Genomic DNA, 52,529 nt, shown 5'->3' on the forward strand with positions numbered 1-52,529 from the left:
GAGATGCAGCCCTTTAGACTACTGAGATGCAGCCCTTTAGACTACTGAGATGCTGCCCTTTACACTACTGAGATGCTGCCCTTTAGACTACTCAGCTGCAGCCCTTTAGACTACTGAGATGCTGCCCTTTAGACTACTGAGATGCAGGCCTTTAGACTACTGAGATGCAGCCCTATAGACTACTAAGATGCTGCCATTTAGACTACTGAGATGCAGCCCTTTAGACTACTGGGATGCAGCCCTTTTGACTACTGAGATACTGCCCTTTAGACTACTGAGCTGCAGCCCTTTAGACTACTGAGATGCTGCCCTTTAGACTACTGAGATGCTGCCCTTTAGACTACTGAGATGCTGCCCTTTAGACCACTGAGCTGCAGCCCTTTAGACTACTGAGATGCTGCCCTTTAGACTACTGAGATGCAGCCCTTTAGACTACTGAGATGCTGCCCTTTAGACTACTGAGATGCTGCCCTTTAGACTACTGAGATGCTGCCCTTTAGACTACTGAGCTGCTGCCCTTTAGACTACTGAGCTGCAGCCCTTTAGACTACTGAGCTGCAGCCCTTTAGACTACTGAGCTGCTGCCCTTTAGACTACTGAGGTGCAGCCCTTAAGACTACTGAGATGCTGCCATTTAGACTACTGAGATGCAACCCATTAGACTACTGGGATGATGCCCTTTAGACTACTGAGATGCAGCCCTTTAGACTACTGAGATGCTGCCCTTTAAGCTACTGAGATGCTGCCCTTTAGACTACTGAGATGCTGCCCTTTAGACTACTCACCTGCAGCCCTTTAGACTACTGATATGCTGCCCTTTAGACTACTGAGATGCTGCCCTTTAGACTACTGAGATGCAGCCCTTTAGACTACTGAGATGATGCCCTTTAGACTACTGAGATGTAGCCCTTTAGACTACTGAGATGCTGCCCTTTAGACTACTGAGATGCTGCCCTTTAGACTACTGAGCTGCAGCCCTTTAGACTACTGAGCTGCAGCCCTTTAGACTACTGAGATGCAGCCCTTTAGACAACTGAGATGCTGCCCTTTAGACTACTGAGATGCTGCCCTTTAGACTACTCAGCTGCAGCCCTTTATACTACTGAGATGATGCCCTTTAGACTACTGAGATGCAGCCCTTTAGACTACTGAGATGCAGCCCTTTAGACTACTGAGATGCAGCCCTTTAGACTACTGAGATGCAGCCCTTTAGACTACTGAGATGCTGCCCTTTAGACTACTGAGATGCTGCCCTTTAAACTACCGAGCTGCTGCCCTTTAGACCACTGAGCTGCAGCCCTTTAGACTACTGAGCTGCAGCCCTTAAGACTACTGAGATGCCGCCATTTAGACTACTGAGATGCAGCCCTTTAGACTACTGAGATGATGCCCTTTAGACTACTGAGATGATGCCCTTTAGACTACTGAGATGCAGCCCTTTAGACTACTGAGATGCTGCCCTTTAAGCTACTGAGATGCTGCCCTTTAGACTACTGAGATGCTGCCCTTTAGACTACTCACCTGCAGCCCTTTAGACTACTGAGATGATGCCCTTTAGACTACTGAGATGCAGCCCTTTAGACTACTGAGATGAGGCCTTTAGACTACTGAGATGTAGCCCTTTAGACTACTGAGATGCTGCCCTTTAGACTACTGAGATGCTGCCCTTTAGACTACTCAGCTGCAGCCCTTTAGACTACTGAGATGCCGCCCTTTAGACTACTGAGATGCAGCCCTTTAGACTACTGAGATGCAGCCCTTTAGACTACTGAGATGCTGCCCTTTAGACTACTGAGATGCTGCCCTTTAGACTACTGAGATGCAGCCCTTTAGACTACTGAGCTGCTGCCCTTTAGACTATTGAGATGCTGCCCTTTAGACTACTGAGCTGCAGCCCTTTAGACTACTGAGCTGCAGCCCTTTAGACTACTAAGATGCAGCCCTTTAGACAACTGAGATGCTGCCCTTTAGTCTACTCAGCTGCAGCCCTTTAGACTACTGAGATGTTGCCATTTAGACTACTGAGATGCAGCCCTTTAGACTACTGAGATGCTGCCCTTTAGACTACTGAGATGCTGCCCTTTAGACTACTGAGATGCTGCCCTTTAGACTACTGAGATGCAGCCCTTTAGACTACTGAGATGCAGCCCTTTAGACTACTGAGATGCTGCCCTTTAGACTACTGAGATGCTTCCCTTTAGACTACTGAGATTCTGCCCTTTAGACCACTGAGCTGCAGCCCTTTAGACTACTGAGCTGCTGCCCTTTAGACTACTGAGGTGCAGCCCTTAAGACTACTGATATGCTGCCCTTTAGACTACTGAGATGATGCCCTTTAGACTACTGAGATGCAGCTCTTTAGACTACTGAGATGCTGCCCTTTAAGCTACTGAGCTGCAGCCCTTTAGACTACTGAGATGCTGCCCTTTAGATGACTGAGATGCAGCCTTTTAGACTACTGAGATGCAGCCCTTTAGACTACTGAGATGCTGCCCTTTAGACTATTGAAATGCTGCCCTTTAGACTACTGAGATGCTGCCCTTTAGACTACTGAGATGCAGCCCTTTAGACTACTGAGATGCAGCCCTTTAGACTACTGAGATGCTGCCCTTTAGATGACTTAGATGCAGCCCTTTAGACTACTGAGATGCAGCCCTTTAGACTACTGAGATGCAGCCCTTTAGACTACTGAGATTCTGCCCTTTAGACCACTGAGCTGCAGCCCTTTAGAGTACTGAGATGCTGCCCTTTAGATGACTGAGATGCAGCCCTTTAGACTACTGAGATGCAGCCCTTTAGACTACTGAGATGCTGCCCTTTAGACTATTGAAATGCTGCCCTTTAGACTACTGAGATGCTGCCCTTTAGACTACTGAGATGCAGCCCTTTAGACTACTGAGATGTAGCCCTTTAGACTACTGAGATTCTGCCCTTTAGACTACTGAGATGCTGCCCTTTAGACTACTGAGTTGCTGCCCTTTAGACTACTGAGATGCTGCCCTTTAGACTACTGAGATGCAGCCCTTTAGACTACTGAGCTGCAGCCCTTTAGACTACTGAGATGCTGCCCTTTAAACTACTGAGATGCTGCCCTTTAGACTACTGAGATACTGCCCTTTAGACTACTGAGTTGCTGCCCTTTAGACTACTGAGATGCTGCCCTTTAGACTACTGAGATGCTGCCCTTTAGACTACTGAGCTGCAGCCCTTTTGCTCTGAGCTGCAGCCCTTTTGCTCTGAGCTGGAGCCCTTTTGCTCTGAGCTGGAGCCCTTTTGCTCTGAGCTGCAGCCCTTTTGCTCTGAGCTTGTGTCTCTGGTTTGGCATGAATGACCTTTCAGATGAGCAGCAGATCCGTCTGATGATTACCTCTTTCCTTTTGCATTCTGACGGTATGTCTGCCCACACACCATGCAAATGAGCTGACAGTTATAATACAGGGACTGACACAGTACAGATGCATTGGCAAACATGCAAACTGATCACACACAAACAAGTGTGTGGGCGACTGGTTTGTGTGCGTGTGCGTGATATGAGTATTCATAAAATTACCTCTAGTCGAAATTATTGTAATAGTTAGCCCGATCAAAGCGTTTAAAAATAACCACCATCATATTTGTATTCGTTTCAAATCTAACAAATGCTATCTTATAGCAAATAGGCCTAATGCAAATGAAAAACATGAGAGACACGGGAGGTGAAATGTGAGGACAATCAGGAACATCAAATTCTCCGGTTGATCGATCAATAAATTCGTGACCATGACGGGCTGACATCAATGTTGCACTCATAGCTCCAGCGAAGCAGTGAACGAGGGATGGCATTTGAGGAGTTTGGTTAAAACAATTCTCAACGCGGTCCGGTCACCTCTTGTTTTCTGTTTTCGTAGCCTAAAAACTTGTACAAGTTTATCTTAATTGCAGACTTGATATATATATGGGGTTTGTTTGTTTCATCTTGCCGAAGTTTGTTTGATAAATCACCAAGTAACCTAGGCTATTGTTTCCCAGTAAAACCCGCAATTCAAGACTAACATCAAACCTCGAATGTGAATTAATGATGACGTATGGCAATCTAAGCTGAGCCTAAGTAAAGTGACACATTGTAACCGTTTCTCTCCCATGATCTGACGACTGTACACTCATTATCATGATGCTAAAGGTAAGTCATTTATACAAAAGGTTTATTGAGGTGAGTGTAAGTGATTTAGGCCTATCTAGCCTATATCCGGAGTTTAAAAAGTTATTACTAGCCTCAGTCACTGGTGTGTCAAATTCAAGGTCCTGCCCTGTCTTGCGTGGTGGTTACTTCAATGTGGACAGTAGGCTAATTAGCCTACTTTGTGAAAGTAACTTTGGACATCACGGTTATAAGATGTTTATAAGATTGGCACAATCTTCTAAAAAGTATCTCCAGATATATAATGCGTGTATAATGTCATTGACAGCAAATTCTGGACTGGACATCTGTTCTGGACTGGACATCTGTTTTAAAATGAAATATCCTTTTGATCCCCTTCGAATTACGCGGATTTCAAGATTCATGCAATTCTGAATAAATAGGCCTAAAGCTCATCTTTCTTATAGGCTGGCTACTTTACGAAAGCAATCTTTGGTCAGATTTCTAAAGATTATATATTTTTCCAAATATGAGAAAAAAAACTACAAGCATCACAATGCTTATTCACATAGAATCTTGATAAGACATATGCTTAGTCTGATGATGATTTTCAGCGATTGTTTCTTAACAAACAAAGTTAGGTTAGGCCTATAGGAAATTCCTGAGTAAGGAATTATTATTTCAGACTTCATTTTGACCACGATAACTAAGGGTTCATGGGATGGGCCAAAACGTTCTATCTGCATCCATGCATTTTAAAGGTGAGCCAATTCGACATGAGCAGGCGATTTTGTCTGTGGCGAATTGGGATTCATCCATAAAAATACTAGCCTACCCCACAAAAACCGTAGAAAATGCAAAGAACCAGGACAAAATTGAAGTCATGTTTCGCCATATATTTCTTCAGTTTGTTTGATGAATAGGCCCACAGTGAAATAAATTCGAGACAATAAGATAAGGCAACATGTTAAGTATTCACTATTCACACAGCATGGCCCCGTTATTATTTTGATAAAGAAGCCTACTACCTCAAAATAGCCACGTAGGTTGATGTTTCAATGCCGGTCGGATACGCTGAAATTCATGTCCAAATTGGTGTAAAATCACACGTTTTCAGCCCTATCCGGAATCAAATATATTTCGAAGTTTACAGCTGTTTTCTCAAATTCGCTATAGCAATAGGTCATTTCTGGAAAACAGTTGTGCAAGAGCAATGTTTTTCTATTCCATAAATATAGGCTAGCACTTTTTAAATCAACTTCCTAAACGCTTCCTCCCTTCAAAAATACAACTTTAAGCAATACTGGTCTCTCCATTAATACCTGCATACATTGTTATAGAATTTGTATTCAGACAACAATATGGCCAATGCCAATAATAGGCCTAATGTATCGATTATGCACTTTTCCATTAGTCTGTGCAGTTTATTGCTAAACATGTCATTCTGGGAGTTTTTATGGACTGCATAGGCCTATCCTTAAATAATGCACATAGACCTCCTGTCAAGATACTTTGGTCACGCAGGCCTTCTCGGCCCTATGGTTTAGAGGCTGTTTGAAAGTCTGGAGAATAACCTTAATATTATTTAAATCCATGACCGACACAACTGGATTTGATTTTGAAATAATATTAAGGTTCATTTTTGCGAGAACTGGACGAACAAACAGGATAGGTCACGCAACAAAAACAACAATAACAATATGAAATGGCCATGAGTAGCCTAGACTAAATGCATTCAACCCACTTGCTATGTTGTCGGCGCCTGATCGCCTATACTCCAATTTACACCAATGAAACCAGAGACTGAGAGAACTTGGGGCACTAAGTGGAAATAGCTCAAATGTTGGGTCTTGGACTTTTCAAGACCAAACAAAGAGGCTCTGATGCGTAACAGGATAACATTGGGTTCAAGTGGCCTCATGCTTTTTAGCTGATGTTCTCTTTTTTATGTAGTTTAGCAGCACGGCTGCAGGCAGCGGTTTGCATGTAGGCCTTATGAGTTTATTTTAGTCACTTCTTTATTCCATTTAGAGCAAAAATATGAAAATATCCTATTTCGTTCTCTCAAAGTCACCCTGTGAGTTTGCGGGTTGAGTGGTGCTCTGTGAGCAATATTTTTCTGAACGATGTAACGGTGATCTAACAGGGACCAGTCGCTCTGAAAGGACACTGGTATTTTATTATTCACACAATTGGACAGTTCGATCAACGTACACTACGTTTGCACGTGCGGGTCCGTTGTAGCCTATTATCTAAATTAAATTGGGGATTTTTGAGGATTGTTATCATGTTAGAGGGCAGTCTAGCCTTTTTGCTCACTATCCCCCCGTTTAGTTATTTATGGGCCATGGATAATACTTGAGGGGACGCATAGCCTGTAATAGCCTATTGAAGTTTCTGTGGTGCGCTTGGATAGATGGTGCGTTTGGAGAGATGGAGCAGTATGCTCGAAGCAGGTGGTTATTGTTCTGTCATCAGTGGGGCGCAGCCATATAGATCCTATTAAATTACTAGTAGTCTTCTAATTCCTAATTCTATGGGCGTGGCGTTGCAGATAATGTTGTTTCACTATTCCACACAGGTTCGACTCTTTTGTATGTTTCATTTACCTCAAGTTCCAGCCTATATGGATTTTTCATTGTTAGTTAGGCCTAATGCATCTTTATGGGAGCTAGTAGGCCTAATTAAATCATTTCGCTGCACCCACTAGGCCTATTACAACTTCCAAACGGTCTACGCGGCCAAGAAAACTTTGATTCAATAGAATAGACTGCGTAAATGCTTTTACAGCATTTGCGTAAAAGCATAGACCGTAATTTTGCCATAATATTTTTATTTTGTGGATATACAAAGATATCCTATGGATGCAGTGATGTCTGAGTAATTTCCCTCACGTCTATTGCCTGTCATCTTTGACAAATGAAATGGCGAGATGAGAACATGGCTTCGTGTTGAAGGCAACACTGTCATGAGTGAACTTCATGACGCAACAGTAATGGCGGGAAACGGACAGCTCACCTTTTGATTTTAGGACACTCTGAACAATCTTTTGCAGGCTATTCGATTTAACAATTCAATGCTACTCAACACAATTTCCATGTTGTGATAGCCTATATGAAAACAAGTTATAGTGCTCAAAGGGCTATTTAGGGATTTTGGCATTGAGGCCCTTTATCTAATTCCCAAGAGTCAGATTAACTCATGGATAGGCCTATCATTTGTATGTCTCTGCATGCAGTTTGAAGGAAACTGCTAATTAGCGTTAGCGCAATGACTGGTAGTCTATGGGTCTCTGGGACTGGAATGCTAGCATGCTAGTATATGCCCATATACTTCAAGTAATTGCGCTAACGCTAGTTAGCATTGGCCAGCGAAACTATATCGAACTTCTTTCATACTGGACACAGATATATAACAATTGTATCCATGAGTTCATCATGCCAAAATACCGAAGTATCCCTTTAAAGCTTAAACTGGAATTGTTTCCTCCCTCCACGGAGACTCCATGGAGCTATCCAGCTTGCCAACCACTGGAGTATGAACACCTTCAGCCTAGCCTATACGTTGGGTCAGTGAGTCATCACGATGCTGTAGGAAGAATTTGGTCTGCATGTGGCGTCTCTGTGCATTTCCCGGTCCTATATCTGACTGCCGGCCAGCTAGGACTCCACAGTCTCCGATGCGCACGGCGAGCGCCCGGTAGACCATACCGTTGGTGGTGATGGGGCTTTTCACTCGTGTCTGTTGGAGTTTGGAGGGATGCTGGTCGTCCGAGAGCATGTGATCTGATCAGACAATTTTGTCTGGGATTTTGAATAAGGTTTTTTATGACTACATCGTGCGATCCAGACTCGAATGTTTTGCGCTCATAGTCTGTTTCTTTTTGCTTCTCGCTCGCTCTCTTGTGCCACCGCTCCGCCTCCCCCTTTTCGCAACATTGACGCAACCTATAAATACTGGAACAAAAGAACAACTTCCTTGAAGCCTGCTGAAACTGCACTTACTCTGAACATGGATCCTTGCTGTCAAGTGGATGAAAATATCGAGAGGATATGATTAAGTATATCTTCCAGCGAGTTGCGCTGTGTGACCCCACTCGAACACTCGTCTCCAAGGCGCATAGTAAGTGTCATTAACCATTCATATACTCTTTCAACTTTTTTCTTTTGATGCCGGGGTTGTGTCGTCGATCTAGCCAGTTGCACCCCCTTGGTGGATTTAAATGTTTAAAGGAAATGTTGAGCATATGTTTATAGGTTGTTCGCGCTTTGTTTTCCTTGGAAATTGGACACAAAGTGCCATCAGATTCATCTTGAATTTCGATCTCCTTTAATAAATAACTCTGACCTGTACCTTATTGAAGCCAAGTTGATTCATTTGTTTTGAGTTGGAACGGAATTTGCCATTAACTAATCTCTTTACGTGGATAACACTGGTGGCATTGTCTTGTTTACTTGTGGTGTCTTGTCATCTTGCAATGTCTGACAACAGTAGGCCTATAATTGGTAGGCCTAAATACCCATTTTGGATCTAATTCTTCAGCCTTTATTTTAGGATACTCAATTGGCATTCGTGCATATAGTTTTTTTTTTCTAGAATAGACCGAATATAAAAGGGTTGCCGTGTAGGCTATTATAGCGAGTAGCCGGTTTAAAGGAATAGGCTACTACATTGATAATCAACATGCCGCAACTCCAAATACATTTCTACCACTTGTCATTTATTCACAAAACTCTCTTTCTGTCTTGGATTTAAACGTTGTCCCGTGTTCTAATCCACCACTAGCGCAGACAAACAGTTCTTGTCCCTTTGCTTTGTCGCGCTAGTATTTTCACTGTGCGAACAAAGGACTGGGGATAGTCCGCTCGGCAGAGAGCGTCAGTGGAAAGCAGGCGGGCTGTTTACAATAATAACACGATCCCAGTGACGTCGTCTAACTGACAGCGGCCTCCGCCAGAGGTAAAGCCGCTTAACCATCGGCAACACACTATATTTGGAAAGTGGTTACATCATCGAGGTACAGAAGTAGGAAGGCGGGACTTCCGCAGGAGTTCAGCGCATTTCAGAATTCAGACCGCCAAAAGGCTTACTCCTAAACTTATTCACCAATGAAACAAGTGTTTGCACCTACCCATTGTTTGGTCTATGAAGTTGTGTGAAACATGAAAGGTAATATTCGCTGTATATTTCTAAATCGTTTGAGAAAGGGCCAAGGAGAAGTTTGTCAGGCTTCTCTCCCAAGCACCCTGGCTGTGTATAATGGCATTTGTACTCCTGGCATTTTGCACGCTTAATGTGATGTGTGTGTGTGTGTGTGTGTGTGTGTGTGGGGGGGGGGAGAATCCACAGCTAGACTGTGGCTACTTGTGCTGCAAGTCCTTAGCTTTGCCACGCATGTGATATAATTTAGCATGTAAAAAGGTATGTTTTCTATGCTGATAGTGATAGACACACTTTAGAAATGTTTGGTTTTTATACTAGACATAATATGAATGTCTAGGGCAGTTATTTTTTACTAGCTGCCAATTCAACTAGTGTGTCAGTTATGTAAGGAAAGTACTAAAATGAAACCTGTGTGTGTGTGTGTGTGTGTGTGTGTGTGTGTGTGTGAGAGAGAGAGAGAGAGAGAGAAAGATTCATCAGGGGCTAGTATGACCAGTGTACTGGCTTTGTGCTAAAAAGGGGTCAGAGGTCGATGTTGTGTTTTCAGGGTGACCTGATAGCGACTATTAGCCATTCATGAATGTGATGTTGCACAAGTGTGCGGGTTGGCCCCCTCCCAAAGGGGAGGTGCCCTAACACGCCCCCTCTAACCCCTCCACACACCACCCCATCCCCTGCCCTGCTGACAGGAGTACAAGGGGGCAGCTGCTACAGATGTCTTTAGGGGGAGGGGGAGGGGCACCCGGGTGGGGGAGGGGCACCAGGCACACATCAATAGAGGGCTTATTGGACTGTCTCTTTAGTGCACTCTCTCTGGGACACACAGAGACAAAGAGGTCTTCAGATACAAACAAGTGCAATAGGGACAGGTTATGTGATATGCATTTATGAAGGCCTATGAGTGTGTGCTCACATACAGTGCATTCGGAAAGTATTCAGACCCCTTGACTTTGTCCACATTTTGTTATGTTACAGCCTTATTCTAAAATTAAAGAGGAGCAATGCTGCACAGCTGTTTTCAGGTCTCTCCTGAGATGTTCGATTGGGTCCAAGTCCGGGCTCTGGCTGGGCTACTCAGAGACTTGTCCCGAAGCCACTCCTGTGTTGTCTTGGTGGTGTGTGTAACGGATGTGAAATGGCTAGTTTAGTTAGCAGTGTGCTCTAAATAGCGTTTCAATCGGTGACGTCACTTGCTCTGAGACCTTGAAGTAGTAGTTCCCCTTGCTCTGCAAGGGCCGCGGCTTTTGTGGAGCGATGGGTAACGATGCTTCGAGGGTGACTGTTGATGTGTGCAGAGGGTCCCTGGTTCGCGCGAGGGGACGGTTTAAAATTATACTGTTACATTGATGCTGTTGACCCGGATCACTGGTTGCTGCGGAAAAAGGAGGAAGGTCAAAAGGGGGGTGAGTGTAACGGATGTGAAACGGCTAGTTTAGTTAGCAGTGTGCGCTAAATAGCGTTTCAATCGGTGACGTCACTTGCTCTGAGACCTTGAAGTAGTAGTTCCCCTTGCTCTGCAAGGGCCGCGGCTTTTGTGGAGCGATGGGTAACGACGCTTCGTGGGTGACTGTTGTTGATGTGTGCAGAAGGTCCCTGGTTCGCGCCCGGGTATGGACGAGGGGATGGTCTAAAATTATACTGTTACATGTGCTTAGGGTCGTTGCCCTGTTGGAAGGTGAACCTTCGCCCCAGTCTGAGGTCCTGAGCGCTCTGGAGCAGGTTTTCATCAAGGGCTCTGTACTTTTCTCCATTCATCTTTCCCTCAATCCTGACTAGTCTCCCAGTCCCTGCCGCTGAAAAACATCAAATCAAATTGTATTGGTCACATACACATGGTTAGCAGATTTTATTGTGAGTGTAGCGAAATGCTTATGCTTCTAGATCTGACAGTGCAGCAGTATCTAACAATTTCACAACAAACCTAATATCTAACAAATTCCACAACAAAACCTAATACACACAATCTAGAAAAGGAATGGGATAAGAATATATACATATAAAATACATAGATGAGCAGTGACACAGCGGGTAAGATGCATATTGCATCTTCCCCGCTGTGTCACTGCTCATCTATGTATTTTAAATGTATATATTCTTATCCCATTCCTTTTCTAGATTGTGTGTATTAGGTTTTGTTGTGGAATTTGTATATAATATATAGTGTAGGATGCAGTATACAGTATATACATATGAGATGAGTAATGTGAGATATGTAAACATTCTTAAAGCGGCATTATTAAAGTGACTAGTGTTCCATTTATTAAAGTGGCCAATGATATCAAGTCTGTAGGTAGGCAGCCGCCCGTCTGTGCTAGTGATGGCTGTTTAACAATCTGATGGCCTTGAGATAGAAGCTGTTTTTCAATCTCTCTGTCCCAGCTTTGATCCACCTGTACTGACCTCGCCTTCTGGATGGAAGTGGGGTGAACAGGCAGTGCCTCGGGTGGTTATTGTCCTTAATGATATTTTTTGCCTTCCTGTGACATCAGGAGTTGTAGGTGTCCTGGAGGGCAGTTAGTTTGCCACCAGTGATGCTTTGTGCAGACCACACCACCCTCTGAAGATCCCTGTGGATGTGGGCGGTGCAGTTGCCGTACCAGGCGGTGATACAGCCCAACAGGATGCTCTCGATTGTGCACCTGTAAAAGTTAGTGAGGGTTTTCGGTGACAAGCCCAATTTTTTCAGCCTCCTGAGTTTGAAGAGGCACGACTGTGGTCCATTTCAGTTTTTTGGTGATATGTACACCGAGGAATTAAAAAAATGCCACCTTCTCAACTGCTGTCCCATCAATATGGATAGGGGGGTGCTCCCTTTTCTGTTTCCTGAAGTCCATGATCATCTCTTTTGTTTTGCTGACATTGAGTGAGAGGAAATTTTCCGGACACCACACTCTCACCTCCTCCCTGTAGGCTGTCTTGTTGTTGTTGGTAATCAAGCCTACCACTGTTGTGTCGTCTGCAAACTTGATAATTGAGTTGGAGGTGTGCACGGCCACACAGTCATGGGTGAACAGGGAGTACAGGAGGGGGCTGAGAACGCACCCTTGTGGGGCCTGAGTGTTGAGGATCAGCGGAGTTAAGATGTTGTTTCCTACCTTCACCACCTGGGGCAGCCTGTCAGAAATTCCAGGACCCAGTTGCACAGGGCGGGGTCAAGACCCAGGGACTCAAGCTTAATGATGAGTTTGGAGTGTACTATGGTGTTGAATGCTGAGCTGTAGTCAATGAACAGCATTCTTACATAGGTATTTCTCTTGTCCAGATGGGATAGGGCAGTTTATTAATGTGATGGCAATTGCATCGTCTTTGGACCTATTGGGGCGGTAAGCAAATTGAAGTGGGTCTAGGATGACAGGTAGGTTGGAGGTGATAGGATCCTTGACTAGTCTCTCAACGCACTTTATGATGACAGAAGTGAGACACCCACAGTATGATGCTGCCACCACCATGCTTCACCGTAGGGATGGTGCCAGGTTTCCTCCAGATGTGACGCTTGGCTTTCAGGCCAGTTCAATCTTGATTTCATCAAACCAGAAAATCTTGTTCTCATGTTCTGAGAGTGCCTTTTGGCAAACTCCAAGCGGTCAGTCATGTGCCATTAATTGAGGAGTGGCTTCCGTCTGGCCACTCTACCATAAAGGCCTGATTGGTGAAGTGCTGCAGAGATGGTTGTCCTTCTGGAAGATTCTCACATCTCCACAGAGGAACTCTGGAGCTCTGTCAGAGTGACCATCGGGTTCTTGGTCACCTCCCTGACCAAGGCCCTTCTCCCCCAATTGCTCAGTTTGGCTGGGAGGCCAGCTCTAGGCAGAGTCTTGGTGGTTTGAAACTACTTCCATTTAAGAATGATGAAGGACACTGTATTCTTGGGGACCTTCAATGCTGCAGAAATGTTTCGGTACCCTTCCCCAGATCTATGCCTCGACACATTCCTGTCTCGGAGCTCTACGGACAATTCCTTTGACATGGCTTGGTTTTTGCTCTAACATGCACTGTCAACTGTGGGACCTTATTTAGACAAGTGAGTGCCTTTTCAAATCATGTCCAATCAATTACATTTGTACCATGTCTCCTAGAGGTCTGAATCAAGAGTTTGATATCAGACCATTTCTTACCTGAATATGTTACTTCACTTTGATTTGTCTTGCCTTCCAGGTTACCCACTTGGACATTTTGTATATATATATATTATTTTCTGGAACCATTACATGCACCCATCTCATTGTTATTTAATTATTAGAGATATACAAATGTTTTTTGCACCAACCACGTGTCATGTCCGTAATGGTCATGTGTCATGTCCGTAATGGTCATGTGTCATGTCCTCAATGGTCATGTGTCATGTCCTCAATGGTCATGTGAGGTGAAATGTGTATATTTTGGGATGTGAACACTCGGTTTCGGATCGAAACGTTATCAGTAAGTGGGAGGAGGAGAAGGAAAAAAACATGGCAGAGCAGCACGGAGAGGAGAATGTTAAAGTTGCCAGTAGAATAACACAATACTGTACATATTGTCAGATACTATGTCATTTTCCCCTTGATATAAAACATGGGGCGGCAGGTAGTCTAGTGGTTAGAGCCGAAAAGTTGCTGGATTGAATCCCCGAGCTGACAAGGTAAAAATCAGTTGTTCTGCCCCTGAATAAGGCACTGTTCCCCGGTAGGCCGTCATTGTGAATAAAACATTTTTCTTAACTGACTTGCCATTTAAATAAAGGTTAAATAAATAACAAATAAAGCAGTGAATTGGGAGCTTTAACCATGTGCGGGCCTTCTTTTTCTATACTAGTATTCTTTATTAGTCCAGCACCTACGTTTTTAAGGATGTGCGAATGACCACAAACTTTTCAATAAATTACATTCACCACAGGTGGACTCCAATCAAGTTGTAGAAACATCTCAAGGATGATCAATGGGAACAGGATGCACCTGAGCTCAATTTCGAGTCTCATAGCAAAGGGTGTGAATACTTATAGAAATAAGGTATTTATGGGTTTTGTCTTTATTCTAAAATCTGTTTTTGCTTTGTCATTATGGGGTATTGTGTGTAGATTAATGAGAAAAAATGCATTTAATACATTTTAGAATAAGGCTGTACGTAACAGAATGTAGAAAAAGTCAAGGGGTCTGAATACTTTCCGAATGCACTGTATGTAATAATGTAGTAATAATGTAAGGAGTAAACTGCACACTGCGTTTCACCAGTCCCCATTAAAATGAACCTTTTCTTTAAAAAATTGCATCTGATATCTGTATGCACAAGTTTAGTGTTTAGTGCGCACAAAGGCCACATGAGCCCCCAACCATATGGCATTTATCTGGAGTTGACTCTACTCTGTAAACAAGCCATTACTCCCCTCTGTTTATTACTCTATTTAGACTAAATCGTCTATTCGTTGCCATACCAAGCGGCGAAGCAACCAGTCAAGATGCTCTCAATGGTGCAGCTGTAAAACTTTTTGAGGATCTGATTGCCCATGCCAAGTCTTTTCAGCCTCCTGATGGAAAAGAGGCGTTGTCGTACCCTCTTCATGACTGTGTTGGTGTGTTTGGACCATGATAGGTCCTTAGTGATGTGGACACCTAGGAACTTGAAACTCTCGACCCGCTCCACTACAGCCCTGTCGATGTGAATGGGGGCGAGCTCAGCCCTCTGTTTCCTGTAGTCCACGATCAGCTCCTTTGTCTCGCTGATGTTGAGGGAGAGGTTGTTGTCCTGGCACCACACTGCCAGGTCTCTGACCTCCTCCATGAAGGGTGTCTTATCGTCATCGGTGATCAAGCCTACCACCATCATGTCAACAGTAAACTTAAAGATGCCGATGGAGATGTGCACAGCCACGCAGTCGTGGGTGAACAGGTAGTACAGGAGGGGACTAGGCACCGGCCCTGAGGGGCCCCCGTGCTGAAAGGTCAGCATGGTGGATGTGTTGTTGCCTACCCTGACCACCTGGGGGCGGCCGATAGGAAGTCCAGGATCCAGTTACAGATGCAGGTGTTTAATCCCAGGGTCCTTAGCTTAGTGATGAATTTAGAGAGCATTATGGTGTTGAACGCTGAGCTTTACTCAGTGAACAGCGTTCTCACGTAGTTGTTCCTTTTGTCCAGGTAGGAAAGGGCAGTGTGGAGTGCAATAGAGATTGTGTCATCTGTGGATCTGTTTGGACGGTATGCCAATTGGAATGGGTTGAAGGTGTTTGGGTTGATGGTGTTGATGTGAGCCATGACCAGTCTTTCAAAGAATTTCATAGCTACAGAAGTGAGTGCTACAGGGCGATAGTCGTTTAGACAGGTTACCTTAGTTTTCTTGGGCACAGGAACTAGAGTGGTCTGCTTGAAACATGTAGTTATTACAGATTGGGTCAGGGAGAGGCTGAAAATGTCAGTGAAGACACTTGCCAGCTGGTCAGTGCATGCTTGGAGTACAAGTCCTGGTAATCCGCCTTGTGAATGTTAACCTATTTGAAGGTCTTACTCACATGGAGAGCGTGATTACATAGTCATCTGGAACAGCTGGTGCTCTCATGCATGGTTCAGTGTTGCTTTCCTCAAAGCGAGCATTGAAGGTATTTAGCTTACCTGAGAGGCTTGCGTCACTGGACAGCTCTCGGCTGGGTTTCCCTTTGTAATCCGTGATAGTTTGCAAGCCATGCCACATCTGACGAGCGTCAGAACCAGTGTAGTAGGATTCGATCTTGGTGCTGTATTATCACTTTTCCTGTTGGATGGTTCATCAGAGGGCCATGGCTGCCACCCTGTCATGGCTAAGTTGTGGATGGCTGGATAAGGGACCGGTAGGACAACCAGGTTAACAAACTGTACGATGGATGACTGGACCGAGGGAGGGATGGTCAGATGGAGGTAGAGAAACCAAAACATCATGATCTTATATGCACACTAGGCCATGTCAGGGCGTCAAGCCAAACCTTGCTTTGTGTGTGTGTGTGCCGACATGTATTATGCATGTTTGCATGAGACACTGCAAGAGTGTTGTGAACTCCCCTGTTGCCAACATCAATTTTCCCTTTGTGGTGCGATGTCGTCCTGTGTCTGTTTGCAGTGTGAAGGAGGCCATCCTCAGAGTCACTTGAGGAAAAAGCAACCCTCAAAACCAAGTACTTGTCCAATGAGAAGCAGCTGAGTGTTACAGCCAGCCAGGCCATACACGCAAGTCTTCTAACATGAAATCAAATTACATCAGAGGCTAAATCAGCCTCCCCAGCGTGGCCAACTGTGTGCTGGGTCGTCCCACTGTGCCTGAACTGCTCTTCTGCCACCACCACACTGTTGCTGTTGTTCTCTCTCACTCTCACTCACGAACTCACTAACACCCATCAGGGGAAGGAGGCAGGGGAGAGTCCCCCCCCCCCCCACCCCACCCCACCCCACCCCGTATGTTCCAAACCTCCGCTAGTGAAGAGATGCATTATGATGTGATTTCATTTAGTGCCCCTGCGAGGGAAAAAATAAACCCTGTGGATAACAACAGTGTGAGTAGCATGGTTCATTTGTGTGGTGACATGTGACTCTTGTTTTCGTGAGTCATAAGGATCTCTCCCTCCTTAATGCAAGGCAGTGTGTGCACTGTGTGCTCATGTGACAGTGACACAATGCAGAACAAACTGTGTAGTATTCCAGGGGATGGCTTGGGCAAGGCTACTGTGTACAGCTGGTAGTAAAGGGAGACCCATAGGCCTACTCCTCACACTATCTCCTAGATTTATGTCATGAAGCTAAGAAGTAAACAGCATCTTCTTGTCCAACTAGTTGCTTTTAACCTTTTAGCAATGGTGGTGAATTTGTTTCGCTCGCATACTCCCTCTTATTCTCTGACTTTTCTCCTCTTCTTTTTCACTTTGTGAGAAACACAGCATTTAACTGAAGTGTATTGATCCTGTAGATAGCTGGTAAGTTGTGTGCGTGTGTTGTCTTGTGGGTAAACTTAGGCTAGCATCAGAGTTTTCCCTCCAGGCCATGGGGGTGTTTTAGCTGGGTCATCCCTGAATCTCCACACGCCTGTTTAACAACATGGAGCTCCTCCTAACAGGCTTCCTGTCCAAACCAGTTTATCTGTAAACAAGCATTTTTTCCCCTTCCAGTCTCATTGTCCACACTGTACCAGCAGGCATGTACACAATGAATGCATGTCCTCTCTCTCTCTCTCTCTCTCTCTCTCTCTCAAAGTGTACTGCCTTTTACTGAGAAAGATTTTACTGAGAACTCAAACGCTTGTTTGATAATCAGATGAAGTTTATTTATTATTTTATTTAACTAGGCAAGTCAGTTAAGAACAAATTCTTATTTACATTGACGGCCTACTTGTAAAGCCCCCCCGGCCAAACCGTCCCCTAACCCAGACGACGCTGGGCCAATTGTGCGCCGCCCTACGGGACTCCCGATCCCGGCCGGTTGTGATACAGCCCAGGATCGAATCCGGGTCTGTAGTGACGCCTCTAGCACTGCAAAGAAGTAAGTGCCTTAGACCACCAATTTGGTTTGAACAGCTTTATGTATTTTTTAAATGTATGTTTTCTGAATGTAATTTAGAAAGATTAGGATTGGGAAGACAATGGCAGAATACAAACTCATTTACTAATTTTGTTAGATTAAAGTAATAAGAAACATGAGTTCCAATTTGTCTGTTGTCATCCGAGCTGTTTGTCATGAGTGCCTGTCTAAAAACAAATGTCTACCTCTCTGTCTAGGGTGGCAAAAATCTGGTAACGTTCCCTACATTCCCCTGTTTTCCTGGTTGGAGGATTCCGGATTTCCTGATTATTATAATTCCGGGAATCCTCAAACCAGGATTTCTAGAAAACCTGAGAACTTGGGGAAAGTTACCAGGATTTTGCAACCCTAAGTGTAGGTCTGTATTTGTACCCGTCACCATGTTACACACCTGACCCTAGCTCTCTTCTTCCTGTGTAGTAGTTCAGGAGTGTCTTTTTCAAATGAGGCAAATGCTGAGGGCCCTGGTGTATTGTAGACATAACAGGTGTGTGTTTTTTATATATATTTGTTTTATTATTTAACTAGGCAAGTCAGTTAAGAACAAATTCGTATTTACAATGACGGCCTACTTGTAAAGCCCCCCCGGCCAAACACTCCCCAAACCCAGAAGACACTGGGCCAATTGTGCGCCGCCCTTTGGGACTGCCGATCACGGCCAGTTGTGATACTGCCCAGGATCGAACCCGGGTCTGTAGTGACGCGTCTAGCACTGCGATGCAGTGCCTTAGACCACTGCACCACTCGGGAGCCTGTGGGAGAATGGTGATACAATAGGTGTGTGTTAGGATGAAATGGCTGTCTGTGTTTATCTTGTCCGAGGTGCACACAGCGCAGGAGGTGATAACAGGCTGCTTATTGACAGGTTGTTCAGCCCAACCGTGTCCTGGCCTGGCCTGTCTGTACACAGCTGTGCATAGTCTCAGGCCCTGTTTTATTGAATTTCGGTGTATAGCACAAACCAAACAGCCACCCTATGTATAGGCTATGCCTACAATTCAGCATAAAGTTATATAATAGGCCTCTCACACATTATCTCTTAGAATCAGGCTATCATACAATGTAAGATAATTATGAATCTAAACTAATGTGGCATTGGCGGCTATAGGCAGGTTGCAAGAGAATAGATCCCACAAAGTCACTCAGTTAGTCTCGGCTGGGCTATTCAAGGCTATAGACTAAACTCGCAAGTTGCCATGGCTGGCAGAAATTAAGCGGGAGTGACGGAGAGGCGCCCGCCGATCTCCTCCAAACCCAACCCCCACGTTGTGCCGCGCATCATCACCATTGGGGTGAGCGAGCGCTGTGCTGCTGTCATGCTGGTGGGTAGAAAGTGCGGTTATTTCCCTTTCCCTATACACACCTCTACGTCTGTTGTCCATAATTTACATATATGCGTGGCACAGACTATACCCTCCTCCCCAATAATTTAGTCTGGCAGTTGCAGTCTGATTAGTCTTTAATTCAAAGGAAGGTTAGAAAAGAAGTCTGACATTCTTAGCAAAGTGTTGCCTACTTCAAATCAATTGCATAAGCAAAAAAACATCTGGTCTGGATCGGTTGAAAGGTTTGAAAGTAGCCTGAGTCTACATCCCGTTGCGTGAGTAAGTAAAGTATCACCAGTTCGCCTTGTCAGGGTGAATTTCGTAGGCTACCGTGCTCTTTTGCTGTTGACGTTCAACCAGGAAATTATCCGTTTTTTATCTGAATTCTTATCTTTCAACCACCTCTTCTTTATTTGAGTAATACTTCGGAGTTTAAATGGAACATTGGTGTTTAGCCCGAGTGTGGAAATAGGACTATATAGGCTATTATACGTTTTTACGTTTTAATATGAGCTGTATACTTTTTTTTCAGGTCCTAAAGCGTTAACTCCCCCCCTCCGTTGGCCATTGAAGAGAACGCTGCGTGGGCTGCTAGATCATTTGAGAGTGCATTTTTCTCCTCCAATCCGCTACACAGAGCACACTCCCCATATGCCCAATGGGGAGAAGGGGTGGCTCTAACGAATTTGAATGAAGAGGGTAGCTTTCGGCGCCATTTTCGAGTGAGCTGCGATTGCTTCAACAGCTGAGAGGAGCGGCTGCAGTGTGTAAGCAAGACGAGCTCTGGAGCTGTCGCAAGAGACGGACATTATTTTCGGAGACTCGGAAAAATATACACAAAAAGTATCCCTAAAAAAAGAACACCGATGGATAAAGAAAAGGGATAGAAGGCCAAGACTACGTCGTATCAGGACTGGGGGAAACGTTAGATAGTTAGCCAGCTACTGTAACGTTAGCATTACCAGCGATAAGAAATTGGTGTCTGACTTGGCGTCTGTTGAAATGTAACGTTTATAAATGCATTTACGACAAAATAAGTGGACCTCTCTAAAAAAAAGAACCAAACATTTTAGAAAAAATATTTCAGGGTCGATTGAGTGGAGAATGACCGGTAGAATTTAGATTTTTTTTGTTGCGTTTTAGTCCTATTTTAGAGCGTTCCGTTTGAGCGGGAGGTGGGAAAGCGGGAGGCGCTGGAGTGAAGAGCCAGTCGGCACCGCTGTCAACAACATGCACTGCGAGATGAATCTTCATATCGTTGGCTACCTCTTGAAAACGCTGCAAGGATTTTTCTGTAAAGCCGAGGACACCTTTTCATGTTTGATTTATTCATATTTTTTAAAAATGTATTTTTTTTTAAGGAATTTTAAGTCTTACTTGTTTCACGTTTTTATCACGTTTCTAGCTAAGTTAACATTGGTGGATTCGCTTGATTGAAAACGTTATACAACGTTTTATGGTAAGTGTCCATTGATTGCTGTTTTAACTAACAAGAGAACGTTTGTTAGTCAACTAGCAAATCGACAATTCCAGCAGCTTGGCATACGATGTCTACAGTATTTGCTCAATGATTGTCATGTTTGTTTTTACCATCCCGATGCAATTTGCCTTTATGAGTAACTAGCTGCGTCGTGTAACGTTTTAGGTAGTCTGATTTTGCCTGCCGGAACAGTTGCCACGTTTTGCTATCATTCTTTTGATTCATCGTGACTTATTAGCCTACATTTTTTTTTGATGTTTTTTTTTGTTTTTTTGCATTGGACATAATATCAGCTGTAGTTATCGTGTTTTGCCTTTGAGTGAGAGGGCGTGTTTGCTCAGTCAGGCGAGTGCCACATTGTAACGACTGTGATTACAACATAGTGTGCAATTTTTTTTTTTACCAAACTCTTGGCTACTGTATCCTGTACGTGAGCACACGATAATCAAATTGCACATTGTACGAGCAGTGTCAGGGCTGCTTGATTGTGATACAATGTTTCAATATTGACTGACTGATACCAGTACCAGAATATGATTTGCATTGAATATTAAGTATGCTATAATGTAACGTTTGCTACCGGAGTGAGTCCTTTTCTGCAGTTTAAACTGCTAGTTCAAGAACTTGGATTTATTCTGTGGATGAGGAGGCGGCTTGCTGGCACGAGTCAGATGCAGTAAAGTAGCCTCTCATACGAGTCATACTTGTTTTGCCCCGTCTTTCAGACTACTGAAATCGTGGCGGTGTGTAGAACATGCATGTATCTCTCTCGCATATCTCAAACTAGAAAAAATGGTAGTCCTACTCAACATGGAAATTATATTATTTTCCCACAATATATATTATATATGACTACACTCGTTCTTTTAATCCTGCCTCACCATTGTCTTTAGCTACTACACTGCTCATACAGAATAACCCACTGTTCTTTCAGTCGTTTCTTTTTATCCTGATCTCCTTTCCACCAAACAATTTATATTTTTGCTAAACAATCATTTGAGGGGAAAAAAGAACAATGAACACCACTTTGATACAGCTACGACTTTTCTTCGATAGAGCTATGACTTTATTGTAGCGGTAAGAAGAATTAAGCAGCAGGTTATGATAATTAACGTAGCAGGTTAGGAGAATTAGGTTAAGTTTAGGAAAAGGGTGAGGGTTAGTGAAAATGCTCTCCTAACCTGCTACAAAAAGTCACTTGTAGCGAAGTGACTACTCAGCACTTCCCCCTTAGTCGCCGCTGCAGTGGGGGTCAATTGTCCCGACTGGCAATTATCATAATTGATGTAAATGTTTCTTCCCCTGTCATGTGATGTCAAAATGGGGTTAACAAGAGTGAACGTGGGCCATTTTCCACGTCAAGCGGTCCCAGGCGCTTTGAATTGAGGCACAAAAAAAAAGGCTCCTCTAGATTTTATTTTGTGTGTGGGGGGTGGTGTATTAATATTTTTTTTAAATACACAGGATTCTCAAGAGTTGAGGCTTTACTAATGTAATTAATTATTTAAAGTTGCATATGACACTTTTCCCATTTGTCTCAATGATTTTTCCTGTCAGAAACAATATATTGATTACTTAGGGTTATGCTAAAGATTTTACAAAACTGAGTTGTCTAAACTGTACATGTCCTCTACAGTACAACCAAAGATGTACTCGCTGCTGTTTAATCCAGGGAGTGTATTACTGATACAGCGAAATCTCAGTTAAACTTGAAGCTAAGACTATATATATTGTTGCTACCATTGTTGCACAACAAAGACGATGTATTCCATTCTGTATCAATTAGGCCGCCCGTGTAGTTAAGTCAGTTAAAGCATATAGGAGTTTCTTCTTTTTTTTAACCCAGAACTTAGACGGGAGTAGTTCTGATGGCATTTTGTTCCTGTGACCTCTGCTGAACCCAGCATGAGGGAAAATCCCTCTGAAAACCACATTGTGGAGGTGATGCATGAGGCTTTTTTTTTCTTCCATTTTTTTTTAAGCCAAAACTTCATATGATCAAGATTCCACATTGTCATTCCAAACGAAAATGTCATTTTGAAGAGAAGTGTTAGTTTTGTATGAGTGTTTGGACAATGTCATGCACCATGTGAAATGTACTTTACTGTTTTTTAGTAATAGAAAGTGACCTCCCCCCCCCCCCCCCCCTTTTTGATTATTGGGTTGTTTACTTAAACTGGTAAGTGCAGACTGGTGTCTAAGAAGCCCTCCAATGCAATATAAGTCAGTGTAGGCTACTGTATCAAGACATGCAGCACATATAATGCTCACATCCTACAGTAGTTTTGTATCATACATTTCCTCAAGTGTTTGCACAGCAGCATTTGCAGGAGGTAGATTGAAATTAGCATAGGCTAAATTATGTTGCCGATAAATGTAATGACTATTCTTGGATGTGTGAAATATTAGTGCTAGCTCTCATTGTTTAAAAAAAAGAAGGAAATGGATCTGCTTTATTATTAGTCAGTTGAGTAGGCTGGTAGTGAAACACGGAGGGTTTGTGCAGTTCTAGAACATTAGTATGACATTCTGTGACTCATCATTCTGTGTTCTGAGGCCCCGCTGGCAAAATGGGCTCCCACCCCCATTTCCTGGTGGAGTTGTGCCTCCTCTCTGCTCACAAGTGTGGTAGCTGGTCTATAGAGAACCACCCCATACAGTACAAACTCTGTAGTATTCAAATTCACCATGATGCGAGCAGGTTTTTACAGGTTTTGTTGGTTATTTTCCAGGGCTCTGTCATGGTGTGCTTCCACAACTGCAGTATCACAGGCGGGCCAGAAAGAGGCTATCATGGTGCCTCCCTCATAAAACAGGAAACTACTTTACACGTCCTGATAATTTAGACTTTTTAACCAGTTCAGAGCAGAATCCATGTTTTTGTTTTTATTATTTTGGGAGTGTGACTGGTATTATGTAAAGTGTATGGCTATTGTTGATGTCAGATACGTGCTTATCATTGGAAGCATGTTTTTATTTAAATAGTCAGTTAAGAACAAATTCTTATTAACAATGACTGCCTAACAAAAGGCCTTCTGCGGGGGCTGGGATTAAAAATATAGGACCAAACGCACATCGCGACGAGACAGCAATACATAAAGAGACGCAGACAGGTATGTTATGTACACACTGACTCACACATTAAGTTGCTTGTGTCATGCATGCATCACCCCCTACTTAAAACAATGTCTCAGGTTGGTGTGCTGAGCAATTGTATTGAAGTCCTAATATTTTTATACTGGTGAAGTGATAATGCCATTTGTATATCATTGAGGGTTTTGTAAAGCTTTGCACAAGTTAGTGCAGTTCATATTTTGTGTGTACTGAACAAAAATATAAATGCAACAATTTCAAAGTTACAGGCTGTGCCTGGGAGGGCATAGGCCCAGCCGATCAGAATGAGTTTTTCCCCACAAAAGGGGTTTATTACAGACAGAAATACTCCTCAGTTTCATCGGGTGCCTGGTGTCAGACGATCCCACAGGTGAAGAAGCCGGATGTGGAGATCCTGGGCTGGCGTGGTTACACCTTGTCTGAGGTTGTGAAGTAATGACAAATTCTCTCAAGCAACATTGGAGGTGGCTTGTGGTAGAGAAATTAACATTAAATTCTCTGGCAACAGTTCTGGTGGACATTCCTGCAGTCAGCATGCCAATTGTACGCTCCCTCAACTTGAGACATCTGTGACATTTTTGTGGGGCAAAACTGCACATTTTAGAGGCCTTTGGTCCCCCGCACAAGGTGCACCTGTGTAATGATCATGTTTTAATCAGCTTCTTGTTATGCCACACCTATCAGGTGGATGGATTGTCTTGGCAAAGGAGAAATGCTCACTAACCGGGATGTAAACAAATCTGTGGACTTTACATGTTGCCTTTTATAATTTTTGGTCAGTGTATATATTCTACTAAAAGGTTTATCACAGTAACTACAGCTCAGTCTGTATGGACAACATGTGTTGCGGTCACTATAGCTGACATTCTATGGCTTTGCTGTGCGAAATGTAGTGGGATGGTTTACTAGATGTGTAAATGCGATATTTAAGGTATTAATGTAGCCATTTATTAAAATAAATCACCCATTACATTAACTAATGCTGTCTGGTTAATACTCCACTAAGTTTGACTTCCGATCCTATTGAAACACATTGTGTATTTTACCATTCACTTCAGGCTTGACTGAAGGGAAGAAACAAGTAGACATTGCTGCCTCAGTTACTTAAAAATACTCATATGCCCCAAATATTATGTAGTAAAATTGGAAAATAGTGTTGTACTTTTTTAGCTTTAGCCTTCCAGTTAGTATTTTTCACTGTGAGGGAGCGAGCAAGCAATCAACCTACATTTTTATTTTTTATTTTTTTACACTGGTTGTAGTCAGTGGCACAAGCAGTCCTTGAGTTTTAACTGGATTAAAAAAAATATATATAATTCATATTGTTTGTATGGGTGCCACACCATAACTGTAAGCTGACTATGGGAATAACTCAAAGGAGCAGCACTCATATATTATTTTATTTGATGGGTACTATCCTGTCAGTCAACTGTGTAGGGGAGATGTCACCATGGTTATATTCTCACATCTCTCTCTCTGTCTCTAACCCTCTGGGTTTGGGGATGTTACCAGATGTCGTGCCTCCTCCGGCCCCCAGAATCACGAAGCGTCATGGCCCTCTTGGTACATCACAAACAGGAACAGTGGATTAATAAATACAAATATCAAATGTTTTTTTTGTTTCAATGTGTCTATTTTGGGGTCCTTGTGCAAACCCAGCTTTTGGGATGGGGAGGGACTGACAAAGGACTCACATTAGTGGGAAAGCATTTCAGACAAGCTCAACTCTTAAGATAGGGACTGTTTAGACACGGGTCAGGAGTGAGAGTTTTGGCCCAAGTGTGTTGATAGGGTGCAGTGTGTGTGGTTTAGATGGGGGGGGGGGGGTCGCTTGTAAATCCATTCTCTCACTCACTCGGACACCCTGAACTTGGATCTTAATCTCCCTCACTGCTGGTTCTCTGGACTGCTCCTCACATGGCACATGGTGAGATGATGACTCCTGTTGATTACTAGTGCGACAGGCGTTGGTTTGGTATCAGTGTTTACGGCCAGGCGAGGGTTGTGATGGAGCTGCAGTACATAGGGTAGTCAGTTACTAGTAGTTTTCTCTGTGGGTCTGGTGCCAAGGTGTCTGTCTGGGCGCAGCTCTGAAACGGCTGGCGTCGCACTGCTTCTGCTTTGTCTACTTCCTGTTGATTGCTTTCTGGCCCTGTAGTGGCTACTGAGGGGAGGTGAAGGCAGCAGCAGCAGCTCTATTCAAGTGGTGAGGTGACAAGAGAAACCCCTAGAGCCAGAAGTGAGCAGTGTTTTGGAAGTCAGCTAAGTTTGGTGTACATTTTGTGTGTTTTGGTTTTCTGTACGTGCAGGTGTGAACGTAGGATTTTTACACTACTAGACAGATGTTTGCTATGCGAGGCTGGACGTGTGTGTGTGTGTGTGTGTGTGTGTGTGTGTGTGGCATGCTTTTTCTCCATATACACGCAGAAACTGGTCATGGGAATTTGTTGTATGGGAAGCCCTCTCCCTAACCTTGACTGGATGTCTCCCCCAGTTCACAACATGCATCTGGACTGGTGTAGGGTTGTGATAAGGCTGGTACTCTGTTTTTAATTAGAGTTCATCTTCGCATACAACTTTCATGATCACAATTACAAGATTTACATGATTGGCTTTATATTATTTTATACCTCCTGCATTATCCAATGGCCGTGCTTCCTCTACTGCATTATCCAATGGCTGTGCTTCCTCTACTGCATTATCCAATGGCCGTGCTTCCTCTACTGCATTATCCAATGGCTGTGCTTCCTCTACTGCATTATCCAATGGCCGTGCTTCCTCTACTGCATTATCCAATGGCCGTGCTTCCTCTACTGCATTATCCAATGGCCGTGCTTCCTCTACTGCATTATCCAATGGCTGTGCTTCCTCTACTGCATTATCCAATGGCCGTGCTTCCTCTACTGCATTATCCAATGGCCGTGCTTCCTCTACTGCATTATCCAATGGCTGTGCTTCCTCTACTGCATTATCCAATGGCCGTGCGTCCTCTACTGCATTATCCAATGGCCGTGCGTCCTCTACTGCATTATCCAATGGCCGTGCTTCCTCTACTGCATTATCCAATGGCTGTGCTTCCTCTACTGCATTATCCATTTGGCCGTGCTTCCTCTACTGCATTATCCGATGGCCGTGCGTCCTCTACTGCATTATCCAATGGCCGTGCTTCCTCTACTGCATTATCCGATGGCCGTGCTTCCTCTACTGCATTATCCGATGGCCGTGCGTCCTCTACTGCATTATCCAATGGCCGTGCGTCCTCTACTGCATTATCCAATGGCCGTGCTTCCTCTACTGCATTATCCAATGGCCGTGCTTCCTCTACTGCATTATCCAATGGCTGTGCTTCCTCTACTGCATTATCCAATGGCCGTGCTTCCTCTACTGCATTATCCAATGGCCGTGCTTCCAGGTGTTTTTACTCCCTTTTTTGTGTCCTCAGTCATCAACACTTTCATTGAATTAAAAATATGATTTGTGCTGTTTTTCAGTTGATACTAAACTTTTTTAACTGTATATTTTCATGTGCTGTATTAGGGTTGGGTGTCCCAGTATATCTAGGCCTAGTGTTTGGAGTGTTACAAGGGCCCTACCTGACAGTGAATAGGGAGATTGCACACTAGGCTGAGAGTGGTGCAAACCTGTGGAGAGAAGAGGTCACTTCACACATCCCCTTTTTAGTAAAGTCTTGAGAAATGAAGAAACTGTCAGAGTTTGTGTTTAGGCTATGATGTGTGAGACTGTGTAGTCTATGGTGTGTATCTCTGATATCGGTGTTGTGTAGGGCAGGACTATACCCGTATCGAGATGTTTTCCTTGGCAAAAATAAAAACACAAAGCAGGCCAAATGTTTCTGTCTCTTTCTGTAAAATATTGTGTGGTATAGCATGGAAAATAAACGCGACTCTGGATCACATGTTTGTTTCCAACATTTGGGCTGCTTTGCTAATGTTAAATACTCTTTGTTTTTGTCTCCTTGCCACGATGCTAACGAGTATCGCGATACTTGTATTGTCCTAGTGTTGTGCAGAGGGAACCCCAGTCAGTCGCTCTGCCCTGCCGTCTCTGCCTGCCTGGGGAACTACTGGACATGTTGTGTGTTGGACAAGTGGGAATGGGGCTGCTTTCGTTGTTGCAGGATTAACGCCCACAACTGCATGACTGGTGTTTCTACGGCAGAGAAGGGGTACTATTTTTAGATAACAGGCCTGGTGTAAATTACAATAAACTGAACCTCCACCACCACCCCTGCCTCTACACACCCCTGTCCAAAACAGTTACCTATGCCTTGTTACTCACCACTCCAGTCTTTTAGGGAGAAATTAACTCTAAAATAGATGGATTTGAAACCAAGTGTGGCTCAAGCCTCAAAAGTTCATACCCATTCTAGATGAATGCTGACAATTGCGATTTTGCTTAAACATGACTTGATTTTTGAAGCTGGTTTATTTTAATAGTGATTTATAAACTGTATAATTTCTCTGTTCAAGAAGTCTTGGTAAGGATTTCAGGAAAATTACAGTGTCACATGACATGCGTGCTGCTCTGGTAAAGCTGCTAGATGAACCACTAATGACATGCGTGCTGCTCTGGTAAAGCTGCTAGATGAACCACTAATGACATGCGTGCTGCTCTGGTAAAGCTGTTAGATGAACCACTAATGACATGCGTGCTGCTCTGGTAAAGCTGTTAGATGAACCACTAATGACATGCGTGCTGCTCTGGTAAAGCTGTTAGATGAACCACTAATGCAAACTCCTCATCCTTTGACACGACTCATAAGTAAATTCTACACTCACCATGACCACATTGAGTATTTTGACATAGGCCTATATAATATTTTTTGAAAAGTGATTAAAGTTTGCAAAGTCAAACAATATTGGATAATGGACAAGAACATCTCTCCGTACACAAGTATCCAGATGTACTTTCTTTCAACTTCAGTCTAGTTACACCAGGTCTCATCTGGGTACTTCAGTCTAGTTACACCAGGTCTCATCTGGGTACTTCAGTCTAGTTACACCAGGTCTCATCTGGGTACTTCAGTCTAGTTACACCAGGTCTCATCTGGGTACTTCAGTCTAGTTACACCAGGTCTCATCTGGGTACTTGTGTTCGGAGAGATGTTTGAAAATAAAGCCCTAGTGAAATTGCCCTATTATTAGTTAAGCAGATTTTTTTTTAGTTGTATGATAACGTCTGCCGTTCATACTTAGTCCTTTCCCAGAATGCAATGTCAGGCTTCCGTAATTTATGTAGTCATTTTACATAATTTATTTTGCCTAAACTATGAAATTTCATGGCTGTATTTATACTCCGCATTGTGCATAACATTCTCATAACCTAGCTAAAAATGTTAAAGGCAAAGTTAAATTCAGACTTTGGTTGAGGGTAAAGTTGTATCAAGTGAATAACAATCAGCCTCCCATAGAATCACAATCAATCAACATATTTGTTCATAAAATGTTTTTGTCTAAGTCATGACATTTACCATTTAGCCTACATCACACTAATAGTTATATCTCACACACACACACACACACACAGCAGAACAATATTTTGTGTTGAATTGGAGGCCCCCAGTGGAAAGGGGTCACTTGACCTTTGCCCCCAGGGTCAGTTGACTCTTGAGGGTGTGAGTGCTGTAGGAATGGGTTCAAGGTCTGAGGAGTAGAGGCAACATGTCCAGACATGCTCCCTTCATAGGGAGACGGCAGGGAAAGGTTAAAGCCATAATGGTGTGTGTGTATATTGGGTTGTAGTGATTAATTGGGTGTGTGGATATTGGGTTGTAGTGATTAATTGGGTGTGTGGATATTGGGTTGTAGTGACACCTGGTCAGAACTGACTGCAGTCGACTCCTCTTGACCCACCAGCGACTGTCGGACCTCATCCACTCCTCTGGTTCATGGGAGTTAATTTATGATTGTCATATAGGTAAAAGAGAGGGAGAGAGTCAGAGGGGGAATGCCTGAAGGAGTGGCACTGGAGTGTGTGTGTGGGGAGAGTTTTCTTTTAGATAAATTCAGGTCAGATTTATTTTTCAATTTAACTGGGAGTGCAATTTTATTGAATTTGAATAATACCTATTTTACATCATTCACATGTCTGACTTGAAATGTAATCAACAGGTCTCTACACTAGTTGTTGGTATGGAAAACGTAGGTTATGGTGACACATTTTCTTTATTACAATGTGCATGACTGAGTCTGAAGCATTAATATTATTCAGGCAATAATGAACAGTTCTGTTGTGTGTGTGTGTGTGTGTGTGTTTATATATTGACCAGAATACATCCTCTGTACCTCAGACCTTTTAAATGTAGAAAATCTATGGAATTTCATTTTTTTAATGTTATTTTTCATATTTTCAGCTTCGTGAAATATAGGCTTGTTGCAGCTGAGTCCCAATCCTAAAACCTCCTTTTGAAAAGGGGACAAATTTAAGTGACCTCATATCTAGGAGTCATTTGTGGTTTGCTGTGCTGCACATTTAGTTTTCGATGGCGATTTGACTCATTCTCTGAGAGATTGAGTGGTGACATTGCATCTGTTGCTGTATTCAGTATGAAGGAAACTGGGTTTCATCTTACTGTCTATGAATCCAAGTAGAAATCCATCTAAATGGGCTGGTCATCTTTTTGCATGCATTTGATTGTTTTTGTACCTGTATCGCCCTTCTGAAAAATGACAAAGTTTGTCACAACAAACAGAAATCCATCAGTCATTAGTGTTCTAGCATGTCTTGGCCCACCTTGTCCAAATTAATATTGGGAGAGATGGTGTGTGTGTGTGTGTGTCTCCGTCCTGGTTAAGTTCACGGGGAGCCTCTGTTCTATAGACAATTTAGCAGGCATTAGCAATGCTCATGTAGCTTTTGTATATCGTCCTTAACATGGAGTCCTGTACCAACGTGAAAACTATAAGATCTGAAATGGATAAGTTATGAAATACTGGAAATATATTTTTGTGCGTAAGAGGGAGAGTGTAAAGGGACCAAGGGTTCAATTATCTCAAATTCAGACATGCATTAGCAGGTGTACTTTGCAATATTTTTTTGCTGAAATGACTTTCTTCTCATTGGTTGGTATAACTTGAGTGAATCTAATCTTGTTTGAAAATACTAGGCTAAATGTGTTACTATGTTTTGAATGTTGTGTGATTTTAGGTAAAGTGTGTGTGTGTGTGGTGTGTGTGTGTGTGTGTGTGTGTACACTTCTCTGCTCCTACCCTGTAATACAGAGGCCCATCTCCCAACAGCACGGTGTTAACTCTGGGTTATTTCCTTATATACACCCACAGTCGTGTCCAAGATGGCAGATGACGTCATTGTTTGTTAATCAGTATAAACACCTGTAGGGAATAGAAAACACCCATTCTCTGTGTCTGATGCATTTCTCAAAAGGTTTATTTTAATCTCTGACAACATCCAGTTGTCGTTCCAGGTGGTGGTATTCCATGTCCTTTTGGGTGCCTCTGTTTTACACATTTGTGGCTTTTTATTTAAACAAATGTACATGCGTCCTTTCTAATAAGTTACACCAAGCATTTTTGAAAATGCTATCTCTGTCATGCCAGAGGAAAGTGGATCATCAACTAATTAATGGTCTTTGACGTACCTTTTTTTAAAAAAAAAATCTGTTGGTGATGTTGGGCAGCTGTTGAATTGTGCATTAGTGGTATTGGAGTGGTTATTGGACTTGATGAAATCAGCAGAAGCAAGTGATATTTGGAAACTAGGGTAACCATAATTGTGATGCAAGTTAATACCACACCATAACGCTTGTCACTTTAAACCCTGTTTGTATATGTTGCTGACCTGCCTTTCAATAGCTTCCCTTTTGACCAGATGACAGTGAATAAAACATCCTTCAACGTCCGTCAACCACGGTTTTCTTTTCAGTAGACTAAATGTTACTTAGCAGCGTTGGGGGCTATTCATTTTCAATAAGTGTCAAGTAACATTGACATTGAGATTTGATATTTATGTTCCTTTGTCTTGCTATGGTTGTTGTCTCATAGTAGTACCTCTTTGACTTTAGGGGATGGAGTGAGTAATATTGGATTCCGAGATCATTCATTTTTGAACTGAGCCCTTTCAAAATTAGCATTCTTTTCTAAATGTATTGCAATTATCAGATATGTTTTATTGAGTAATTTAAGATCCTAACATGTCTGAGGTTTCATATTGGTCAGTTCATTTTGGGAACAAAAAAGACTATGAAGATGAATGCTTTTCACTCTAACCCAAGTCTTGGGGCCAGGTTTGTAGACGTTGCACCATAATTTGGCTTAGTAAAACTGGCCCTGTTTCCCTTATAAGAAGTGATTGAAACCGCATCTCCCCTTCAATTTAGCTGATCCGGACTCAATCTGCCATAATAAATAAATCTATATAGATCAATCACACACACACGACAGTTATAGAAGAGAAGTGTTTTTACTTTATTTAGCTAATTACCTGACTTGACCCCATCCTCCCTGTGTTTTCAGATGGTTGGAGAGTCTTGGAGTTCCCTTCAGCCACTGAGAGACGACCTGGATGCGTGTGTGAGTGAAAGAAAGGGGAGGTGTGTGTGTGTGTGTGTGTGTGTGTGAGAGAAAGGGGATGTGAGAGAGAAAGGGGATGTGTGTGTGAGAGAAAGGGGATGTGTGTGAGAGAGCAAGGAGGGGAGAGAGCGAGTCAGGATGAGTATGCAGGAGAGGGAGCTGGAGTCTGCGAGGATGTGTGAATGAGATGGAGCTGGTTGTGCTGTAGCAGCACAGAATGGTTTGTGGGTTACACAGAGATGCAGGCCATACTGTGCTGCAGCAGTAACGCCTGGACAGACGGGCATCTGTGGAACCATCCAGAAGAGTGTGTGTGTATGGGATCCACCTGCCTCGTCACTGGCTGCCTTGCTGTAGCAGCACGTAAATATTGGAGTTAAAACTACTGCTGAAGCCTCCAGTATTGCTCGTGCTGCTGAAGCAAAGCTGACCGCTCGCCGCGAGTCTGTCTGCATGCATCCCTCACGCGCAGCACGGGAGAACGATGCGCAGGAGGAGGAGGGGAGACACCGAGAGGGACGCAGTGTGTCATCTTTATGACAGGTACAGACATGAGGTTTTAAGTTGCTTTTGTCCATTTTATTTCCATTCTAATTAATTTTACAACTAGGACTGTTGTATTTTATAGTTCATTGCTTTGGAACATGTTCATGCATTTTTATATCCATTTGAACTATCTTTGCACATTTAAATGACTTGTTTGCATGATTTAGTTGGCCCCATAATGCTTTACTTTTTTTAATGTAAACTCACATGTGCTGCATTTTCTAATAAACGTTTTGAAAGGGTGAACCTTTTGATTATGCTTCAGTCCTTGTAAGTTACCACACAACTGGGCTACCATCCCTCTGGGCGCAGATGTCAGTCCAATGTCTAATTTTCATTTACATTTGGATGAATTGTCAACTAATGTGAAATCAACTAAATTAACCATGTCATTGGATTTAGGTTTTAAAAGTTGGTGCAAAAAAAATAAATGCTCTCAACTTGAATCTTTTTGCTATTCCAATTTGTTTTTGGGTGAGGGACGTGGGTTGAAATGTGGAAACAATGTTGATTCAACCAGTTTTTGCCCAGTCGGATGCTGTTTGTCCTTTCACGCCAAACAAACTCATGGGGTTATGCCAATAATTATCTTCAGAGAAAACCCAACTATTGAAATGATACAAATAAGTTTCTCAATCTACCATATATTTGATCTCTATAAGGTGTATAACTTGCACCAGCTCTTGCGAAAATGTTCCATATTAGACCTATATATACCCTTACACTGCTGACTTAAGTTCACAAATCATCAGAGTATTTTATGCAAGGATAGGCCTGTGTGATTGGAACCTATCACCTGTATAGGCCTAAAGCAAGCCACACTGTTGTCTAATTTGCATCAGTTAAATTTGAATGGTTAGCATATGTGGGCCTATTCAGAGGGTAAATTGGCTTTTCTGGATTTTATTTTTTATATTCCACACACTGATAATGTCAAGATCTGATTTAATATGTATAGTAATTTAACCCTCATTGAGGCTTTTGGGGGTGGTTGTCTTTTCAGCCGGAGTAAATGACCGTAGCCAAATGGCTAGATAACTGAATCCAATTTGGCCATATTCCTATACATTTTAGCAAGCTATAGGCTGAAGATTTATAATCTTGTGTACAATTAGCCTAATATTTCTAGCATCTATCGTCACTTTGCCAAACACTCGTGAATGTTACCTGCGAGCTTGTTATACGGCGAGTTTCACACCTTTCTACAGCGGTAAAGTCACCGGTCGGCCTATTTCCAATTGGGACAACCTGAAAAATCTGGGTGGGGCTCATGGGCAAACAGGAAGACTACCGCAGCGTAGCCGTCGCATATAGGCCCATCATTAGCATAACTTTGATACAGGTCTAAAAAAGGTCCGTAATATTTTTGAGCCCATACGAGTTCCTGCAAGGCCATCACACTCACCAAATGTAATCTGCAGAGAGGCTATAACACTTGGTCTATACTTTTCTGTCAATTGTTATTTAGATAGGCTGATCAAGCATCCAATTCCATGCAGACATTTCACCTATCAGGGAACTTGGCCTAGCCTATTTGAAATGTCCCAAATATGTTTAAAAGCGGATAGTCTACATATTGGTTGTGGCAGCTAACATAGACAAAGGCTTTTAATAATCAGATTTTATAGAGGAATGTATCATTCATGTCTTAAACCCAGTCGCCTGTTATCAAGATGAGCCCAACTACCATCCGTAGTCTAAAATCAGAGGGAGATTTTCAGTCAATGTCTTAACCAAACAACACTATCCCTATATTCTAGTGTGTATTTTACTATTGTGAAACTTCAGTAAATACATTTTCTGATCTCTGGCTTGATTTGGAACCACACATTTTGTGACAAGCAAATGACGCTGAGCGATGCAATGCCATTTTGAAGGGAAAAGGGCTTATCAAACTGCCATGGACAGAAACCGAAAGTCATGGTTTTAGCAGTGCATGGGTTATGCTTGCATATCTTATTTTTAGGCTAATTGTAACTTTCTTTTGCTATAAGAAAATAAAGCAAGGTGTTCCATTTTGTCACTGGCAAATAGGCCTTAAGCACGTCACACATTGCGCTCTACCATCTCGAAAGTATGCACACGCAGCCCACGAGTTATGCTATATTTTAAATGCTACATATGAAGAAAACAAAATCAATTAAATGCTGAAATAAGACGATCGTTAAATTATTTTTGCAAACTTATTCACCAGAGGCGATAGCCTAAATTTCTCAGGGGACTTTATTGTAAACAGGCCGTGGGTATAGACTGCTTTACCTGCTCGAAAATAGTCCTATGCATTTATATTTTACTTCCCAACCTTTGTCACTGAAGGTTATTATCGAAAGAATATTATACTTTTTATTTAGGCTATTTTGGGTATTTTCTCTACAAACTATTTTGAAGAGCACCCATTTCGTTTTATTAATTCCTATTCACATAGTCAAATGTATTTTAATAATCTGCCAAATGACTTTGCCATGCTTTATGTTGTGCAATTACTTAATAATGTTTAGTTAAAGGCCTATTTAGGCTACGTCTTACAATGCCTTTTGAAATATAACATTTAGTATTTTTGGGAATGTGTGTTTGCCAGGCATTCTGTATTGCTCATATTCTCGTTGCTCATTTGATTTCATCTGGTCGGCTATAGGCTACCAATAATTTGTTAATGTTTTATTCTGGCCATGCATTCACATGTTCCTTCATATGAGACACATCATTTTACTTTAGAAATTATACAATTCACTAGTCAGATTTATGGAGAGGAATTGTAGGCTATAGCTATTGTAATATATTCTTAAACGCCTGATGTTTATCATAATAGTACTGTAATATAATTTATTTGGTCGATAACGTTTTGGGGTCTAAATATGACTTCAGTGGGTTATTTAATTGCAGAGGCCTTTCGGAGCCACAGTTCTGTTTATTGCGCGCCATAGACCATTAGGGTAGCCCTTTATGCTATTCCCACTGAATATTATTCAATATGTTGAATTTAGTTGGATTTTTAAGCGTTAATAGGAAGTGGTAGAAAAATACGGTAGGCCTACGATAATCATTATATAAGATCGTTATGCATGCTGGCACCAAGTCGTCATCATGCCATCACCCAATATTTTGGGTGTATTTAGATAAATGCATCGATTGCCAAATGTCATAATATCAGTATATGTATTTATTTGAAATAGCCTATTAGATATATATTATTTAGTTATTATAGTAAAGAGAAAGACCAACTTTACGTTTTCATCCGTTATTTGCCTGGTAACAGTAGGGCTATATATAGCCTAGGCCTATACATGCCGTGACGTTGGTACTGAATTCTGGTCGGTGCTTACATCAGGTTTTTGTTGTGGTCTGATCCTGGGATTTCCATCAGGATTTCGTTCCTTCAGAAAAATTAAAACAGCACATGTGCAATGGGTGCACTGCCCAATTTTCATTAAAACGTATGGCCCAATGTAGGCCTATATTGTTGCTTCTAGACAATGTTGCATATGGAATGGATCTATTGAGTATAGCCTGTTAAAGTAAGAATTGCTCTTCCATCATCTACTTGCAACATGCATAGACTACATAACGGGCCATTCGGCAAACTATGGCCATATGACAATCCGTGGCATTCAATGTTGCGCACACATTGATATTCACTGGGACAGTTGATTAAATCAATTTAATCCCATACATGTTTAATTAGTTGTTCTAAATTGAATTTAAGAATTAGATTTGGCTCATTGCCTAAGAATTAGATTTGGCTCATTGCCTTTTAATTTTGCACAAAAAAAAAAAATGTATAGGCCCAATGCATACGGCCAAAAAACAATCGTCATTCTGGTCATAAGGTAACCTAGGCCTAAAGGCCAATACATCATGTTTTTGAATAGTGCAAATGAAGTTACTATATGTTTTATTTAGACAGGCGAAGCCGTTTTTTTCTATAGGCCTAGTTATGCAACATTCAACCTTGGCCCCGGTGGAGGTTAAATCGCGCGGTGATGACCGATCCACAGGGAAGACAAACATCAAACGAGCATTTGAACGCCTGTGCGGGTGCATGGTATTTCATGTCACATGAGCAGTGTGCAGGCGCACCAATTGAAGCTTCACTTATGACCTTGACCGGTAAAGTAGCCTACACGTGCGAAAAAAAGTGCCTCCACAATTTGTGAAATCCCCTCAGTCACTCAAAAATAAAGATGAAGGAAAATACCAAATGTATGTTTTATTAGGCAAAAAAATGAGTCTGGTGACAGGGTATGAGGCATTATGACAACTCAACAGATGGTCAATTAAAGTAAGGCAAAAATAAACGACAGCACTTAAACTCGATGTAAATATTATTCCTATCCTACAATCTAGCCTGTGGAATGTATAGTAAAAGAAATATCCTGAGGTGACAGACTGACCTGTGTGATCGATCATATGGCTTGGAGAAGGATGGATGGTGCTCCTGGTCAGAGCTGATGCTTAACACTCACCAGAATAGCGTTCTCAAATGACAACATTTAATGTACTGCAATAGTGTTTTGATTTAACTTAGTGTTGTATGGTTGTTCTACATTTAGATATATATATATATATATATATATAAATTCACAAAGCATGATACATATGTGCTTCTAAATACTTGAATAGCTTTCTAGTGTTTGCTATAAATCTACTTATAGCATGGACATTGCTTGCTTCAGATCCATGTAGCAAAAATAACACTCGGGAAATCTAAAGAAATTTACAACGGCTAAGAAATTCGCTAGTTGTGTTTACAAGGCGGTCAAGAAAATCGGCAGGTGTCTTAATGAGGTTCGGGATACAGTTCAGAAACGCACCCACCAGGCAACGCAGGCATCCACTACCTCTCCCCAGCACTGCCACGCACCGTGAGCCAGTTCCAGCCATCCAGCCAGCACTGGCAGATAGACATTGCCGAGCGAGGAGATTTGGGCTGACACCGCGGTCAGGCTGTCCGGCTGCAGCAGGACCAGGGCGCATAAAAGGCACACAAAAAACACGACCACTCTCCCCAGCGCGCTGCCGCCGGAATGCGGGGTCGTTGAGCTATACACGCCACTCTCGTGCGGAACGGAGAGCTTGTCCACATCTTTGAGCTTCATCGAGTCCCAATTTTTGACGTCAAAATTCCTGACCAAGGGACCGACGTCCATGTCTGTCCGGGAGGGCAGCGGAGTTTCCCGGACAACGCGCAACTTCTCCCTGAACTCCTGCATCTGCTCGAGAAAGCAAAGGGGGTCGGTCACATTCCTGAAGGACTCGGCGATGCTGAGAGCGCGCTTCTGCTCCTCCAACGCATCGCTCAATTTATTGATCTCTGGGTCGTAGGCTTGCATCACCACCAACTTCAGCGTCTCAAAATCAGAGAGGATCTCGTTCTTTTTGTGGTCCAGGGCGTTGATCAGTTTGACAAAATATTCGGTTACTTTCTCTGCGTCCCTGGAAACTAACTGGAGCGCCTTTTTCTTACTGGCTTCCAGTGTCTCCACGCAGGATAGAATATCCGTGCTGTGCCAACTCTCCACTCCCTGGGACAGCTCCTCAAATGCGGATTTCTCCTGCTCGTACGCGTCTTCCAGGGCACAGAATGTATGTCCTTTATGGTCGTCAGTTGTTGCACAAAATCCACAAATAAGTTTCAAGTCTGTGGCACAGAATATATTAAGCGGTTGACCACTGTGGTGTTTGCACAGGGCCATCCTGGGCAACACTCTGATTTTGTTGTATTTCTCAACGATTCCACGTAACGAGTAGTTGATCTGGAGGCTGTTTATGCCGTTTTGAGGAGTCTCCTTGCGGCAACTGGGGCATTTGAACGGGGGTCTCCAAACAGGTCCTCGGTTGTTCCCCTCCAGAATCCCCTCCAAGCACTTCTTGCAGAAGCTGTGTGAGCACGGCAAAACTCGGGGGTCCTCAAAGAGACAGCAGCAAATTGGGCAAGTCAGGTCCTCCTCTAGAAGCTCCATGGTGTTCTGAAATAAAATACAACCAGGATTGAGTGGCGAACAAATCGAAAATAATAGATCAATACACTATCCGTCAGTTAAACATACCCGTTTGTTTAGCTACATCACCCAACAGCGCAATAATTCACAGGTAGTGATGGTGGAAATGCACATCACTAGAATTACGCATGACAACACTTTGGATAAAACGCACAGACTATCCACTCCAGCGACTGGTGTTACAATTCAGCCACCCTCAAAAAGGAAAATGAGGTGTCGATGTACCCGAGTAAAATATGAAAATAGAAAGCGCAGTGGAACATCATGCCTAGATGCATAGACTATTTGGCTACAGTGAAAAACCTATCGCAACGGTCCCTATTTTTTTTTCCTATGTTCAACGACCTAGTTTACTGTTCACACTAGATGGGTTTTTTTTTGAGACGGGATATCACGCAATCACGACACAGCCGTTTCATCCAACTGGTCTATATATAGATGAGATGGTAACGACTAAGTTCCCACTCACTTTAGATTTGACTTCTGCTTTAATGTTAATAGCCTGCTGAAACGTATCCTTAGCAATATAAGCTATGCTGCATAAACACAAACTTCCACCAACGATTACCACTCAGTATAAACAAGTTTCAGTCTATAAATTAGATCACACACGAGTATGTCCAATTGGCACGGTATTGAGGATGGTTATGACAGCTTTTGCAAGCGTATAGCAACATGCAACTGGACAAAAAAAAACACTTACCAGCTGCTGAGACGCACAGTGCAACGCAATCATGGCGCTTGTTGCTGTGCAGACTTCGCCCTTTCCGGGAGAAAAAATTAACCATTTCATGACCACAGCACTACACTAGCGAACCTTCCAGCTCCAAATAGCGCGCACTATAGTACGCGCCTGATACAGTGGCGCGCAGAAAGTAAAAAAACATCTCAGTGATATTAATGGCAGCGTTTTTTTAAGTACATATTTTTTTCTTTTAAAGAACAAGATGCGTTTTATTTTTCAGTAGGAAAAATATAGAGGATCCCTGCAAATTGGAGAGTGGAGGCGGGCTGTTGCTATGCAAAACATTTTTACATCGTGAAAGATTGTCAACTACTAGGTTCTTAGTCACCCGGCTTTTGATCACTGCCTCCATCGCACCATTTGTATACGTCATTATGAACTTGAAGTAACGTTAATCGATTCTTATGTGTGAAGTTTGAACGTCAGGCAATAGTGCATGTCAATTTGCATTGTAATTTTCATCCCCACTGATACCCAGTGCATGGATACAAAGTAGCCTATTGGAAGTGTTCTCAAAAGACTTGGTGATAGGCTACTGAACTGGCTCCTTTTTTAACTGACGACATGTAGGCCTACCCAGCAACAATATTGGTGCTCATTACAGACATTTGCCGCGTTATTTGATCCCAGATGGAATTCCCACTCTACACACATTTGATCATGCCATGTGTCCCAAGCTTGACACATTGATAACCAATAGCTACTAAGTCACGTGTAAAAAAATATTTTGACCTTGATTTTCTTCCCTTGTTTCCATGCCATCAGTAGCCGCTGCTTTATAAGCAATGTGATTGGGCGCATTGGAAAGGAGCGCATATATGGCTCATGACACTGTGGTATGACTGCCACCAGGTGCCGCTGGTTCATTATGATGGTAGTTTTCTCGTGAGCTTCTTCAGCTCTTGTTGACTTCTTCGGCGTGACCATTTCCGGATAATATTTTAGCCCAAGAATGGCTGCACTGTTTACGTGTTGTCTGGGATGCTGCGGAGATGGGGGAACGGGGCATATTCCCCTCAAAGAAATGCCTAACGTCCAGTTAGATACGCATCATATGGGTGAGAGGAAATATTTCTGACGGTTCGTTGTTTTAAGCTGTAAATCTTCGAGAGAATGCCAATGGGGTTAACCTAGCTACTGTTCAGCTGGCTGTTTTTGACAACGCCGTCAAAAATCAATATTTGTATTTTATTTACTTATTGTACAGGCACGGATGTGGTCATCGTGAAGAGTGGCCGGAGGATATGTGGCACCGGGGGTTGCCTCGCCAACGCTCCCCTGCACCAAAACAAGAGTTACTTTGAGTTCAAGATCCAGTCCACAGGTAATGATTGAACAGTCCATGTAACGTTACTGTCCACCTGCCTGTCTTTGTGTGGGAGATCAAATGGATAAGGAACTATGGGGAATATTTTTTTGTGTGCGCGCATCAGGCAGGGTAGCTTTGGGACGTAACATCGGGAGTTTGTATAATATAATAACAATTCCCCGAGTTGTGATTCACTCTGGCGGCTGGTAACGGGAAATGACCTTAACTTTACAATATAGCCGGCATCACCAAAAAAAACGGACTGTCAACAACTGTCAACAAAATATGTATAATCTCTAGAAACTATACTTACCAGATGTAAAGTGAAATGTGTCCCTCGTTATAAAATGGACGTCTGAATCCAACTTGTGTCCTTAGTGACTTTTCGTAACAGGTTAGGATAAGACAGGTCTACAGCTACAATATGACGATGGTCATGGCTATAATGGATCCATCATGTCATGGCGACTTTGGTCATCGGGTCTAACGGTCATCTTGCGCTGAACTGCGCATGTGCATGCCTTCAAATCAAAGGCACTCCTTCGATGTAAGTTGTTTTTGACAAATGAAAACGTGTCAGTTTTTCACGAGGTTTGAGTAATGGCATGTTCAACTACAAAATACATTTTCTTGAATCTAGGTTGTGCCTTTTAGATTGAGAAAATGAACAACTAAGGAATATTTTTTTTATTTCTTATTGACTTTCCAAACCCTGGCCTGTTTGGCCTTGAAGTGGAGGAGGACCTGTTGGACTGTATGTTCTTAGTGTTTTCTGAGCACAATGTGTTCTCTCCCAGGTGCTTGTAAGGGCAGATATGACAGACAGGTAGGATTCCAGCTGAGGTGGTTTAATAACCTTGATTCACATAAAGCAGGAATGGCACAGCACAGAGTATGTGTTAAAGCACAAGGTATGGTTTAAATTGTTTTAACCAAGAGTGTGTGTGGTTCTGAAAAAAAGGAAATGAAATACAATAGTAAATGGCCGGTTGGTATAAGTTTAATACAACCTCCAAATACATGATCTGTAAAGAATACGGCTACAATAGGTTATGTGCTGCACAGGACAACACGGCTGTGACTTCACTAATGAAAGATCAGATGGGTGCAGCCACACAGCACCATGATCCTCACACAACTGCATATATATATGCACGCACTGAACCAGTCAGAAGTTTTGACACACCTACTCAAGGGTTTTTCTGTATTTTACTATTTTCTACATTGTAGAATAATACTGAAGACATCAAAACTATGAAATAACACAGATGGAATCATGCAGTAACCAAAAAAGCATTAAACAAATCTAAATATGTTTTATATTCTTCAAAGTAGCCACCCTTTGCCTTGATGACAGCTTTGCACATGCTTGGCATTCTCTCAAACAGCTTCACGTGGAATGCTTTAGCAACAGCCTTGAAGGAGTTCCCACATATAATGAGCACTTGTTGGCTGCTTTTCCTTCACTCTGCGGTCTTAACTCATCCCAAACCATCTAAATTTGATTGTGGAGGCCAGGTCATCTGATGCAGCACTCTATCACTCCTTGTTGGTCAAATAGCCCTTACTCAGCCTGGAGGTGTGTTGGGTCATTGTCCTGTTGAAAAACAAATGATAGTCCCACTAAGCGCAAACCAGATGGGATGGCGTATCGCTACAGAAGGCTGTGGTAGCCATGCTGGTTAAGTGTGCCTTGAATTCTAAATAAATCACTGGCAGTATCACCAGCACCCCCACACCATCACGCCTCCTCCTCAATGCTTCACGGTGGGAACCACAAATGCAGAGATCATCCATTCACCTGCTCTGCGTCTCACAAAGACACGGCAGTTGGAACCAAAATCTCAAATTTGGACTCAAACCAAAGGAAAGATTACCACCTGTCAAATGTCCATTACTCGTGTTACTTGGCCCAAGCATGTCTCTTCTTATTATTGGTGACCTTTAGTATCAATCAAATGTATTTATAACGCCCTTCCTACATCAGCTGATGTCACAAAGTGCTGTACAGAAACCCAGCCTAAAACCCCAAACAGCAAGCAATGCAGGTGTAGAAGCACGGTGGCTTAACTCCCTAGAAAGGCCAGTAGTGGTTTCTTTGCAGCAATTCGACCATGAAGGCCTGATTCACGCAGTCTCCTCTGAACAGTTGATGATGAGTAGTCTGTTACTTGAACTCTGAAGCATTTATTGGGCTGCAATTTCTGAGGCTGGTACATCTAATGAACTTATCCTCTGCAGCAGTGGTAACTCTGAGTCCTTTCCTGTGGCGGTCTTCTTGAGAGCCAGTTTCATCATAGCGCTTGATGGTTTTTGCGACTGGACTTGAAGAAACTTTCAAAGTTCTTGAATTGTTCCATATTGACGGACCTTTCACGTCTTAAAGTAATGAAGGACTGTCGTTTCTCTTAGCTTATTTGAGCTGTTCTTGCCATAATATGGACTTAGCCCTATTTGGTAAAATACTGTCTTCTGTTGTGTGAAATTCATAGATTAGTGCCTACTTAATTTATTTAAATTGACTGATTCCCTTATTTGAACTGTAACTCAGTAAATTTGTTGGATGTTGCGTTTTTTAATATTTTTTTTCAGTACAGATACTTCTTTCTCAGAGATCACCCAGCGTGCATCTACTTCACATCACCGGTGGGCGGCGCTACAGCTCTCCTATGATGAACTCATATTTATTCTCCATAGTCTTTCATACAGGTGTGTTTCGCAAGCATTCCCGGAAGTCGCTCTCAGATTTTAGCTAACCCTATTTCAAACTAACCTAATTATCTTAACCTGAACCTAAATCACTCTCTGTCATAGCTCTATACCACCTAGTCAAAACCCTGCTTCCGCTAGATGGCTCTATTATCCTTACGTCGTTTGTCATTCGCATTAAACCAGACTGGAAGAGGCGACGCGAAAGGGTTTACTCTGCCCAAAAACTGTCTGTATGGAGGTCACGGAGTATCGATCTTGGTCAACAAATGTAATTTCTAATTTGCCACCTGAGGCTTATTTGATCAAATATACGTTATGTAATGGTTAGGTTGTTATGAATGTACTGATAAGTGGACGCACGTGGCATTTCGGCAACGTTGTGCCTGTTCACACTTATCTGTCCTCTCATTGGCTATAATGGTCCCACCTGGTGTTGCCTCCGCTCGCCTGCCTTCCATCTTTGAGGACAGGGATTTATATTGTTAGTGTCACTCGACCATCTTGTTAAAATAATAGATAATATTTTATTAAACTGCACGGCTGGTAATACACTTGTCCCCCGGCGACCGGTTCGTACATAAAACATCCTCCATTCAGGCTGGAGAAGTAGTTTCCTTAATTGAATGTCCCGCCGGCTAAAAAAAGCTGGGAGAATATGCATACCGTTTTAACAAAACACATTTGTTCACCACAATGCTAGAGTGGCTAATGCTACTTGCTGCGCATTGCATTCATCCTGTGGTAAACAGACTGCTTCAACCTGATTGGCTGAATTGGAATATTGTGTTTTGTTAAGACAGTATGCATATTAACAATTTTTAGGTTGGCGGGCCATTAAATCAGGTTAGTGAGGAAAATGACGCATTTGCAGCCTGAATGGATGATGTTTTATGTACGAACAGGTCGCAGGGGACACGAGTGTATTTATTACCAGCTCTGCAGTTCAATGCAGGACGTCGATGACAAACGACGTAAGGATTATAGCGCCATCTGGCGGAATCAGGGCTACAGGCAGAGGAGATTCCCCTCGGTCCACTCCAGTGGTTATAGGATTTACAGTACACACCCTCCACTGGGGGTACGTGTGGACTTCTACATACTTACTGTCCTGAACCAGCCTGGTTACACACCAACCATAGTTGCTGGAAGCGATACTGGAAAGCAAAAAAAGCCAGTCCAAGCGAGCCAAAACATTGACTAGAAGGAATGCTCTCCTCGTAGTCGAAATGACCATATACCAATATAGTTCCACCCCTGAACTTCAAATAAAATGGTTTGAAGACCAGCACTGTACGGTTTGTGTTGGCAAGCTTGTTTTTAATGGTTCTGACATCTGTGTGCAGGTATATGGGGGATAGGTGTGGCAACTCAGAAGGTGAACCTGAACCAGGTCCCCATGGGGCAGGACATCAACAGCCTTGTCCTGAGGCATGATGGCTCGATGTATCACAACAACGAGGAGAAGAACCGCCTCCCTGCCAATAGCCTTCCACAGGAGGGGGACATTGTGGTGAGTGGACTGGTCTGGTGTAGTGCAACTAAGCCTGTTGTATACGTATACTCAAGGTCTTTATTAAAGCATTAATGAACATGCTCTATAACATCTCAAACAAAGCAAGGAAAGCACATGGCATAATTGAAACACAGCAATATTATTATCTTCTGATAAAAGGCAGTCCAACACCAACTACATGGGTAAAAAAAGGAATGCGACAAACTTACTTACTCAGTAACGCATCCAGGTTATACAAATAAAAAAACATTAGTCTTTAGCTTTAAACTACACAATAAACACGTTCTCCAAACACTACACAGTCATGCTTGCAGTCAGAGCGGAAGAGGCGAAGTGGGTGGGTCCACTCCTGTCAACCTGTCCACGTAGGAAACGGTGATAAGCAGGTCAATAATGAATTGGCCTGCCTTTGGGACAACAACTCCCATTGTTTGGTCAGAGAGGAGACCATCTCAATTATATATGAATTAGTATCTCTGTTCCAGTCCATTAGGTTGTCACACTGATTATGGACAGGTGAGGCTACTTAAGGTGTTTTGGAGGAAGTCCCACCTCTATAGAGGTAGATTGGGCCGGGCCAGAGATCAAATAGAATTGTATTAGTCACATGTGTCGAATACAACAGTGAATGCTTCCTTACGAGCCCCAACAATGCAGTTAAAAAAAATACGGCTAAGAATAACAAATAAAAGTTACAAGTAGTTAAAGATCAGCAGTAAAATAACAATAGGGAGACTATGTACAGAGTCAATGTGTGGGGGCACCGGTTAGTTGAGGTAATATGTACATGTAGGTAGAGTTATTAAAGTGATTATGCATAGATGATAACAGAGTAGCAGTGGTGTAAAAGAGGGGGAGAGGGGGGACAGTGTAAATAGTCTGGGTAGCCATTTGATTAGGTGTTCAGGAGTCTTATTGCTTGGGGATAGAAGCTGTTTAGATGCCTCTTGGACCTGTACATAATGAAGAGATGCTCATGTCACTGCCCAGTGGGAGTCGTTGTCCCAAAGGCAGGCGACAAGCTTAGGTCCAAAATAAACCCATAGAAACATTGGGCTTATTTTGGCAAGAGTGAAACCTTTTGATTTACCTCTTCCTCTCTGGACAGGCTAAGGGGAAATTCAGCCAGAAGGTGTACAGGGAATCTAATCAGTTGTTTTTTCGTCTCAGGGCATCACATACGACCATGTGGAGCTGAATCTCTATCTGAATGGGAAGAATATGCACTGTCCAGCTTCAGGGATCAGAGGCACCGTGTTCCCAGTGGTTTATGGTGAGTATGTGTGTGTGTGTACACAGCTGCATGCACAGGGACCTTCATGGTCCAAACATACCAAGACAGTCGTGAAGAGGGCACGACAAAACCTTTCCCCCCTCAGGAGACTGAAAAGATTTGGCATGGGTCGCCAGATCCTTAAACGGTTCTACAGCTGCACCATCGAGAGCGTCCTGACCGGTTGGATCACCGCCTGGTATGGCAACTGCTCGGCATCTGACCATAAGGCGCTACAGAGGGTAGTGCAGACGGCCCAGTACATCACTGGGGCCAAGCTTCCTGCCATCCAGGACCTATATGATAGACAGTGTCATAGGAAAGCCCCAAAAACTTCAGTCACCCAAGTTATAGATTTATTTCTCTGCTACCGCACAGCAAGTGGTACTGAAGTGCCAAGTCTAGGACCAAAAGGCTCCTCAACAGCTTCTACCGCCAAGCCATAAGACTGCTGAACAATTAATAAAATCGCCACTGGACAATTTACAATGACCCCCCCCCCCCCCTTCTCTTTTGTACACTGCTGCTACTCGCTGTTTATTATCTATGCATGGTCACTTCACCCCTACCTACATGTACACATTACCTCAACTAGCCTGTACCTCCACACACTGACTCAGTACCAGTGCCCCCTGTATATAGCCTCGTTATTCTTATTGTGTTACTTTTTATTATTACTTTTTACTTTAGTCTACTTGGTAAATATATATTTTTACTCTTCTTGAACTGCACTGTTGGTTAAGGGCTTGTAAGTCAGCATTTCACGGTCAAGTCTACACTAGTTGTATTCAGCGCATGTGACATGTTGATTTGATTCTTACTTTCTCAGGAGGGAAAACTACCAATATCAAAGTTTTATTCATATTTTATTATTTCTCTTAACTTATATTAACATAATATATGTTAACCCTTGCTCTCCATTTTGTTAATTCCCAGTGGAAAAAAACAGTCTCAAATGCCTAGTAAATCTGCCCCCAAAATATTTATGGTTCTATTTTTCTGCCACAAGAGGGCAGTAAGTACAAAGCTGAAACTGACATCCTTCCTTTTGGTAGCATATGATGTTAAGGTCATTTAATACTACTGTATATTTGTTGTTGCTGGCACACAGGGTTTCCCATGTGGTTCCTAACGCTGAAGTGCTAAATTGAGATCCAGTCAGTGAGTTATACCTGCTAAAGTATCCTCATGAACACTGACTTGTTTATTTGATCTTTCTCTTCTGTCCCAGTGGATGACAGCGCCATCTTAGACTGCCAGTTCAGTGACTTCTACCATACGGCGCCGCAAGGCTTTGAGAAGATTCTGTTCGAGCAGCAGATTTTCTGACCAGCACCTCCTTATACCTCCAGGCCTTTACACACACACACACACACACACACACAACCCTCAGCGCTCCTTGTTGCTCCGCAGAGATCTGTGACCCCCACCCTCGTTCCAGCTGGTTTGAGTGTCCCTCTGTATGTGTTCTGGTTACTCTGCTTTAAAGCTGTTCTGGGTCCAGTTGGTTTAGCTCTTGGTTGATGCCAACACTGGAGCAGTAAGAAAATTGATCCCAAGTCAGCGGTGAAGGGCATTGAGTAGCCAAAGTGGTGTGTGTGTGTGTGTGTGCGCATTTGCAGTTGAAAGACAGTCAAGTTAGTCAATATTGCTTTGCTTCAGTTGTAATCATCCTGCATTGCAACAATTTGTTATGGTTGCTGCTTCTTTCTGAAAAGAGTTTAAACAATGTTTATGTGTTGAGTCTGACAGTATTGTTGTGCAATCACTACACATGTCCATTGGTCTGGACCAGAAGCCATGTTGAGTGTTCTTTACTGCTACCTATGTATGGTTTGATTATGGAATCTCAATGAACTCTTAATGCCATATTGATATGTGGGGGCATACACACCCCAAAATAAATATACAAATTGTATTTGTTTATAGCTGACACTAATGTTCGATGTTTTGTTTCCCTAATAATTGACATTGATTTAGTTATTCGTATTTAGATTTTTCATATTTTGATCATGATCTCTCATTTAAAGTAATTTGTCACGGCTCTGATGGTTATTCCAGATTGGGGTTGGGTAGGTTACTTTCTGAATGTAATCCTTTACTAGTTACCTGTCAAATTCTAATCAGAGGCGCAACTTTTGGATTGCCCAAACTCCGTAACGTATTCTGATTACTTTTGGATTACATTCCTTTTAAGAGGTGTTAGAAAATGTGAAAGTAATCCAAGAAGTAATCTAGTTTTTCTAAATTATCTGTGATCTTATAACAATTTTGCTGTTACTCCCCAACGCTGTATTTGTGGATGTGACGTTGTCCTACCCTACTATATTTCAACCGTCAGATGAACACATATCTCCTTTTGAAGTGTGAAAACTGTCTCAAATGTTAAATGCTTGTTTTAGTTTGCACTAATGAGATGTATGTTGAATATTAACCCACACCTGAATACTTATTGTCTAATACAATAAAGAAACTTGTCTCTAGAAGCATTGAACTATTTTGGAACTCATTGGTTTAATGGTATGTGGGTGTTTGTTTTAGAAAAGGTTAAAAACTTTCGGCTTAAATTGTGGCTAAGCTTTTGACACAACACCTAACGGTGCTTTCACACTTGGTCACTTTCAGACAATTTTTGTGAACTCAGTGCGGTTCGCTTATTTCTTTGTACAGTGTGAACACTCCAAAGGAACTCAGACTGCTCAAAAGAGCCACCGAAGCGAACTGAACTGAGACCATCTTGAGATGTGGTCTGAGTTTGGTTTGCTTGAATTCTGCAGTCCGGTTCCTTTTTTTTAGGGCAATGTGAACGCAAAGCTCCCCAGGTTCACTTGTCATTATTCCCACCCTAGACTACTGCAACACCGTTCCCCCTGCCATAAACCCTGACACACTAGACTACTGCAACACCGTTCCCCCTGCCATAAACCCTGACACACTAGACTACTGCAACCCTGTTCCCCCTGCCATAAACCCTGACACACTAGACTACTGCAACACCGTTCCCCCTGCCATAAACCCTGACACACTAGACTACTGCAACCCTGTTCCAACTGCCATAAACCCTGACACACTAGACTACTGCAACACCGTTCCCCCTGCCATAAACCCTGACACACTAGACTACTGCAACCCTGTTCCCCCTGCCATAAACCCTGACACACTAGACTACTGCAACCCTGTTCCCCCTGCCATAAACCCTGACACACTAGACTACTGCAACACCGTTCCCCCTGCCATAAACCCTGACACACTAGACTACTGCAACCCTGTTTCCCCTGCCATAAACCCTGACACACTAGACTACTGCAACACCGTTCCCCCTGCCATAAACCCTGACACACTAGACTACTGCAACCCTGTTCCCCCTGCCATAAACCCTGACACACTAGACTACTGCAACCCTGTTTCCCCTGCCATAAACCCTGACACACTAGACTACTGCAACCCTGTTCCCCCTGCCATAAACCCTGACACACTAGACTACTGCAACCCTGTTCCCCCTGCCATAAACCCTGACACACTAGACAACTGCAACACTGTTTCCCCTGCCATAAACCCTGACACACTAGACTACTGCAACACTGTTTCCCCTGCCATAAACCCTGACACACTAGACTACTGCAACACCGTTCCCCCTGCCATAAACCCTGACACACTAGACTACTGCAACACTGTTTCCCCTGCCATAAACCCTGACACACTAGACTACTGCAACCCTGTTCCCCCTGCCATAAACCCTGACACACTAGACTACTGCAACCCCGTTCCCCCTGCCATAAACCCTGACACACTAGACTACTGCAACCCTGTTCCCCCTGCCATAAACCCTGACACACTAGACTACTGCAACACCGTTCCCCCTGCCATAAACCCTGACACACTAGACTACTGCAACACCGTTCCCCCTGCCATAAACCCTGACACACTAGACTACTGCAACCCTGTTCCCCTGCCATAAACCCTGACACACTAGACTACTGCAACACCGTTCCCCCTGCCATAAACCCTGACACACTAGACTACTGCAACACCGTTCCCCCTGCCATAAACCCTGACACACTAGACTACTGCAACCCTGTTCCCCTGCCATAAACCCTGACACACTAGACTACTGCAACCCTGTTCCCCCTGCCATAAACCCTGACACACTAGACTACTGCAACCCTGTTTCCCCTGCCATAAACCCTGACACACTAGACTACTGCAACCCTGTTTCCCTGCCATAAACCCTGACACACTAGACTACTGCAACACCGTTCCCCCTGCCATAAACCCTGACACACTAGACTACTGCAACCCTGTTCCCCCTGCCATAAACCCTGACACACTAGACTACTGCAACACCGTTCCCCCTGCCATAAACCCTGACACACTAGACTACTGCAACACTGTTCCCCCTGCCATAAACCCTGACACACTAGACTACTGCAACCCTGTTCCCCCTGCCATAAACCCTGACACACTAGACTACTGCAACCCCGTTCCCCCTGCCATAAACCCTGACACACTAGACTACTGCAACCCTGTTCCCCCTGCCATAAACCCTGACACACTAGACTACTGCAACCCCGTTCCCCCTGCCATAAACCCTGACACACTCGACTACTGCAACCCTGTTCCCCCTGCCATAAACCCTGACACACTAGACTACTGCAACCCTGTTTCCCCTGCCATAAACCCTGACACACTAGACTACTGCAACACCGTTCCCCCTGCCATAAACCCTGACACACTAGACTACTGCAACCCTGTTCCCCCTGCCATAAACCCTGACACACTAGACTACTGCAACCCTGTTCCCCCTGCCATAAACCTTGACACACTAGACTACTGCAACCCTGTTCCCCCTGCCATAAACCCTGACACACTAGACTACTGCAACCCTGTTCCCCCTGACATAAACCCTGACACACTAGACTACTGCAACCCTGTTCCCCCTGACATAAACCCTGACACACTAGACTACTGCAACCCTGTTCCCCCTGCCATAAACCCTGACACACTAGACTACTGCAACACTGTTTCCCTGCCATAAACCCTGACACACTAGACTACTGCAACACCGTTCCCCCTGCCATAAACCCTGACACACTAGACTACTGCAACCCTGTTCCCCCTGCCATAAACCCTCACATTGTTGCCACAAAAGAGAAGCTGATGTGCAGTTTTGTGGGGAAAAAATGTGCTGTTTTTGGATATTGATTAGTGATTGTCAAGGACGTTTTTAGTTCAGATTATTTGTTTGCAATATCTGATATAAAGGCTAAGAGAGCTTTAAGCTATTAATTGATTGTGGGGGTTGAATAGTGTGAGTAGACAACAGATTTGGTGAGAATCACAACAGGGCACAAAATCTATTCTAGCTTTTAAAGGGACAGTAGCCTACCTTGGGTGTACAATTTTCAATTACAGCATGATTTATTTTGCAGTTATTCTATTGGTTACAGAATAAATAGCAATCAAATGTTAATAGTAACTACGGATTACAATTATGTCTCATATTTTAACTAAATGCAGTCTATTAGCTTCCAAAATGTAAGTAGGTATATCTAGCTGTCCGCTAATGCATTTTGATTGAATGGCTTGTCCTACACTTTGTTAAAACCCAGTGGATGTTGGAAAAGGATATTGGTTCCTTTCTAAATAGTTGAAGTGAACTGGCAAAAGAGTTGATTCCTCATTTAAAGGCAAGGGCAGTATGAATACAAAGTGAACTGAGTTATTTAGTTTTTTCTCTTTACCCCAGAGTTCACTTTAAAGAGGACTGACTAAATGTGAAAACACCATAAGTCATGCTTTGATAAAGACATCATACAAACCTTGCCATGCATTTCATAATTAGCTGATCGTGGACTACAGGAAAAGGCGGGTCAAACAGGCCCCCATTAACATTGACTGGGCCGTAGTGGAGCAGGTCGAGATTGTCAAGTTCCTTGGTGTCCATATCACTAACAAACTATCATGGTCCAAACAGAGTGTACCCCGCACACTGACTCGGTACTGGTACCCCCTGTATATACAGTAGCCTCGTTATTTTAATTTTATTGTGTTTATTTGGTAAATATGTTCTTAGTTCTTGAACTGCACTGTTGGTTAAGGACTTGTAAGTAAGCATTTCACGGTAAGGTCTACACTTGTTGTATTCGGCAAATAAAGTGACACAAAGTTTGATTT

General features: G+C 43.0%; 2 protein-coding genes across 6 annotated transcripts; one reads left to right on the forward strand and one right to left on the reverse strand.

The window, feature by feature from the left end:
- The first annotated feature begins 7,786 nt into the window (after positions 1-7,786).
- Positions 7,787-48,841, forward strand: LOC110520521 (SPRY domain-containing protein 7). Of its 5 annotated transcripts, none has more exons than XM_090230299.1 (6): positions 7,787-8,239; positions 32,202-32,801; positions 40,756-40,872; positions 44,913-45,079; positions 46,253-46,355; positions 47,587-48,841. In XM_090230299.1, exons 2-6 carry the CDS (start codon positions 32,795-32,797, stop codon positions 47,682-47,684), a joined length of 492 nt encoding a protein of 163 aa, XP_090086425.1. In that variant the 5' UTR covers positions 7,787-8,239; positions 32,202-32,794; the 3' UTR covers positions 47,685-48,841. The 5 variants fall into 5 exon arrangements, with proteins under 5 accessions (XP_090086425.1, XP_090086426.1, XP_090086424.1 ...); XM_090230300.1 differs by lacking the exon at positions 7,787-8,239 and adding an exon at positions 19,830-20,574; XM_090230298.1 differs by lacking the exon at positions 7,787-8,239 and adding an exon at positions 43,450-43,566 and having other exon boundaries at positions 32,671-32,801.
- trim13 (tripartite motif containing 13) lies at positions 36,992-39,603 on the reverse strand. The gene is made up of 2 exons (XM_021597900.3): positions 39,507-39,603; positions 36,992-38,770 (listed from the first exon to the last, which is right to left on the reverse strand). Exons 1-2 carry the CDS (start codon positions 39,594-39,596, stop codon positions 37,604-37,606), a joined length of 1,257 nt encoding a protein of 418 aa, XP_021453575.2. The 5' UTR covers positions 39,597-39,603; the 3' UTR covers positions 36,992-37,603.
- Positions 48,842-52,529: the final 3,688 nt, after the last annotated feature.

This window comes from Oncorhynchus mykiss, chromosome 3 (assembly GCF_057628025.1).
Source record: "Oncorhynchus mykiss isolate SJ-2025 chromosome 3, ASM5762802v1, whole genome shotgun sequence".
In the NCBI taxonomy this organism is placed as follows: Eukaryota; Metazoa; Chordata; class Actinopteri; order Salmoniformes; family Salmonidae; genus Oncorhynchus; species Oncorhynchus mykiss.

Bases quoted from the DNA above. Each gene is read 5' to 3' on its own strand.
- trim13 (XM_021597900.3), bottom strand. From the start codon at position 39,596: ATGAAATGGTTAATTTTTTCTCCCGGAAAGGGCGAAGTCTGCACAGCA. The intron at 38,771-39,506 runs GTAAGTGTTTTT...ATTTTATTTCAG, and splicing joins ACTGTGCGTCTCAGCAGCTG to AACACCATGGAGCTTCTAGA.
- LOC110520521 (XM_090230297.1), top strand. From the start codon at position 40,501: ATGGCTGCACTGTTTACGTGTTGTCTGGGATGCTGCGGAGATGGGGGA. The intron at 40,873-43,449 runs GTAATGATTGAA...ATTTTTTTTCAG, and splicing joins GTTCAAGATCCAGTCCACAG to TACAGATACTTCTTTCTCAG. The intron at 45,080-46,252 runs GTGAGTGGACTG...TTTTCGTCTCAG, and splicing joins CACAGGAGGGGGACATTGTG to GGCATCACATACGACCATGT.